The sequence below is a fragment of the Coturnix japonica genome, chromosome 2, assembly GCF_001577835.2.
Source record: "Coturnix japonica isolate 7356 chromosome 2, Coturnix japonica 2.1, whole genome shotgun sequence".
Taxonomy (NCBI): domain Eukaryota; kingdom Metazoa; phylum Chordata; class Aves; order Galliformes; family Phasianidae; genus Coturnix; species Coturnix japonica.
In genome coordinates, this window is record NC_029517.1 from 16001117 (window position 1) to 16072844 (window position 71728).

General features: G+C 46.1%; 2 protein-coding genes across 3 annotated transcripts in view; both read right to left on the minus strand.

Annotated features, from left to right (window-relative positions):
• Positions 1-20148: 20148 nt before the first annotated feature.
• Positions 20149-55004, minus strand: SPAG6 (sperm associated antigen 6). Of its 2 annotated transcripts, XM_015853303.2 has the most exons (11): positions 54897-55004; positions 54711-54806; positions 45738-45904; positions 42103-42286; positions 35345-35550; positions 34261-34434; positions 32170-32322; positions 29374-29565; positions 28080-28196; positions 25250-25395; positions 20149-23075 (listed from the first exon to the last, which is right to left on the minus strand). In XM_015853303.2, exons 1-11 carry the CDS (start codon positions 54919-54921, stop codon positions 23009-23011), a joined length of 1527 nt encoding a protein of 508 aa, XP_015708789.1. In that variant the 5' UTR covers positions 54922-55004; the 3' UTR covers positions 20149-23008. The 2 variants fall into 2 exon arrangements, with proteins under 2 accessions (XP_015708789.1, XP_015708790.1); XM_015853304.2 differs by lacking the exons at positions 54711-54806; positions 54897-55004 and adding an exon at positions 46699-49220.
• A 4512-nt stretch (positions 55005-59516) lies between these two features.
• Positions 59517-71728, minus strand: part of LOC107308883 — a 13703-nt gene continuing 1491 nt past the window's right edge. The window contains exons 5-19 of the mRNA XM_032443205.1: positions 71647-71707; positions 71513-71569; positions 71364-71423; positions 70431-70486; positions 69810-70152; positions 67877-68382; positions 64449-64582; positions 64099-64195; positions 63438-63493; positions 63280-63330; positions 62904-63012; positions 62769-62814; positions 62149-62247; positions 61776-61856; positions 59517-61703 (exon numbers count right to left, since the gene is read on the minus strand). Of these exons, the coding sequence (XP_032299096.1) occupies positions 61374-61703; positions 61776-61856; positions 62149-62247; positions 62769-62814; positions 62904-63012; positions 63280-63330; positions 63438-63493; positions 64099-64195; positions 64449-64582; positions 67877-68382; positions 69810-70152; positions 70431-70486; positions 71364-71423; positions 71513-71569; positions 71647-71707 (2086 nt within the window). The 3' untranslated portion in view covers positions 59517-61373. The remainder of the gene's footprint in view (positions 61704-61775; positions 61857-62148; positions 62248-62768; positions 62815-62903; positions 63013-63279; positions 63331-63437; positions 63494-64098; positions 64196-64448; positions 64583-67876; positions 68383-69809; positions 70153-70430; positions 70487-71363; positions 71424-71512; positions 71570-71646; positions 71708-71728) is intronic.

The window sequence follows — 71728 nt, forward strand, 5'->3', positions numbered from 1 at the left end:
TTCATGGATGACTTTTGCATAGGCAGAGCGTAGTTTGGCAGATGAGCAACAATAGCCCTGGTCAGCGAACACTAAGGGGCAATTTGTTAAGGAACTGTGTGACTGTAACTTCTTTAGCATAGCAGACCTGTCATCTAAATTGCTCTTATTTGCAATGGTGAGTTTTGAAGCAAAGCACTGGGAATATGGAGGGCTGCTACGTTGGAGCGATGAGACAGATTGTTTCTGCTGTTTAATTAAGTTGTTTTCACTGTTTCTTTCTTTTTGTAGCCACTGTTTTCAAATGTACTTCAGAGGGACAAAATATTGCCCCGCCTCCATGAGACTCTTACTGATATGGTCGTTTAAAACCAAAAATACGTGTATAAAAAAGAATCTGGATTTGACTGCCATGGATGGTGGAACCTCCAGGCTGTGTTTGAGGGATAGAAGTGTTCCTTGGGATCCTGCTCTGATGGCGAAATGCTCATCTGGAACTTCTTGTGAAGAAACTGTGAACTGAGATGCACTCGTTCTGTTCTATTCATATGATTTTAAATAACAGATGTGATCAAATCTCAGCATGTATTCACAGCTGACAGTCGAATCAGAAAAGAGACTGTTCACGCAATTGGTGGAATATAAGCCATTCTTGTGGAGCTGGAGGAGCGTTGGTTGTGCTGTATACCACATCTCTGTGGCAATGAAAACCCGGTCAAACAAATGCTGCTTTACCTTCTGTGACCTGAACCTGCAGTAATTTGTAGGCGGTTCCCTTAGGTGCAGGCTGCTGCCATCTGTAGAGCTACACACGTGCTTGGGCTGCTGTGGTTTTACTGTATTAATCACACCAATCTAAAGGTTTACAAATTGCTTTCTAATTTCTACGGCATCGTGATAATTAGATTTTTTACAAATGCTATTGTGTAGTCAAAAGCCTAGTTAAGCATCCATTTAAACCTGAAGTTATGTTATTGCCAATAAGTGGTCATTAAGGGCACGTGAGGGCAGCCAATGCTTGTGTACAGTCACGTTCTGAGGGGTTGGTCCCTAAAGATGTTCTATGCCATTTTTAAATGATTGCTGGAATACTGAGGCAACTGTAAGAATAGTGAGGGTTTTTTATCTCAGCAATGCATTGTGAATGCAGAGCTAAGCTTTTAAACATTGCATTCTATTATTGATGACGGGGGAAGAATCCTTGCTCCGTGGAAGGAGAAGCATTCCAAACGATATTGATGGCTTAGGATAATGTTCACTATATTTTAATCAGGAAAAGAGGAATCGATAGCTCTGCTGTGTGACAGTTTCCCTGCAGCACGAGGAAAGAATTTCCTCAAACGTAATAAAGAAGCAGAATACGATTTCTTCATAAATTCCCTTAGTTCTTATTTATCAGGAGATCGCTGCTGCTTTGCAGTACATGCCATGAAAAGACATCGTTGCTGTCTGTTCAGTGTGACTTTTTTTTCCTTTTAGCATGTCATATGTAGTCAAAACAGAAGTAACTCTTCCTGGTGAGCTTTTGGGTTTTGTGTGACCTACAAAGTCTAATATTTGCTCAAAAAGAAGCATGTCTGCTAAAAGACAGTCCCAGCAGAACTCTTCCAAATGGAAACAGTTAATTAAACAAACCTCAGAGTAGGTGAAAACTGTTAATTTCACTCACCTCCTTATTCCCATCTCACGTTGCCACCCTAATTAATTTAATCTTCGCTGAAAATGAAGTATAAACTCTTGTTTGGGAAGTAATAATCACAGCATGTAACAGTCTGAAACACTGTTCTTAGTCAACACCAGCTGTTTGGCTTGAGGTAGTTTGCGGTGCTGAAAAAGCATTTAAATTACACAGCAGCAGTGGACTTTTAATGGAATATCTGTTTCCACTCAGTAGAAACTTCTCTGTCCAATCTCAGTGTGACACAGAGGAAGACAGACTTATCTTTTGTTTTATTGGGATTATTTTGTTGTTTTTTTTTCTGTCAAATTTCAGCGTGGAACAGATGAAAGTACAGGGGTGCCGTTATAAAGCCCAGTATAAAGTAATAAAGCCCAGTATAAAGCCCAGTAATCTAAAGAAAGAATAGCATCCTTCCTGGACACACCATAAACTGCATCCTGAATACAATCCCTGTTTTAAGGTAAGTCACAGAATGAATAGAACTTAGTGGCAGGTTTATGCCCACTAGTGTGGCTGGGCAATTTAGCATGTCTCGCTGCATCACCACCATGTAGCACAGAATAGCTCATTCTGTTTCCTTTCTCCAAAACTGTTTTCATCTAAACTCAAGAACTGCGGGGTTAATGGAATGGAAAATTCAGATATCCTCGTGCTTGTGATTTACGAATGACAAGAGAAACAGTTCCTGTAGATTTCTATGATGAAATGTTTTCTTTTTCTTGCAATCAAGTCCTTTGTGTTTGTTTGCTTTTTGTGGGGGTGGATGTTACCCATCACACTTTAGACAGCACTCAGTGCTTGTGAGCTACTACAGGGTTCTGCTGGCATAGGTATGTAGGTCACGATGGCTAATCCCCTCAAACAGATGCTGTTTTACTCACCTAATTTTCGTTTCTTACCAGGAAAGCAGTTCCATGGCTGTGCGGCACACGTTCATAACCACAGCACTTGTCTCAGTACATTATACCACCCCCCTGTTTTGGTAGCATCTTCCTTGTGCAGGCACAACAAAAATACCCTGCACGGCGCTGCAGATGTAAGTGCAAACAGCTCAAGCAGGTGTAAGTCAGGCATCACGCGAAGCTATTTGTACATGCAAAACCTGACCCACAGTGCGTTATTTGCAGCCCTCCACCAGATATCTACATTTGACCCTTCAATGTCAACAGAACTGTCTGACTGGCAGAACCTGGTTGTCATCTCCTTTCATTATCACAGGATTTTCTTGGGCCCTTTTCTATTCTTCATATTCACAGTGCTAAGCTTCCGTATTAATTAAATGTCAACATTCACTAGTCTGAGACTATATTATCCAATAAATACCTGCCCGGAGCGAACTACACGAAGGGTGGAACTTGCATGATTTTTAATACAAATTATTTGTTCACAATGTTTGATCAAATTAATCAGTGACAGAATAAATGGGAGCTGTAACTATGGCTGAAAAGGATTTGGAAAATATTAACACTGCAGTTGTAAATCATCTCCGCACTTTTCCTCTGCCAGTCTTCATTTGGGGATCTTAACCTTCACCTGGGCCTGGACACCTAACAACATATTTAAGACAGCAGCAAGCTTTACATTCAAAAGGCCCCAGTGAGATCCCATGGGATCTTTGTATTTCAAAGATCAGCCCGCAGCACGCAGGCCCTGCTGCTGACACCGAACTGTCTCCAGCTGAAGAGTTTGCAGCATACGTCAAATGTTATTTTCCCCAACAGTGCTGCAGATGGAGCTCCAAGCAACTGTCGAAGAGCGGGGACTTCCACCTCCTCCGAACTGGAGGCAGGTTTAAGCCAGTGACCTACAAGCAGAGGGCTCTGTATGGTTGCACAGAACTCCCCTGCGATCCGTCCGCCCTGCCAGAACACTTTAATCTCAGCAACCATCTCGGCCGTCATGGGGATGGAGCGTGGCAGGCATCCTGCTGCACTGGCCATGCCTCTCATCGCCAGGCCCAGTGGGATTTCTCACCACCGCGTGCCTCTGTGTCCGTGGGGCTCCCTCCCGCTTTCCCTGGGGACTGCAGAGCTGCAGCCATCCCCAGCAACCATCCAGCACCAGGATCTCCTATTTGCTTGTAGCTCATGGCCTTCATGTGCTCCCCATCCCAGTGTTACAGCTGGCACTGATGGCCATGTGCATCAGGAGAGGATGAGGTACCCCAAGGCAGAGGATGTGCATGAGCTCATCACCCTGTGTGGCCCTGGCAGACACCCCCCAGGGCACCATCACCATTACACAATACAGAGGACTACTCGTGTCTTCTCACTCCAATAAGCACCATAGGGCTACTGCGGGAGGACCTCATCAGCTGTGGTCCTAAAGCCCTTGGAAAGGAGCTGGGATTTCAACACAGAATGATGATGCTGGTACTGCAGCATTTTAATTATAATTCCAGCATATTTGTGTCGCTGAACCTGGCAATTCTAATGACAAAGTATGGCGATTCCACAACGTATTTTTAGAACTAATAAAACCTCCGTGGAATATTTCCATGGAGCGTATTAAGATCCAGTTCCTGCATTCATTGGTAACATCAAATCACGTGGGGTGAGTGCTTATTTGAGAAAAACGTATTCAATGTAAATTGATTTTATAGTAACGGGACTGAAGTAGAGAGCGGCTTTCCAGCATCTTCAAGCCTCAACCATCCCACATCCTGCTGCAGTTTATGCCCTGATCTGGTGAGATTTACATAGCAGTTTAATTTTCAGTCTCATCCATGTTGCCAGCTGAGAGGCTCTTCTTATACTTAAATTCCAAATTCACACCACCACGACAGCAAAAAACAGAGTGCTGACAAAAGCGAGAAGCCAAACATGACTCAATTAAAAGAACACATATCACCATTAAGATCATAATCACCATCACCATCTACATGGCCAAGCCTGTGCATCTCTCCATGTCCTTGTCTGGCACTGCCTGTCACAAAGGCCAAACTGAACCTAGACTACTTAGATCTTTCCCTCCTTTTCTGTGTGCTTTGAGCCATAACTTGGAACAATACGCTGCCCAGTCCAGCCACCAGCAGCCTGACATCTACATGGGCGGCAAGAGCCCTGCTTCAAGACAAAGCCCCACATGCTGTCAGCTTGTTCACACGTGGGTTTGAAGGTCATAACATGAAGCTGCAGCTGAAGTGCCTACCCATGGCTACGTGAAGCTTTTGCAGAAGGAGCCTACTGCTTTCCGTATCTTGCTAACCATAGGCAGCTTCTCTTGGCCCTGAAGTCACTCAAATACAACCTAGGGTGTTTCTCTGGGAAGGAGCTTTGACGGGTTCCTGCCATCTGACAGAGAAAGACAAGCCTGCTTACAGGAAGTGATTTTTGTCTTCTGCTCCTCGCCCTTTTTCCAGATAAGTCCTCTATGTGTCAGCACTACCCAGAGCCTGTAGCACAGAGACGGCTGTCATCAGAAGCCACAGGCCCACATGGTTCAAAGGAAAGCAAGGAAAACCACGCAACCTTTACAGTAAGCGCTCACGATTGATCCATTCACGCTAACTGCTGGCACAGCGCTCCAGCCTGGTGCGTGTGTGCTCCTTCTCATTTGAATAAAAACACTTTTGGTAGCCATGGAGGAAAAGAAACAACACGCGAAAAGCACTTGTGAGTTTCACAGGAGCAATCAGTCATCTGAAACTGGTAGCTAAAACATTTGCCCTGTAGCAAAGCGCATGGAACTTCAGCTTGACTAATTTGTGACTAGTTATCTTTTTGTGAGCAGCACGTTGAATCAAACCTGGGGAAAAGTGGGTAATTAATGAATCAGTCAGTAAGATCAGCACGGAGGCAAAGCTCAGCATCTCTTGTAGGTCAGGACTGTCATTTGGTGCAAATGATCAAACGCCTGAAGAAAGAATGTTTTGTGGAAGAAACGCACCCAGCCAGGCAGACCAAGAAACGTTTCTAGCAGAGCTGGGCTTGGCCACTTCCCCTTGTCTGTACCACAGCTTTCTGTACTGAAACGGTAACCAGAGATGAAAAATCAGGCAGGTTGATAGTAAAAGAAATGATCTTTCATTCCTGCTGCTGGAAATGCTGGGAGAGGCATTTCCGATTTCTTTCCTCAGTAGCAGCTCCGGCCATCGTGTAGTTTATCTGACCTTTGGCTATGCCGCACCGTGAAATCAGACACCGGGAGGAGGGGGGCCAGAACAAAGCAAGGAGAGATTAATACAAGCATTATTTGTGATGTGGCACAGGGCCATGAGTCACCGTTCAGACAGGCTGCTCTGCCTCCTGGCAGCAGGAACAGCACAAGTTCTGCATCGGGATTTCTGATTTAAAACGAAGAGTTACGAACTTTGCTTCTGTTCTTCTTTTATATGCAGTCCTGGTCAAACCCACGAGTGGGAAAGGGAGGGGAAAAAAGCTCACTCAACTGGAGTTGGAGCAAAATATAAACACCAGGTTAATATGTGACTCTCATTCCAAAGAGTCTGTTCTGTGTGTGATTGTTTGGGGCTGTGGGAGATTAACCAATAAAGAACAAAATTCTGCCAGATCAGCCCGGTATTAACATTGGTGTGGTACTTTCATTAGGGCAAAGTTTTGCTCTCATCTCCCTCTGATACCTCCCACTTTGTTGGGGTGCAAGTGCAGCTGTCTGTGGACAGCATGGCTGTCCTTGAATGTCATCATGCACGAGGGTCTTGACTTGAAGAGTATTGGATTCTGTGCGGTTCAGGCTCAAAGAGCTGGAGGACAAATAAATGTATGTTATTGTCACATATGGTTCTACACAAAGGGCAGATAATAAGGAGGGGAATTAGATTTCTGAGATTCAACTGCATTTGACTATAAGGCTAGAGATTGGTAACACTTTGATCAGGAAAAGGAGAATGACGTGAATCAAGAGACTCAGAATGAGTCAAGATTAGTGAGTCACGGAGAATCAAACGTGAGCAATGAATTATGCTTGCTGTTAAGGAGTTCCCCAATGGCACAAAGCTCCAGCCAGAAAGCTGGGGGTAGGAGATCTCTGTAGAGCAGAGGAAAATCCCAGTGGAGACAAGGCAACCTCTCACAGAGCACCCACCCAGGAGATCCCCCTGCACAGGGCTTTCTAGAGACAGTTGTCAGAAGTCTCCTTCTGGAGGGTTCCAACCATCCAGGCATGTGCTGAAAGGACATCACTACACTAAGCATGCAATGCAGGAGCTTCTTACACTGAACTGGTGTTCATTTGCTGTGAATGCAGGGGAGTCCTATATATATATGTGTGTGTGTGTGTATGTATGTATGTAGGTAGGTAGGTATGTGTGTATACTGTGACTATATTCACCACTTGCCTGGGCTTCTTTGATGAGACCACAGGTGAATTCAGGATCTAGAAGGCGGCTGGGGAAGTAAGCAGCAGAATCATAAGCTCTGGACATCACAGCAAATGAAGCCCAGTTAACTCAGGGAGTTGCTAAATAGAATCCCTTGGGATGCAACCACAAATTGGAAGCGTGCCCAGAAGATCTGAATGATTTTTAAAGAGCACTTACTGAGAGCTCAGCAAAAAACCAACCCTGTTATGTAGGAAGGTGGAATTCTGGCAGAAGACCTGATCAGTACATGAGCATCTTCCTGCTGAAACAAAATGCAGAAGGGAAGCACAGCAGAGCTGGACATGAAGGAAGACACCCATTTCCTGAAAGAGCTGCTCAGGGTCGTTGTGTGACTGCTGAGTGCTGTCTGTGACAGCTTTGGTGAATGGGAAAGTCCCCAATAGCTGAAAAGATCTAACACTTCACCTATCATGGGAAATATGGGGAAGGAAACTGGGGAACTGTCTGCTGGTGGACATCATCTCAGTCACTAGAAGATCATGGAGTGTTTCCCTCTTGGGATCTCTTTCTAAGGCTATAAAGGACAAAGAGGTACTTGGGAACAGTCAGTATGGATTTACAGACAGCAAATTGGACCCAGCCAAACCTGCTAAGAGGAAATGACTGAATGTGTGAAGATGAAAGTTTTGCATGTAATCTATGCTCGACATTAGTAGGGTTTTGACAGTATCTTGCACAACACTGTCACTTGAAAGTTCAGTGTGTGGGCTGCCAGGACAGACTGGAAGATTGTCTGAAACATGGAAGAAAGGCTGGGTTCAAAGAGTAGTGATCAGTGGCCCAATATAAGGCAGGGCACCACTATCCAGGTCACTCAAGGGGTCAGTACTGAGATCCACATCATTTAATACCTTCTTCCACAACTTTGATGGTGACACAGTCATATATGTTGATGACACTAAACTATTTGGCCTGACAGGACAAAGGGCAAAGATTCAGTGAGGAGGGTCCTTTAAAAACTCAAGGTTCAACAAGGAAATGTGCAGCTCCCTTGAGGAGCTGCAGCTGCCATGAGGCCTCCCCTCAGCTCCTCTGCTCTGGGATGAGCAAAGCCAGGCAGCACAGCCATTCCTCACACATCATGCTCTCCAGACCCATCATCACCTTTGTAGTTTTCCTATGGATGCTCTCTAATAGCTTTATGTCTTTCTTATATCGTGGCACCCAAACTGCACCCAGTGCTGGAGGTGAGGCCACACAGAGCAGAGCAGACAACCCCTCCCCTCTCCCAGTGGCAGTGCTGGGCCTGGTGCACCCCAGGGCACCTTGCTGGCTCACATTCATCTTGCTGTCAGCCTAAACCCCCAGGTCCCTCTCTATGGATCTGCATTCTGTCGTCTCGTCCTCCAGTCTGTACGGGTACCCAGAGCTGCCCCAACCCAGGTGCAGAATCCAACACTTTCTCTTGCTAAACTTCACATGGTTGGTGACTGCTCAGCCTTCCAGTTTATCAGCATCTCTCTACAATGCTTCTCTAATCTCAGAAGAGTCAACAGCTCCTGTCAGTTCAACATCATCTGCAAACTGAGTTAGTGTACCTTCAGTTCCTGCATCCAAGTCGTTAACGAAAACACTGAAGAGAACTGTCCCTAACACAGTGTGTTAGGGAGTGTGCAGTGTATGCTGGTCCCAGGCACTGGCGGTTCTGCATCTCCAAGGCCCGAAGCACGAGTAACTCTGACCACGAGGCAGGAGGTCACTCCAAAGTTGGTGCTGGTGCTGCCGGCCCAGCGTTGTGCTGCTCTGTGCAAACTGTGTGTCAGAGGGTTTTTCTCTCCTCAGCCAGACTGGGAGCTTGAAGTGCACATGGTTACTGACAACTCCCAACTGTCAGTAAAGCTGTTCCGCAGAAAGTGTTACATGACTGATGTCTCTACAACTGCACTTTCCCAAACAGATGGGGGGAAAAAAGGCACCGGTCTCGAATCAAATTAGTCTTGACAGATTACGCAAAAGAAATTTAACACATGCTCCACATTTTGAGCAACTTCTAAATATAATGTCTCCATTGAAAACAAAGTGTACGGCAGCGCTAAAAACGTGTAAATATAGAGCTATAAAACTTTCCTCACATTATAGACTGAGGACCGCTGTGAGGGGCTGCAAAAGCAGCATCTGCGTGGGGCAGGAGGCCCCGAGAGTGGCCACACCTTGTCTAACCACGGAGATAAGCTGGGTTTTGAGAGCTCGCTGTTTGCCTTACAGAGGTTTGTCTATTCAGAACACGGGGCAAAGATAAAAATGTTCCCATTGCAGCTGATGTCATGATTGCGTTTAGAAATAATAAATCCTTGACATTATGGAAAAAAAATTAAAATAACCCACACGGGAAAAGGTGATATTTATACTCTGTTGCAGCTGGAAACACACTGTAATAAAGAATTAACCACTGTGTCTTGGTCTACTGCCTGGTTTTATTTCATTATAATTAGGCAGGGCTATAATTTCATTTTACCAAGGTAGCTGTACTGGTAAAACATTTACCGCATATGCAGTTCTACTCATATAAATGTTTGATGTGTTAGCATATGTGATGCCATCTCCATTTCAAGCAAGAGATACATGTAAGAGCAGCACACAGCACAGGTTGCAATTGCGCTGCCTTCGGTGCAGCTGGAGGAATGTGGTGTGTATGTGCAGATGGGTTCTCGGAAAGTTAGAGTGGTGTTCTGAAGATAAAACCCTTCCTCAGTTATTTGTAGGAGATAGTAGTAGTGGAAGAAGCCATCTTGGAGACTGAGATTTAGCAGAATAAAAGAGTAAAGCAGGTTTGCATAACCAAAAAGGTCGGGGGTTTTGGAATGTTTTCAAATGACTCAGGTAGAATGGGCTCTGAAGGGAGCAGCAGAGGAACCTCGGTAACAAAGGAACCCTTTTCTCAAGGAACATTTGAATTCACTCCTTGCTGTTCTAAGTGCTGAAAGGTGAATCACATCTACAGTGTCTCCACAAAAAAAAGAGTGACAACAGCTTCCTAATGGTCACTTTGAGCAAAACTCTTAAAATAAGAAGACGAATCCCCTTTGCAATTGTAAAAAGAAATCAAGCTTTGAGGAGCAGCAGCATGTCGGGCTGCAGCCTCCTGCCTGGCACTGCACCTTTCCCCCAGCACTACTGGGGAAGGCTCTTGCTTGGCACTGGCAGCTCATCCTGGCTGCACACTGCAGGGCCTTGAGTTATTTATGGCCGCCCTCCCCCAGCAGGATTCTTAAGGGAGGATGTTGGGGCAGCCGCTGCTATTCTGCACACATGTACACACACATCCACTCACGACAGCTGCGTCTTTATTTAATGAATGGAGAGCGCTCTTCTGACATAACTTCTGTGTTGTTTTTTTTTCCCAAGGAGGTCACAGGCACAGGGGGAAAAAAGAGCACAGCTCTGACCACAGTTAATCCACATCTCCTCTGAAAGCCTGGAGGCCTCTCCGCAAATTGTCATAACATCCTCATGAATTCATCAGGGCTGACAGCATGGGTAAGCCTCTGACCATGCAAACAAGCTCTAATGCTAATGTGGCTCCACACACTTAGACTGTACAAATACCTCCTTCCAGCCCCGAGCCACCGCACTGCTCAGAAACTCGTGGTACTCAGAGGAGCCCCAGACCTGGCCCCAGGGACACCGGATAGCATCACAGTGAGGTACAGAGCCTGACCACTGCTCAGTGTAACCAGGCACCCACCATGAGCCAAGAACGACCTTCGTGGGGATTGTCTTATACATTAGAACAAGGAGGAGATGAGCAGAAAAATGAAAGAACCTGAAAATGAATTGACAACAGGGCTAAGAACAGGTACAGGCATCAGGCACGGAAGAATGTGCATCTGCTGGTTTATTTTCTGTGCTTTGCAGTTTCAAATGAGAGAGCATGGGCTGCCTGTTTGGTGCAGGAAGACTTTGCAGCAGGAGACACTGCTTCCCCAACAGATTCTGTACGTCTTCCTTCCCTTTCATTTTCCTGCGCGGAGGGAAAATGTGCATTTTGCTCCCTGTGTACAGAAAATATAAAGAAACTGGCAAACAGGATGAGAGTGTTTACTAACCCGCTCTGCAAGCCAACAGAACGGGAACAAATGCAAAATCTCCATGAGAGAGAAAACAAAGCCTGCCTCTCCCATCTTGAATTCTCATGGTCCTGCCAGGCAGGCACGGTGCTGCACACATTTAAAGGCGCAAAGCGCATTATAGCAGCTATAGTGTAAGGAAAAGAGGTATGGCTGCACACATTTCATTGAAGGGAGTGCTTGAAGCAAGGAGAACACAAGCACAACCCTTTCCCCACCTTCTTCTTCCATATGTGATGTGTTTTATTAGCTACCATGACTGGAAGGTGGCACTGCAAAACAGCCGCCCTTCAGACCAGGTGCTCCAGCCCCCGTGGCTTTATCGCAAGCCCCTTCAGGTGTGGCCCGGCCTGTCAGAGGGTTGTGTATTTTAGAAATACTTCATGCCTTCCTAACAACAAAATCTCTCACCTGGCCAGTCTTTATCTGATTGTTCCATCATACACTCTTCCCACAAAGATCTTTGGCCACCATAACAGGTGAGGTCACACAGAGGCACCACCCACCACACGGCCCAGTGCTGCATGGCACAGTGCGTGTCCTGCAGGGTGGAGGCAGCTTGGCCAGTGGGGGACCTCTGCCATTGTTTTAAGGTGCTGCATGTCTCAAAACACCTTGATACCCAGCTCCAGTCTGGTTCTAATTCTACCAAACTGCTGCATACAGATCTCACCATGAGCGTTCCTCCCCAGGCACAGGCTCCAATAAGACAGAGGGACACCCAGCTACCCAACAGGGTATGGCTGCTTTGTATCCCAGCTACCACCTGGGAAATAAATAGCAGAGTACCTTTCTTGAATGGCGTACCAAGACTCAAGATATCTTTCCTTTGACAGCTCTGGAAAGGAACCATCCCCTCCATGATCTTCCCCAGACTGCAGTTTTGTGGAACCCGCTGTCTTCAAGCTCCTACAGCAGCAACTGAACTGGCTGCCTGGTTGTGGGTGCACCACTGCTGCAGCCACAAAACAAACCTGGGCTCAGCACTGAAGGGATGGGTGCAGAGAGGGAAACGTGGGAGGAGAGAAGGGTCTGCAAGATTCTTCCTGGGGAGAAACAGCCCCTGTCCCTCCACAACCTGGCAGAGCACAGGGTCCGTGTTGTGCAGTCAGGTGAGCTGAAAATCAGGACAGGAGAAAGGCAGCAGTGCACCATCAAGCACTGGAGAGCAGTCAACTTCCCCATGAGCAGCGAAGGCCGATGGCAGCGGGGAGCAGAGAGAGGACAGCAACAGCCTGGGGAAGGTAAGGAGCACTGAAAGAAAATGAGAAAGGAAAAGGGGCAGATTAGCTGAATAAATTTTGTGGTGAAAACAGCTGGATGAGCATCTCGGGAGACTGAGAAAAACCAGAAACAGAATGGAGAGATCATCATCATCTGTCCATGCTCATAACAATGACAGATATGACAGACGGCCCCAGCCAAGCATTCTCATCATGCTGTGGGACCTTCCCTTCCTGGAACAAAGCTGCCCCTGCAGCCACCTCACCTCCAGCCCAGTCTCTCACTGCTGTCTCCTGCATTTTTATTTACTGTTTGCTGTTAACTTTTTATTTTCTGTTTTCATTTTCTGACCATTTTGGTGATAAGTAAAGAACATTACCTGGAGAACCGTGCTGCTGGTGTGCAGGCATCAGGGGAGGCTCAGCTGCCTCCTGGCCCCTCTGGGCCCTCCTCACATATCCTCAGCAGCATCTGTCACCCATCGGATGTCACATATGAAACATTTTGTTTAATGGCCAAAACCTTTATGTTTAACCCAACAGGCCTGTAATTAGCTCTGTTCTTCATTTTTTTTTGTGTTCATTTTTTCTTCTAACTCCCAATCCATAGGATTCCAGTATAGAGTTTCTCTCTCTCCCACTTTACTCCATTATGCTGTCAATGCAGACATTCCCCCACACTGCAGGAAATATCCTCATCAAATACCAGTAGCATACAAATAGAGAAATACAACACATGAAAACTATGACAGCAATGACGTTATCACCACACCTCTAAGCATATTCTCTGCACTCTGCAGACTGCAGTGTGAGAAGCCGTGCAGAATGCCTTGGAGAATCCCGATGGAGGGAAGAGCAAGAGAACAACTGGTGCCTCAGTACCCCTTTTAGAGATTAAACAAATGCCTTTGGAAGAAAAATGACAAGTTGCCAGCATTTCTCATGATGGTGGCTTCCAGTCCCGAGTGCAGCCCCACTCTGTCCCCAGCTGCAGTTCATTCTCACCCCTCAGCCCCAGGGTTGCAGGATGAGCAATGCATCCCAGCATCGCTGCAAGGAGCTGAGCTGTGGGGGGCTGGCAAGCTGTCCTCACACCTCCATCCACAGAAAGGACAGTGGAAATGACTGTGGGAGCAGCAGACCAGGAATGTTGCCATCCACACTTGCTAAGGACAATAGAGTCTGTAGAAATAAAGTCACTAAAGACAGGGATAAACGTGGTCTGTTAGAGAAGACAGCACAGCTTCTGCAGAGAGAAATCCTGCCTTGCCAACCTGTTGGAGCTCTGGGTGTACAATGATAAGGGCACAGAGAGAGGATCCAGCAGGTGTGGCACAGTCCAGCTTTGAAAATGGTGCTGACAAGGTTCCACACCAAAAATTACCCAGGAACAGAACCTGCCACAGGGTGGGAGGAAGGACTTTTAGAAGACTGGGGGCAGGACAGAACAGAGTCAGTTCCAAAGCCCAAAGGTTGTCCTCCAAGGAGGGTGACTTCTTCCATGACGGGGATATCGCAGTCCATGCAGAAGGTCACTGTCTTAAACTTCATTAAGGAAATGAAGCCAAGCCCATGCAGCCAGCAGGGCAGACCCCCGGAAGCAAAGGCCATGGGGGAATTGGAATCAAGAGAGCAAAGAGGTTTAACAGCTTTTGCAGTCTGCTGCAGCTCCTCAGCCCTGCATGCTGTGTCGTTTCCACAGCGATGGGTAAAAAGTAAATTCTCTGCCTCTCCCAGCTGCTCCTCTTCCCTATCTGTTTGAGTGGCACCTCAAAGTCTTTCCAGCTCTATGCCCCCTCAGCCAAAGCCCGGGGCTCAAGAGCTCGGAGGCTCCCAGGCTCCTGTTACAGAGGAGGGCTGCCGAGGCCAGTCCAAGGAGAGACCTCTGCTACCACTTAGAGCTGCATCCCAGCCCCCCTCAGCACCACCCACGCAGCCATCCATCAGCATCACCCGCGGAGCATCTGGGGGCAATGTGTAATTAGGAGTGATGCTGTCTGCCATTTATAGACACGCTGCTACAGAGCAAAGCTGGTGAAAGTAATACCCACCGACAGACATACCTTACAGCACGCCTCAGAAGGTAATGGGGAAAAGGAATGGAAAGGTGGAAGAAAGATGCAGGGAAGAGAGAGAGAAAGATGAAGGCAGTAGCTGGCTCCACACAGCTTTAAAACGAAGCAGTCATTAAAACACACAGAGAGGGGTCCTGATGAAGTTGTCTGATGAAGCAGTTTATCTGAAGCAAAGAATGAATTCCTGCCTTGCTGGAGGAGCTACATTTGCCTCATGAACCCTGTCCTGGGAAACAAACCAGCAGAAGTCGTGCAGGGACCCACATGCAACATTTCCTACCCACAGGACAACGTGGGGCCTGTGACTTTTTCCTCTGCTCCTGAAATCTTTTATTGAAGAGATTTCCTTTGAGATTTTGCAGGGAGCTGATTAAATCAGACTGTGTGGCTCATCTCAAGGATTCCTGTTCCTCGCTTTGGGTGTGCTGCTTCACAGTTTTTCTCTTTTAAAATGTTTTTAACTCCATATTTGGGTTTAGCTTTTTTAAAAAGCATTTTTAAAAGTGGGTTGTCCTCTTCACCGCACCATTAGCATTTAACATGCAGTTGTGCGTATTCACTTCAAGGCACACATCAGCCAACTGTCACAGCAACAACTGGCTGCCAGGACTCAGCAACTGCCCTTGGAAAAGCAACGGCAATCCTAAGGAGCATGAACTCTGACAAGGAAGATGCGTAATTTAGGAGGGCTAAAGAAAATCTGAAGCGCAATTAGCCAAATGAATAAAAACACAAGGCAAATTATCAAAATGCACCATAACCTGCAAGGACATTTTCCAAAGCAAGGAACAGAGAGTGCTTGAGGTCTAGAAAAACACTGAGAAGGAGCTGAAGGAGAGCTTTACATCCTTTGTAAAGCATACATCAGTGAATGTGAGTTAAGTAAATGAACTAATCAAAATAAGAAGAATTTAAAGGGAAAAAAAAAGAGAGAGATAAGATGAAGGAAATCCAGAAGAAAGAGACTGAACCACTATTTCATTAGTGGGAGAAAGGGAATGAAGCAAATGGTCCAGCTCAGGGCACAGCGATATGGAGACAGGAGACAGCCAAGGCCTTAAATCCACGCGTCTGGGGGCTCTGAAAAACGCTCCTCTAATGAGGAGTTTTTCAATTATACCATGAAACAATGGTTTGCTAATCTGCAGCAGTAAAACCGATGGCAGTTAAACGGGATGGAATTTATATCAGGCTCCAAAATTTTACTTGCTGTCTACAGTTTCCCTGCAGAATGGCTTCAGATTACATCGCGCTCGTGTGAAGTCGCCGAGTTTTGTCATCTGACGATTCCACCAGCTCACAGCACATCACGGGAGCTGCCGCCCTCATCTGACTGCCATATGCCTGGGAACCTTCCCCGCAGCACACAGGCACCCTCACATCAACAAAAGCTCTTCCTGGCTGGGGGTTTGCAGGATCGGCTGCCATACAAACAGAACGACCCGTCTGCAGCACCAGTTCACTGATATCCTTCTCGTGTGGATTCTTCATGTGCCTCTCACCCCAGGATCCAACCGCACCAGCACCACATTTCATTCATCTGCAACAGATTGGACTGAAAATTCAACTGAAGTTTAATTAACATTTGTTTGGGTTTTTGTTTTTTGTTTTAATGTGATCCTACTATTGAATCTTCCTCAATTACTTCTTTTGCTTTGTGGATTTTAAAATTCGTTCAATAATTATTTGCTAGGGTTTTTCACACCGACCCCATCAGCTGGTTGCTGTGACTGCTATATAGAAAAGGATCTCCAGCTTCGGTCCTACTCAGGCTGGGGGGAAGGGAGAGGCATATCACTCCTTCCAAATTCAAATGATTTTCATGAAGACTACAGAAAATCACTTGTGGTCTCTGAAGAGCAGGAAAAATCCAGATTTCACATTGCTTCTGTAGTTCTGTGTCCTTCCTTTAGGTGTGTGCGCAATGATGTATCTCTATTTGCATGCTGAAGGAATCCAGCTGAGAGCACATTTTATTATAGCTCCAGATGATGTTCAAGAGGATGGAAATCTCCTTTCTCTCAGGTGGTCAGAGAATAAGTGCCAGCTAACTGGCTTTCTCTGCCATCTAAATCACGCAGAGGAACTCAAACCATTTATAAAGCAGTTTCAAAGACGTCTTCAAAAATAAACACATGAAATGCAAAGAGGTAGAGAGAGAGAGAGAAGACAGTCCTGGACTTCTTCACCTTTTCAATTAGTTTTTAATCTCTTAAGAACAGTCATTTAAGTCAGAGTAGCTCTACTGTTATAAAACAGCTGCTAAAGCATTCTTCAATTGTAAATTAAGCTGTGAGTTTACCAAACATTCCCATTGCACGACTACACCACATAAACACAGCATCAGGATTTAAAAAACACTTAGGGAGAAGGTAAGGCCTAAAGGATCCATGACCTCATGATAATTCAAGTCAGTGAAAAAGTTACAACAGATTTGGTTACTAGTAGCTCATGTGTGATAACAGAGGTGCATAAATATGGGGAGAAGGTCAAAATGGAGCTCACATTTCAGGGTGAAGGCTGGGTTTTATACCCTTGCTGTGAAGAATAGCTGTAACTTGTGCAAATGTCTCCAGTTTAAACAAGAGAACTACTACACAAAAATGAATTAAGGTCAGCTACACAATAATCACATTGCAAACAGTAATAACACAGCGTTCAAACCAGCTTTCAGGTTCAGAGCTCTTCTGAACCCTCACACAACGCTCTGGGACATGCCAAGGAGGAGAAGGAAGCCTTCTATGTGCTAGATCCAAACAGATGAGGGTAGTGCTCTCCTGGACACAGGATAGAGAAGCAGAGTGGAATCTGTGCCTCCATCATCCCTGTAGGTGCTGTATGGATGGACAGCCTGATGTATCTTACAGGCCCAGCAACCTGCTCCCCTCAGCCACTAATGATGCTTTACAGGGGCAAGTCTCTTGAGAACAAAGACAGAAATCCTAACAATTACAACTCAATTAATTATGACGGTCATTAATTATGCTTGTAAATGAGAATGCACGTGTATACAGGGAGTGGTTACATAAACATCAGAACAGACTTTAAATGGGAGATATTCTTTCCAAATTTTATACATTGCTTGAGTGATAAAAAAACCAACACCAGCTTCCCTCAACTCTGTAAACTCCCTTCCCTCTTTGTTCATATTCTCTAGTATATCCATCATTTTTGACCCTCTACCACTTTCCATTGCTGGGGCTCATTTTCTGTGACTTGAGAACCTGAAATTATACTATACATCTTTGTAGCTCATTGAACTTACCAGCATTTATTTTAATTTAGTAAGGAAACATTTGGCTGGGTGTGACCAAATAAATACTGTGTCTAAAGCAACACAAATATACTTTGTGCAAGGCTATAAACCTGTCTCAGAGCTCTAATGATATTGCAAGTCAATGAAGCTTCAGTGTTCTCATTAACATGATTCCATCAGACCTCTATGCTGCATATTATTAATTTTTAACAATAGACAGTAATATAATTATAGCAGTGTGGGGCAACAAAAGACGAATCCTGGTAATAGTCCAACGTTTTAGATTGATAATGGCTTTAACACTGACCTAATATTTAAAGGTGAACATGCACAGCGGACATCAGACCTAATTATAAACAAGACAAGAGGGATAAAACACATCACTAGCCTGTAGCTACGGAGATGAAACTTTCCTCAGGGAACAAAAGACACTGATCTTGCCATGGGGTCAGGAGGAGTTTTATCACCTATTTTGTCACAAAAATAATCATCAAGAACTTTGATTTAGAAAAAGATATTAGCACAATTTTCCACTACCTTTGGTTGGTTTTGAGATAAAAGGAGCAAAGTACTTCTCTTTTAATTCAATTTGAAGGCAGGAATTAGCAGGAATGAGCACATTTTTATGGCGAAAAAGCAAGCCATCAGAATCTCTTTAGAAATCCATTATGATGATGCCATTAGTACACTCACACTGTTCCTCTCCACAGCCTGCTGATGCATCACAGGGAACACAACCAGTTTCTACAACAGACAGCAGATGTGATGGTTTGGCTCACCTCGTGGATGGACCTTTGAGCAGGAAGGAACATGAACACCTAAGAAATGTTCAACTGCTGTAAGAGCAGCTTCTCATGTAATCCAACACAGTGCAATTTCTCGGTTTAAAAAGCATTCTACTCACCAAAATATGCTTTAGAATTGCTTGTGTTTTCTAATTCATTCTTTTGTGCAGTATCTAGAAATACAGTGCAGCAGTAATAACGTAATTAGTATTTTCACTTGCTAAATTATAGAGCTGACTGCAGAATGTAGCGCAGTAATATCAATATTAACAGTTCGGTATTATACCAAATGACATCAATACTCTTAGTGCAGTCATGAAAGACACTGTAATTTCCTCTTTTTCGGAGATTCCTTCAGTTTGTGTCAGGTGAGGAAATGCACAGAACCCGCTGATCTTTAGTTCAACTCAGACTCTAAAATAGCATCTCAAAAGTATCCCAGGTACATTTTTGAAGGTTCTTGAGCAAAATACTTAATATCGTGTTCAGAAAGGAATATGGCATTTAAGTCCTGCTGCACTTTTTCACTCTTATGTGAATGCACTATTTCCAGCACTTCTTATGCAAATTAACATGGTTATACTCCACTGCTGAAGACGATGCACAGGGAGATGTAATACGTATCCAGGACCATAAAAGCGGTCTTATGTCAGCGCAAGAAGTGGAAGTGTTAGCTTTGCAGTCTAGTGCTACTTTGTATTTCCTTTCTACCCTGGTCACATACTGAGATCTAAAATTCTAGCAACCAAAATACTGGACTCTGAGCAGCTAATAAGGAAGACACTAAGGCAAGCATACTTTCAGACTTCTCACTGTAAGGGACTGCAGTCAGCCACCTCTGCATGCCCAGAAATCAGAGAACTCCAGCTTACATCAGAAGCTGTGGAACACCCCATGGCATCCTCCATGCCTACAACTCCCTTCTGGCCAAGCTCATTCACAATCCACAACACCAAATCAAGAATACTGAGAATATTCACATGCTCTATCAGCTTCCTTAATTACAGTAACTTTATGCTTTACTCCGTAAAAGGAGATTCACTTGTTATTTCACCAGTTCAATTCAGCTCCTTCAGCATTTTGTTCATTTGTAAGATGCAGCTCTCCAGCAGATTGATCACATCAGATAAGACAAAGCAGTGGCTTGGTAAATCCCTCTGGAAATGCAGAACATATTACATGCATAACAGTTGAACTCCTTGAATTTCCCCTTTGCAGATCCTCTTGGTTTCCAGTCATTCAGATAAAGAATAGAGCTTTTGTAGGCCAGTTAATCCACCCACTGAATGAAATACAGTCAAGTTTTACACATCCACATGTTCTTTCGAGGCCCTAGTTTACATCTGTAGATGTAATAATAGATGTAGTAATGTAGACAAAAATCATAGCTTGGGCCCCCAGAGAAGACCTTTAAAGACTGAGGTTCAAAAGTCCCCATGCTGCAGTCAAAGCAACTGGCAAAATGATTTAAGGACTGTCTCTGCTTACATTTACTTCTGCCAAAGCACTGGCTTAATTTTCTTTGTGTGTCTTAATAAGCTACCTCTGCCAGAGAGACTCTTACTTACAATCTTTTTGTGTCTCTAAGCTCAGAAGGAGGAATTTAGGCACTGCTGGGTGGTATGCTGAGACAAACGCCCAGAGGTGGTGTCAGGCTCAGCTGCAAAATGAGTCTGTTCTTCATTTTCTTTAACATCACAGTCACAGACTGGCATGAAAACAGCATTTACACCACAAATTAAAATGCAAATCTACATTTTATTCTATGAAATTGAGATGAGTGGTACACACTTGAAACTTGCCAGAGTAGCAATTACACACATTAATATAGTTTTAGATGATGACTTAAGACAAGCAAGAGGATAGAACAGGAACGTTGTACATCAGAGCCTGTGAAACACTCCAAGAAAAAAAAAAAAAAAAAAAAAGTGACTCTTGCTTTAGTAAAGTAAGCCTAAACCACAAATTAGTGATAATTCTGTAGGAAAGGCCTAAATCTGCCTTATGCAGATGTGTACTGCCTGGGAAGCCTCCAGCGCCAAGGTGTAGTACCATGCAGGGAAGCAGCCTGCCAGTAAAGAAGAGCTGAGGGTTTCTCCACAGAGCAAGCTTCTTCAAGGAAGAAGCTTGGCTCAGCCACGGCCTAATGGGATGTGGCATCACCAAGGAGGGAGGCCTGCAACAAGAGGCCTTACAGCTCCTCTGGCCTAGGACAAAACTGGCATAAAGAGGGATTTATGCTTTGTCTGACTGAGACTGCACTGAAAATCTGATTGCTCTGAAGGTTTGACTTTTGCGATCATTTCCATTGTCAGGAATCAGAAAAAAATGTGAGAATACTGTGGACAAAGGATTTAGGCACTGAAATTTAACATAGTGGAATCATTGTGGTGTAACATATTTGTCAGGGGACTGAAGTCTCTGTGCTCTCTCCACACAGAACACACCCATTAACATCGTGTGCTGTGCACGTGCTCCCAAACATCTGATACAGCTATGGGTACACAGCTGAATGCCTACCCAGCCTCCCAGCTGCATACATTCAGCCTTCTACAGTATTTCTCCCCTGCCAGGGAAAACAAAGCCTTCAGATCATTCAGGACTCTCTGGAAGTCCTTGCATGATATTTCCTTTCAAAGAATGTTTAAGATTTGATTTTCAAATATCCCTAATGCATTTAGGAAAATTCGCTGAGTATTACAACAATCTTCTTCATACAGCTAATCATTTTTTTCCACCAGTGTTGTCACATTATTAATATCAAAATATAAATACCAAAAAGGAAAAGGCATTTGGTTAGTCAGTTCCAAACCTGTTCATTCTGGTGCAGGCTAAGGCAAGAACCCATCTGGTGTGGTTTATATTTCAGCAGTCATGACACCAACAGTTTCCATCTCAGTTATGCTCCATACAGCCAACTACTGAGCAGCCTCTGCTTCTCCTCAAACTAGTCAGAGAGCACCAAGAACCTCACACCAGGAGCACAGCCCTCTGTAGAAGTAAACCTTAGCATAACACAGCCCACCAATGTTTTTGTGAACCAATGAAAAATATGCTGACAAGAATACAGTAATTTGGAATTTGGCAAGAAAAACTCACTCTAAATCATTTCCAACTGCATTAAGACTTTGCTCCTGTTTTACAAGTAACAGAAGATGCTATCCCTGTTTTATAAACTCATTCAGCTAATACGTTTAAGAAAGTAGACAAGTTTCTCCTGCAGGGGTTTTCAAGTATTGTGTTCCCTTGCAGCTGCCAGAATTTCGACATCCCATCCTAGAAACACTGCATATTACTCTCTGGGAAAGAAAAGAAAAAGAAGAAGAAAAAGAAAAAGAAAACCCAAACCTGCTGCATATTTGGAAGAGAAAAATGTCTAGAAGAACAAAAAATGGTGAATGATAATTATCTATTACTTGGTGAATGCTGTAGCTTTGTATGCTGTTCCCTGTAGCTACAGTACCCCAGCAGAGTAAGTAGAACACAGAAAATCTTTTCACTCTGTATAAGAAGGTAAAAGTCTTTTCTTTTTGGGATGTTGTGCATGGAAGAGCTCATATCTCCAATAATCTCCATACCAACATGATTTGCAAGTTCATGACTAAGTTCCAAATGTGTTTCAGCTCAATTCTTCAGCAACTTCACCTCTTGAAGACAAAGTACTGAGCAGTCTTAGTCCCACTACCCAATTCAGTGGGACTCACCTCAGCTTTCCTCTGGATGTGCTCAAAATTGCACTAACAGCATTCCTGAAGCCTAACAATTTTCTTCTCTTCCTGGGATGCCCCAGTACTGCTGACCCAAACTGCAGAACCTCACGGAGTCCTTTCTTTCCCTGTGTACCTGTGGGAATTCTGAGTTCACTCTATCCTTTCCAATAGGAACAGTGACACAGACACCAAATAATGTATTGCTGCTTCCCTCTGTAGCAAATCTTGCCTTAATTAGGAGGAGTTCTGCAGATGTACTGTTTAGCATGCCAGGATCATGACACTATTGTAGCACGCAGAATACAGCCCTTTTATTATCATCAGATCTGATTACTTCTCTATTTAGCAGCTACTAATATGTTTGGGGATGCAAAAATCACATCACTTTCCAAAAGGTAGTGGTGGGAAAAAAGAAAACTCAGCACAGAATGAATTCTATAATTAGAAAAGGCAGAAGGGACGTCTTTTTCCTCCCCCTCATCAAGCTTGGGAAGCTCTAAACAATACGCAAAGACAAAAGGGGGAAAAATTGATAAAGTGCTGAGAAGGATAAAATTTGAATGAGATAATAACAAACCTTTCTTGTGGAAGGAAAAGGAAATGACTGATTCTAAAAAAGCTTCTGTGATAAATCAACACCCTTGCATGAAATTCCACTGATATATGCTTCAGTGCCTGGTCACAAAGTTAGAGAAAAACAAATAAGAACAAAAAACTTAGCAACATTTTTATAAAGAATAAAACACAGCTTGCTGGAAATACTGAGGTCTTGCTGTGGTTCAAACAGTAGAAGTAGATTTCAGAATCTAACAAGAGTTTCAGCAGCTGTATTTGTATTACAGTCATAAAAGCGTAAACGTGAAATACAGCTCTAATAAAAATTGAAGTTTATAAAACTGGTTGGTAATTTTCCACTCGTTCCAGAAGCATATCAGAATATCCAGGGGAATAATACCTGAAAGAGAAACATATTGTTTGTGCATTAGACTACAAAGCATGTTCTGTGCTAAGTAATGAAACTATTCATATTTCTATTGATCAGGAAAAAATCCTGGCATTAAATAGTGGCCAAAAAATGTTACAGTTATTCTCTGACAGTGCTGTAAGAGCTTTTCAACTTACAGTATCCTTTATACTTGGAAGTCAGGGTTTCAAAAAACACTTGGCTTCTTTTAGGGCATATAGATAAGTGGCTAGTGTTTAGATAGGTTCAGCAGCCATAAGCATTGCCTTTTCTTGGAAGTGTGGACATTAACTTCTGTTGAAATGATGGCCTTTAATAAAACGGCGTGAGTTTTCACAGAACCATAGGCTAACAGAGAACAATAGTCTACTGATGTTTGCAAAACATAACCACACACACCAAAGCTAATGTGAAGTCTACATCACTTCAAAAGGCATTATGAAATAACAACAACAGCAACAACAAAAACCCACAATGACTTTCTGCCTCAAGGAGAGATTATCCAGTAAGCTCCCATTAAAGTAGAACTCTGTGGTGCCATTACTGTTCTGCTGTCACTCCGTTTTCCACAATGGGCCAACTACTTGCCTCCAATATGCAAGCATCATCAAAGCTGCATTTAGTTCTTGGTTTCCAGGTTAAGAGTATGTGAAAATTATTACCGTGTTACTCTACAAACATAAATCACAGCACATTTCTTGTTTTGCAGGCATGTTAAGTTGCCACCTCTGCACCCTGGAAGCTTTAACTATAAGGACAAAGGAACGTTTCCATGCACTATATGCCTAAAGTGTGCTCAAATAAAAAACTCCAACACATTCACATTAAACAAAGATCCATTTAACTTGCTGACTTCATGGATGAAACTTTTTGAAATTTTAAAACAACTCACATTAGTTCTCCAGTTGTAAAGGTAACTTTTCAATGTGCTGTTATCACATGTGGGCTGCAAACAGCCTGAAGTAATAGGTCTCCAAAACAGCCCCAGAGCTGATGTCTATTGTAGCAGCTGTGGCTTGGGCAGCAGAAACACCACCAGCCATTAGCAATAAGAGTCAAGCAAGAGATATTGGAAAGGCCCTTTCATTTGTTTTGTCCCAGTCTACACAAGTAATTTTGTTTCATTTACACAAAAATAAAATAGTTGGACAAGGAAACATTGATTATATCCAAAGATGTATAAACATCCTCTTTCCCCCGAAGTACTAGTAGCTGCAGAATAAAGTTCCTTTATGATTTTGCTTTTACCCACTTGACAGCCACTGGCCTTTCCTCATGGAGACCTACAGGGCTCTGTTTTGCATGACTGTAGCTACCCATAGCTAAAGATCTCCTTTGCTATAATTAAAACTGATGATGCAGACTTTCAGAGCCTGTAGAGGGAGTGCATGAGTACAACATCCTTTTGATGTGTTGATGGAGTGAAGGTCTGGTGAATGGATATCTAGAATCTAGGAGGGTACTTACCTCCTTATTACAATTTAGGATAGTGACATTTTGACTGTAAGCTATTTAATAGTGTTTCTGTATTCATTCAGGGCAAAGTTCAACTTGGTGCAGACAGCTGGTGTATGGTCCTTTTATATTTCACTTAAGCCTCATGATGAGGCTGGGGGAGAAAGGGCAGCTGTGGGCAGAGCAACTGTAGGAGAGCCTCTGGACCCCCTGTACATCAGACAAAGTTTCAAAGGAGCCTCTGAATATAGTAGCATTCAGCCAGGCTCTTAGGGAAGTCAAGGGTGTAACCAAAGATTCACCAACATCTGAGAAACCAAAAATAAGTTACTAAGATAAACTCAACTTGCCATTGGTATTTGTAACTCTGAGTGGTTGTGCTGAAGCCTCAGAGTTTGGCTGGGTAGAGCGGAACTAACTTTTCTTCCCTATTTCCTGCAACAGCTTATTTGGGCTTTGTTTATAGACAAAGAAACCTAATTCCAAAACCAATCAGAAAATAGAAAGTGTTTAGAAGTATATCTCTAACATTTGTGCATACCACTGGGGCATTTAACCAAATGTTACACTGTTCTATTGAAATCTAAAGTCCTGTGGGAGTTCAATTAACATTTTAAATCCTCATTTTCTGCATTTCTAATAAGAACATTTCATGTTATAGATGTGCTTTTTTATTTGATTTGATTTTATTTATTTTAAATTTTCCTTACCTTACTACTTCCTCTGGATAGCAACTGTTAATAGTGTTGATGTACTCCTGAAGAACCGACCCAGGTTCTGCTTCTATTTCTTGAAGCTTTTTAAGCCCACCAGTTTTTACAAAGAGACAACGTGCTTTAGTGTCGTGTGGTAACACCTACACAGAAAAGAAGATTCAAAATATGTACTCTTTTAAAGCAGCCTCTGTGCTACTAGCCTCAAATATTGCTAACCTGTTTTAATTCAGAGGACAGATAAAATGGAACACATTAGAGATACAACATCTGTAACGACTTCTGTATTTTAACACGGTTATACAGCAAGTATCATAAACCAGCCCTTTATTGTTAAAGCATAATTTAACATGTACTTTAATACATAACATAGATAAAAATAGCAAATTGAACGTTTATTGTTACATAAATAATATTTCTCGAATTATCCCTACAGAGACAAGATGATTGTGGAGATTAAACAGATAATAAAAACAGAATACTAACATGGAATAACAACAGCATCTGTTCCACTTAAACCAAGTTATTCAGGTCTTTTATGTCAATTCCCACAGTTTAATTGTAGAGCAGAATTTTATATCATTATAATGATCTAGTATAGATTATTGCGTGAAAACAATACTGAGAATTGTTGCAAGTGAACAATACAGTCTTGAAGCATTATATGCTACTATTAAATGCCTGGATATTAAAATCCTACAACACACTGTGTAGCCATGGAAGCCTTTTTACACACACGCATACACACACAAAGCAAAAATGTGAAGTTTCTGCAGCCAAAAGAGATGAGAAGCAGAAACGATCAGACAATACATTCTGCACTCCCTGAGTAATGCCAATATGCAGCTCTGTCCAGAGGACGAAAGAGAGGGAGGTGGGGGCTGGGCCAGGCAATGGAGGGCAACAGCGTGTAGTCTACAGGCCCACAGGGCTGCAGTAATAAAAATCATTTTTATTTTAAAAATAAAAAAAAAAAAAAAAGGATAATCCAAGATGTAAATGTCAGCAAATACAGATAGGTTTAAAGCCAACTCTGAGAACTACATGGTATGAGGGTAAAATCTTTTTGTAAGCCTTCACACTGATGGGACAAATCAAGCCACAGATTTGATCGTGTCAGTGTAAGACATGAGCTTTGAAGGAGGAAGGGATTGCCTAAAACACTGAAGGAAAATAAGGATGAGATTTCTGGCAGGAATACAAGCAAACACCCTTCACTCCTCTGGTCCCTTTAAGCTGCAAAAATCACTGGTAAGACTGGTAAGGAAAACACAAGACTGCATAGATGCTTCTCCTTATTGTGTTCCATACAAGTGCTGGGAACAACTGGCAACTACCAAGTGGCTGCTTCATGCCTCCTACAAGAACTGCCAAGGGAGAACTAGCGAGGAGATAGGATCTGGCCCTTCCTCTGCCTTCTGCCTCCACACTGTGGCTCCCAGGCTGAATAAGACAGCAGAAAAGTCTCTTGGAAGAGGCTCTAGAGATAGACAACACCTCAGAGACCTAGTATCTCCCCCTTCCCAGTCCAAACTGAGACAGCACAGAATTGCAAAGACCATAGAAAGGGCAATACTAAAGTGACACAGTCCTGCACCAAAAACACATAGCATCCCACCCTGAAGCACAGCTTGGAAATAAAGCTTTTACTGTGCTATAAATAAGCCAACAGACCCAACACATCTCAGGTTTAAAAAATAGGAAATTCCTAAGTTATTGTATAAGAGAGAAAAAAGCTTTTAGTGCAAAGGACTTAATTTTAAATGTATACTTTAGATGAACAAATGCTAGAAAAGCACAGTTTGTTTAATACAATATAAAAAAAATAAACAAAACATCAGCTGATATGAAGGGTATAAAGCTGCTTCAACAGCAAACAACATTCAAATGTAGACACTATTACCGTATTACTACGCACTCAACTCTCCAACAGTTCCAGTCAGCACACAGAAGCAAAGGATTCTAACTGAATCTCCAGTACACACTACAAACAGTAGCACTTCCAGGTCTTTGAGAAGAGGAACCGATCACTAATCAGAAGTGTTTGCTTGGCCACTTCCAAAAAGAAACCGCACCAAGAGAATCTGGTACCCCCTGCTAATAGATTACGTTGCACAGCACTGCACAAAAGAAAGGCCTACATTTAAGCAAGGCTTCCAATTGCAGGTGACCATGATAGAAACTGGAATTTTAATTGTACTTCATTCCATTGCAAATGTAATATTTTGATATTGCAAGGAAATATTTTGATCACATTTTGATTAAACTGTGTTTCTCTTTACACGTGGTGCTTAAATCAGTAACGCAATTAACAACAAATGATAAACTGCAAATTTTAATGGAAGTAAGAAAAGATATGGGATTTTTTTAAGCTTTCTTAAGCGAGACTTTAAATTAAAGACAATAGGAATGGTGAGGCCTTCGTATTGTAATGTAAAAGACCCAACTGACGCCACTCCTGGACAAACAGCTTGCAGTTTGTCTTAAACAGATGTAACTGGGATTTACGTGATACTTCGGCTCAATGAAAATATTTGCATGTGAGTTAGTATTTGGCTTCATCTCAAGAGGCAAAGAAATAAGAAAACACCTTGCTGATAATCAACTGTTACCCATTGTATTAGGGTGATTTATAGAACGTTCCAGATAAAACAGTATTCATCTTTAACAGGTGACAAAGCACAATGCTCCAAACTGCTTCTATACGGGAAGCCTGAGGATCCTGAGACAACAACTAAGTCTTTTGCAGATGCTCCATATTTAGTTAGAACGATAACATTCTTGATAAATGGAAAATGATTACTCATCAAGCAGAACCTTTTCTTACCTTGCTAAACTGCCCAACTATGTATTTCATAATATTGGGAGGGGCTTCGTACAGCAATGATTCAAGTACTGGAAGATAAGTGCATTTCTGAAGGATGTTCTTTAAGGCTGTTTTACTCTATTGAAATGCAAAATAAAATTTCTACAATGAGACATCATTGAAAACAACAAGAATTCATGAAACATATCTCTGAAGTCTAACAAAAAAAAAAAAAAAAAGCAAATTGATCATAATTCTCAAAGTGCATCTTTAAAATAAAAAATATGATATCCATCAAGTCACTTAATGAAGAATCAATTTTTTACTTAGATTTATTAAGCTTCAAAACCTATGGTGCATCATATTCTTATTAAGTTATCTACGGTCAAAGTAATGGCAATTCTACTTTGGCTACAATGGAAGCAAGAGTAGACCCTTTAAGTAAATTGAAGTACTTTAACATAATAAGAAAGCTAAATCAAAATACAGTTTAAAAGATTGTATTTTACAGGTGGCTTATTGGGAGAGCCTGCTGGTGTGGGGTAACAAAGTGCATTACCATCCAGGCAGAAAGGAAAAGAGACAGTGAGACAGACTCAGTGCTGGCTACAAGAAGCAGGAATGATCTCACTGGGTAGGATTCTAGGCACACCTAACTTGGTCTTGATGTTCTTGTGAGCACTGAAAACAGCAATACAGAAGTTGTCATCTTATCTTACAGATCTGAGATTTGTTGTACTTTGGTGGACTGTAAAGAGGCACAGTACAACCTGGAAGAGCATATCCTGTCATATTATATTATTCAGTCAGTTCATTTACTGTCACCCGAAATTACCCTTTATCAAAGTCCAGCTTTACTAGCTCCAATGGAATTAAGGTCCTAAACAGGAACAGTCACGTGTTTTCAAGAGCAGAGCTTTGCGTACTTGTTTTAGTTTTATTACAATAATAAAAATGTAAACAAGTCTACTATGAGCTCTATAACACTTCAAACAGGAGCCCGTACTTGAGAAAAAAAGGTAGACAATTAGTCACTTGTAGGAAATAACAGTGCTTATGAGTATACACAACTGATCTAAAGTAGGAAGAAAATGAGAGATTACATTGCTGTGGCTGTATCGTATGATTGGGCATGAACCATACACGCATCCATTAGGACCAATCAGTCCTAATAAACAATACACAGCCTTCAGACACAGGAAATCCACAACTTATTGAATATCAATAAAAACACATACCACATATAGTTTTTAAGCACTTATATGTGTTGGTTACTTTGAATATCTCATATTGCATATACTTTGAATATACTTGCTTTCAGCCGAAGATCTTCTGAACTGCGTATGTCCATATACAGAGTAAGCAGTGTGGCTAGCACATCTGTTTCTGCTACAGCACGTGCGTGCTCAGGAGTATGTCTTCCAATCTGTCCCAAGGCCCACGCAGCTGCTGCCTTAATATGATCTTCATCTTCTTCTAACAAGCAGGTACACAGTGGTGGTATTCCCTGTAGCAGTAACCAAAAGAACAGCCTTTAAACTGATATAGACTGCTAGAAAATGTTTCTCTATTAACACTCTTCCTATAATATAAGCTCTAAGAGAACAATTGCTATTTGTTGTCATATCTTTGCATCATCGCAACTAGCAAGAATTTTGAATATATCTTTACAAATCTAGTTAAACAATGAGAGAAACAAAATCAATATTGTGTCTGTTTAAGCTAACAGGCTTTAAGGGGTAAAAGGAATCCATTGCACAATTCAGGCTGTACTAAGACTAAGGTCTGCTTGATTGAGCAGTTCATGTTTGATGCATCCGGTATCTTCCAAAAAAGGTTTTGGTGCTTGATGTGAAGTCATCAAGAGATGAAGAATACCTCACTTACTTCCAGCAGTTACTGAAGTTCTTGTGGGCAGGGGGTCACAATCTGTATCCTTTCTCCACAGGATTATGGAGCCATTCACTAGCCAGTATTTTATGCCCAGGATGCTTCAACAGATATCACCACTTCACATTACATTAGGTGAGGCAAGGCTACTAAATCACTAACTAGAAGCCCTTTTTCCTCCATCCTCTGAATTGTCTATGGCCCCTTCTGCACCCACTTTGCCTTTTTCAAGATTCTTCTCAGATACAGACAACAGAAAAATATGCACTTGCAATACAGATAGAATCACGACTTCTGGTCCAGCAGTGCTCCATCTTCTATTTCTTAGTACTGCAAAGGACTCAAGTGTCTTTTTCCTAACAGCACTGCAGCAGGAGACCACACTGGAGTTTTTGGTCAGTATGACTCACAAAGTCACTCTATTATATTCATCTTTTCTAGCACACAATACAGCCATACAGAGCTATAATGTCTTAGGAGCATAACTTTCAAATGGTCCCAGTTTACCAGGCCTTACCCTTAGCATTATGCATCTATCAGAAAAGCTCAGTTTCCCCTGAAGGTGTATTTTTAAATGGGTTTCAGGTTTATTCAGGCTTCTTCTGTGGATCATTTGTTAAGATATTTCATTTCATTATTTCAGATTGCACAGATCCCTACAAAATCTCTTACTGCACTCTCATTCAGTTACAGTAACAATCATTGCTTTTCAAAAAAATGGAGCACATAGGTGCTTCCTCTTGAACATAAGCCTGCATTCATCCTGCTTAAGCACTTCAAAGCGTAGCTGCTCTAGGCATCCCTTACAGGGGTGAGAGATGGGCACACCCACAGAAGGTGGACCTCCACAAAGAACAAGCCAAAAGACTGTTTCTTCAGTCTTCAAATGCAGAAAAGAATTTTGTGATCACACCCACCCTCTCTGTGCACATACTGAAGTTATGTTGTACAATTTTCATCTTTTAACTTGCATTTCTACCAGAAAAAGCTTCAATTCCTCAGTTTTTGTTGCTTCATTGTCTCTATTCATATGGTAATTTTTAAATTATAGAATGATTTGGATTGGAAGGGACACTGAAGTTCACCTAGCTCCAGTCTCCTGTCATGGGCAGGTACATTTGCTCAAAGCCCCATCCAACAAAGCCTTGAACATCCCCAGGGATGGGATATCCACAGCTGTGCCAGCACCTCACCACTCTCCGAGAAAATAATTTCTTCTAAATATCAAATCTAAATCTACTCTTTTAATTTAAAACCATTTCCCCTTATTTCCCTCTCCAGCTTTCCTGTGGAACCCCTTTAGATAAGGGAAGGCTACAATGAGATCTACCCAGAGCCTTCTCCAGGCTGAGCAGTTCCAGCTCCCTCAGCCTGTCTTCACAGGAGAGGTGCTCCAGCATCCTCATGGCCTCCTCTGGACCCACTCTAACAGGTCTGTGTCCCTCTTTTGCTGATGGCCCCACAGCTGAACACATAACTGACAGTAGGGTCTCATGAGAGTAGGAGAATAACCTCCCTCAACTTGATAGCATGAAAACAGACCGACAGTGCTCAGTGAAATTACCTCTTCCTGTCGTTAATATCATTCATGTTAGAATATTACCTCAGGCGCTAATTTCACCAATTGCAGATATTGCAAATATCCCTACTAAATTGTCCTTCTATCCCAGTGCCCAGCAGAATTTATTTAAACCAGAAAACAAATAGCTTCTCTCATCTGAAATATGACTTGAACAACTGAATCAAACTACGCTACATTTCAGAAACTGAAGTCTTGGCAAGTCTGAAGATTTCAGCTGCAAGACTATTGCAGCAGTTATGTTAGTGCAATAAAGAATCTACCATTAAACATTCTTGTTCATAAGGAGTTTTGATGTAGCCACAAATATTCTTTTTAAGAGGAAACAGACCATAGAAATTCACTGACTTACTTTTGTATTCATTCAATTGCAACACAGAAAAATAATGTAGTGGAATACAAATAGATGTTCAGAAATGAATCCAGGTCATTTTATAAAAGGTTCAGCTTCATAAGGACCAACTCTGATCAGGCCACTATATAATCTCAGACATTGCAAGCAGCAATATTACAAGAAAGTGCATTAATCAACAGCAAGTATATAATTCTGTCACAAAACACATGCTCTGCCTATGTTAATTTGTGTCTCTTTCTCGGAGTACCACTGAAGAATTATAGGAAGAAGGCGAAGTGATAGCTAACCTTGGAGACAATAACTGCCATTGACAGGTTCTCTGAATGAGCTGCTACATAACCAAGCATCATGATGCCAGGCAGTCTGACAGTCCCTTTGCAGCTGCCAATACAATCAATCACAGCGGCAACTCCACCTGCATTTACTATAAACTGTGAAAGCTGTAAAGATAAACAGAACAGATTAGATACTGTGAAGTATCAACAAGCATAAAGCATCACATTATAAAAGTCCTTACATGTACTGCTCCTGACTTAGAAAATAAAGCTGGGATAAGACTTATGCATCATACTGACTGCTAAGCACCGAGTGAAGCATGAAGTCCTCAGGAACTAAACTATTTTGCTACCCTGATTTTGCTTCACTTTACTGCAAGGAAATCAGGATTCTGAACTCCTGATGTTGAAAATGTCATTCCATGCTATACAACTGCATTATTATACAGGACAGCTTATATAGTTATACCAAAGTATCACACAAATGACAGTCAAATACACAAATGACTTTGAAGTCACAACTACTGAGCCAGACACTTTCATACTGCTGCTTATTTGTTCTCCAAGCCAGCAGCATGTGTTCTTGTGCAAGCAAAGAAGGAAAAGCCCACACCTCCTCTCACCTGTGCTCTATTATCTAATGCTCACCTCAGCAGCATTAAAGCCTTTGTGGTCCTCCTCCCCCACACCAAGACATGAAGCCACAGACAGCTGTCATGGTTGCCCAAAACCAACTTGGGCTACATCACTCTGTCAGCACTGTGGTACTCCAAAGGACATGGCCAAGGAGCACACTTGATGGACAGCAGACTTTTCTCCAGAATGCTGAGTTATATAGCCTTGCTTATAAATGATATTCATGTCTGTAGTCTGTGATGCTTGCTGTGTACATTAAGCTATGCAGCACGTTTCATTCCAAATGGTATTGCTTCTCACATCTCTTAAGGGACAGCAGTAGAGAATATATAGTAACAACAATGCATATAAATTAACATAATTCCATATTATCATTATTTCCTTCTATGTTGTTGGGTGTATACCACATCTTTACAAAGATTCCAAAGTAAAAGCAGCACCTGCTCAAGAGCTGTAGTTACATAAACAAAAGACGTAGATTTCCAGTCTAGCTGATTTCTAATAGCATGACATCCACTCTTACCTTCGAGCCTTGTATAAGGAGACTGCTTTATTCATTACACAGCTACGTGAAATTTAAAGTTATACCTCAGGAAAAAGCATTCACACGGCGACTAACTGCAGCCAGTGATGGCCAGGCTCTACATCTGGGCTCACGCATGTGCAGAGATGTACAGTACTACTGCACAGACACAAGCAGGCTGAAAATCTCATGTTTAAACAATTCTCAGCTGTTAAGCTAGTGTTACGATGGCTGTGCTAGTGCATTCCACAAATACATTGCTTGCATTTCATCCCATACTCGTATTTAGAGTCTTTTAAATGACTCTGTGATTTGGCAGATTAATGTAGTTCTAATTATTTGTTTTTCCTATGCATTTTACATTTGCTTTGCTGATCCTCACAACCTTTTTGTATCTATTATTGGCAAAAAAAGACTGCAAATGCTGAGAATCAGATCGAAAATTCAAGCTATTAGGAAAAACTGTCACCACTTTAATAATATATAAGGGAATTGTTGAGTTTCATTGTTATAGGAAAATTAAATGAAATGTGATACCAGCACCCCCAGAAAGATTTTTTTCAGAAAGACTCACACCGTCTGTTATTACCACAACACGTTCATATCATTTATAAGCTGCTATCACGACTTCCGTGAGGCTTTACTTGTGGTATTTCTAATATCTGACACTGACAGCACTGTCAGCCTAAAATTCCCTCTTTGCACTGATATCTTATGGAATGAAATAGCCAGGTGCATTTTATGCGATTCCCAATTTTCCTAAGCCAATTCATATTCAATACACATCTCATAATATCAGCAAGCATTTCCATATTTTTCCAATGAATATGCCAAACAGCCATTTGCCCTCCCTTTCAAAAAGCAAATGACAGAATAATCCTGTATTTTATTTAAAGTGTAAAATCTAATGATATGACCTTGTATTTGCATTTTCAAGGTTTTACCTCAGGCGAATGCTTTGCTATCTCTCTAATTAAAGTTGCACCATTTTTCTTGACATATTCATCCGAGTCCTTCAGGCATGTGAGCACAACTGGGAAAATTTCTGCTTCAACCACCAACTCTGCAAGATCCACTGAATGCTTTGCTATTTGACTTAGCGCTGACAGCACCTGACACTAGTAAATAAAAATTGTTATAAAATCAATAGTAGACAAACAGCCTGCAACGTGCACTCCTCCTGCACACAAAAATCTATTGCATCAAGGAAAACAAAGAGGATAGAGAAAACAATTACAGCTACTTTACAATTCACTGAATCAATTCATGCACGAATATAATAGCTCAGAACATTTGCTGGTTCCTGAATAAAAGTTTCTCCTTTGTTTCATGCCATTCAAACATACTATGTCATAAAGAAGAAACATAAATATATATATATATAACATTTAAAACCATAACTTAAAATTTAGTGACATCTACAGAAAGTATCTTTATTTGTCTACATTTGGTGTGTCAGATCAATTATTTCAATCTTGTATCTATTAGTTTGAAGTGGCGTTTTTATATTGTCTTTTGTTGCTGCTAAATGAGAACATTACATTCAGAAAAAAAATTTGAATGTTGGTCCATTAAACTTGTGAGGAATTCTTCAACAAGGACAATCCGTAGCAGATAGCACACTCTAAAATACAATAATACATTCAGTATTAACTTGTAGTATAATCTTAAGTGTACAAAACCTCTTTTGTAACTGAATTGGTCAGAGTTTCTCTATTAAAAATATTTGTTAGAGAAAATCAAAGGATGGGGTTTCATACATCAGCTTGCATTCCTCATATGATACTTTATAATTAAAATAAATAAAATGCTAAGCATTGAAAGATTAATTTAGCTGCTCCTCACTGGACAGCAGTTTTTATCCAGCAGTTAAATCTGTGAACATGTTCAGAACTCTGTCACTGCCTAGTTACGTTTTGCTAACATTCAAAACAAGAGCTTTTTAAGTAAATACACACATCTGTGTCAATGACTCAACATCAAGTAACGACTGCTAAAATGGAGATTAAAAATAATGTTTAAATGTACCTTCAGTTTAGCATCACGGTTCAGGATCATCTGAGCTAAGAAAGCGATAGCTCCTGCATCCACTACTGTCTGCGCTAACTCTGGAGAATGCTTTGAAATATCGCTAAGAGTTGAAGCAGCAATCCTTTTCAAAGCAATTTCTGGCTCCTGGATACAGAGCACTAAAAGAGGAACGGCTCCTGCATCCACCACAGCTTGTGACAGTTCTGTAGGTCCAAGGAAAGTAATTAAGTGAGTATGGGTGACTGACCCTTGTGCAAGCCATTTTTCACCCTGACAGATACAGCAAAGGAAAAAGGGGAGGGTGTAGTTCACTGTCTCGACATCTGCATTTCAAATCAGCCCTCCTGGTTTCATAAACCATGTGGACCAATCCAAAACTGAAAAGAATGCAGGTCAATAGATGGACCCCCATTTACATGCACACATTTGAGGTAGATTAGGCTGAAATGGTTTGTTATTCTGTTTTCTTTTTCTTTTTTTTTAAAGTAAGCAGATGTCAGCTGTTTAAACCCTGGCTATTCTACACTGATCAATAGGAAAGCATTTTATGCATGGCTAACAACAACACAGAAAGCCAAAGTACCAAAATTTTACCAACCACCTAATTAGAGAGCATTTTACCCTCTTTAAATGATAAGCAGATATTAGCATAGATCAAATGCCAAAAACAGAAATACAAAAAACACACATAAAAGATTTATCTTACATAAAAGACTGAAAAAACAGAACCCATCAAAATGAGGTTTTGCAACCAGACATGGGAACATACAGAATTTATCCCTCAGTGGCTTCAAAATGTTATTGCACACAATTAGATAAATGAGAAATATCATCACTGTGATATTGTGTGTCTGAGATCAGTACAATAGCCTTAACTAAGTGCACCTTAAATAAAAAAGAAAAAAAGAATCTGAGCACATGGTTATCTTACAGGGACAAAAAATACACCATTGGAAATTCATTAGCTCTTTCTATATATATGCAGCATTAAGCACAGTCCTAAAATAAGAATTACTGGATAACACAAGCAAAATGCATTCTATACCAAAGCTGCGCTGTTTTCAGATAGTGTGGAAAAGCAGTAAAAATCACAATGAATTCAATAATCTATCAGGTCTTAGTTCACGTTTGTTATATCTTATTATGCATATCCATTATTATCTTTAACATTTATCTTGACTTGCAGTACCATGGCAACATATAGCTGTTGTATTTCAAGGCACTAACTTAGCTTTTGATTTATAGTCCATCCGTAAAGACATTTTCATACTAAGAAAAATATAGCATACTTCATTAAATATACATAGGCTAATACAGTTTTTCATGAAATCTGTAAGTCATGTCATCATTAGGTTGTTAGCATCCAAATAATATTCCTGACCAGATTTGTTTTCAATTAGTGAATTATAGTCACACAGTCCCACACATGTGATAATTCAAATATTTATACTATACGTTATTTCACATGATATAATATTTTGAGCAAAGTATAAACATCGCCTCAAAAACTGTAAGTAATGCAGTGATTTTTTAAATAAATTAGTACAATCTTAAACCTTCAAGTAACTTTTTGGCTGAAAGCACACAGTGTGCACCCTGCAAATAAACACATCATACAATTGGAACAAAACCCTGCCTGATGGTCCAGCTGCAATTTTACAGATTTGAGACAAAATGTACCTGCAGCATGTATGAAAACAGACTGGAGAACGAGCTAAACAGTACAAGCTGTATAAGCTACACTCAGCTTGCATGGAAAAAATACACCTGTTTTTGGTTTTTTTTTTCTCAATTTTTTTTCAGGAACTACTGACCAAAAATCCAGATTAATGCATCAGACTGTGCCCAGTTACAGGCGGTGTCTCAGAAGCAACTTCAGATCAGCCATCTCAACTGCTTGCAGTCTGCTGATGAGATGCTAATATCACAAAAACTATGTCAAGAGGTACAGGACAGTTCTAGAAGAAGGCGTTTCTTTGATACCTTATGAGCTGAAATCAAGTAAGGAGGGAAAGAGCAATACCTTAAGGTCACAGTAATGCCCAGGTATGTAAAAGTAACCATAAAAGAGCAAACTCAATCTGATTCAATTAAGATCAGCTCTTGCTGTTACAAGCTTGATATCATTTAAATACTGATGGTTACTGTTGGTCATGGTTAATTAAGTGGTTGTTCTTCCAGTGGTGGCTATAAAGTTCAAGGCTAATAACTTACCACATGTAGGGCTACACCAGGTGTCAAAAGACAGCTGAGTAGTAAATAGACAGTCAGAAAACTGGGGAAGCTGAGGCTGGACAAAAGAAAATATGCATTCTCCCATCACTTCCCCCAGGTCAACTCAGCCCAAAACTATGATACTAAGTACTAAATGATTCTATGATAACTGCAGTTCTTTTTCTCAAAAAGATGATTAACTCCCAACTTAGTGGAAAATCTTTAATTCAAATGGTGCAATAAGGATTTTAAAACTTTGCTATTTAATTAGAGAATACAGATAGATATGCAGAAAAAAAATAAAGAATGCTAAGGAAGAGCTAAAGGAGAAGATACAGTTTTCAGGAAGAAATTTTCAAAAACAAATATTCAGACAAAGAAATTAAAAGAGATTAAACAGAATCACAGGATAAAATAAAGAAAGACTTAACACTCTTCCAAGAATGCATGATGTGGATAAAGACCAAACCAACAGGAGAAAGACAGCAGAAAAAGAGAACTAATTTCTGAATATTATTTAAATCAACAGAAGTTTAGGAAAAAGGCAAGGTCGAAATTGTGGTAGACCAAGAACTCATCCAGCTGCATGGTGATAAAGAAGGACTTCTCCTTGCATGAGAGTAAGCAATAAGAGTGATTCTACATATAACAAAAGACAATGGAGCTTGGACTCAACACTCACCGCAAATGAGATGCTTTTGTCCAGAAACATGGAGAGGATTTTAGCAAAAGGAGATACCACAGACAAGAAGACAGACTGACACAAAGCTACAAGGAAGACTGATATAGAAAGCCAACAGAGTTTAAGATGTCACCATTTCAGCTAGAGGCTGTACTAGAGTTGTACTGATTTGTCTCGGTACAACAGCAGTCACCAGGGACTGAGAAATTAATTCAAAGTAAGTTGAGGCCTACTCATGAGTTTACATGATCAGGAAGAGTTGGAAGTGAACAAAGAGGAGTCAATAATCTCCTGACTACACATCCTCTGAAATCAATGGAAAGTCTTATAGGATTGATCTGAAACAAAAAATCCATACAAACATTAACAAATTAGCAATAAGAGGATGGGTCAAAAAGAAAAAAAAATGAGGCAGAAAAATGAATAGGAGGAAGTGAATGTGATGGTAGTCCCCAGGGAAGGAAAACCACTATAGGAATATGGCATTTGCTCCCAGCAAGAAAGCAGCAGCAAAACCTTCTTTGCTTGGAAACAAATGAATGTTTCAATCCAGAGCATGGTTCTCAAACAGACCCTGCTGTGTTGGCAGGTGTATCCACAGGAAACAACAGGTTTTGACTAAAACAACCACCAATACTGTGTTTTTCTGAATAACGTGATTACGTAATGACCACATAGGAAGACTCTAATCCCCACAAGTAGTCCAAAAGGCTGCACTTCAAGATTACTAATTTATGCAGACCACTTCAACCACAGTGGTCAATATTTCACTGGAAACAGTTGAAAAAGCTCAAATCAGTGGGATGGTGGTTGTTAATTACAGGGCAAACTTAGATTGTGGAATAAGACGAAGTTCCTACTAGGCTCAAATCACTGAAGATGTGAGCACTGTTGTACCTGACCCTACTCAGAGCAGGAATCTGGACTAGAGCCTTCCTGAGGGCCCTTCCAACCTGAACTACCCTATGATCCTAAGGGCACCACGGTGTGACTGAAAATCAGTTTAACTCCTCTCTCAGCAATATGTTTGGGTATAAAGAGCAATTATTTTCATTTTACTATCAGTTCACCATATGCTGAAGCAGGTACAAGCATTAATAAATTACATCTTTCATGCTCTTGTGCAGGCAAAGTGGGAAGCTAAGTTATATGCAGTTCTTTCTAACAAGAACTTTGTATTCAAATTAATGGTAAAAGTAAAAAATTATAAAATATTTTTTCATGGACTTGATAGCATTTTGATGGTATTTGAAATGCTGCATTTCTTCTCAAACACAAATAAACAGTAGCAATATTGACTGGCAAAGTTCAAGCATACACTGATCTACACACTTTGGAGTTAAATAAGCATCTGAACTCAGCTCAAGGGGATCTTCCAGAGTGTGCAGAACTGCATGAGCTCAGCTAGGCTTTGGAATCTGACCTAGCAGAATTTCCAGTGTCTTGGAATCTCTGTCTTGACCTAAAATCTTGCAGGCGTTCTGGAGACATCTGTTCACAGAGGAACTGTATTTTGAGTGACTGCTGTATGAAGATAGAAAGGAGCTTGTTAATCTGTTTGGTTGTTAGCTGTTTTTTTGTTGTTTTTGTTTGTTTGTTCTGTTTTGTTTTGTTTTTCAGAGAAGAAAAAAGGTCCAGTTTCTCAAAGTTAGAAGTCTTTTCAAGGGAACACGCATTGCAGTTCCTAGAGAGCAGATTTATTGTGTCTTGAATGGAATTTCTGATAAAAACTGAGAAACTCTCCCACTGCACAGCAGCTACCACCTAATGCTAGGAGCCTCTGCTTGTACTCAGAGACTGAGGTTCTCATCTCATCTAAGACAGATCAGGGTGTTAATCTGTCTCCCACATCCCAGGCATATGCCCCAATTGTGAAACTATTATTGCAGAGGACAAGTAAATATCCCCCACACCATCTTCTCAGGGGGCTTAAAAAAAAAAGATCTTGCCTTAATGCTGTCCCTATTTAGAACAGAAACAATTTTTGAAACTGAAAAACATCTTGTGGGCGGGGAAAACCATTTATCACCCTGCTCTACATTTAGAGTTTAAACTGCAATATGTGCCTACAGTCAGCGAGAGAAAATCATAACTGCCAAATTTAGTCAATGCAAAAGTATGAATCCAATCCAGAGTTTCTTTAACAGAAAGTACCAGGTGTTGATAAGAAGAGATCCAACTTTGGATCCCACCTCCAACAATACCATTGCAAATGTTTGTAGCAGTAGAAGAAACATACTATGCACAGAGAGATCTTCCTTCAGTAAAACTGCTCTGCTTTCGGTGGTAACTATTTTAGAGGCTTCCTGTGACTGTGTCAGAGAGGAAGGTAAATACCCAGCTGGCTGTAGTTGGGCAGCTTCACAGCAGGGGAATAACTGAATTTTTGATTGTTGGGTTTGTTTGTTTTGCTTTCTTTTGTTGTTGTTTGTTTGTTTGTTTGTTCTCAATGTGTGATATTGAGTGATCTGATCTTGTCCTCAGAATTTCAACCCAGTTCTTGAAGATGCTGTGCTTATTGCATGCATAAACTGGTGAAACATCTGTCCACAGTCCATCAATAAATAATTTATAACCATGGAATAAAAATTTGTATAAGGACTCTGCTGTATTCAGTCCCTCCACATCTCTATCTTTGCAGACAGTGCCATCACAGAGTGAACTGGATCACCCTAAAGATCAGCCAGCATCCATACAATGAATAGCATGAAGGACAATTGAGGTGAGTCAATATTGATTTACCGATATAACAAAACTACAGACATGTTTATGTTAAGAGTAACACAGACACACACTTAGACTACATACATTTGTACAAAAGAACACTTTCAAATGACACATATGCAAATATATCTCAGATGAAAGCAACACTTGGTTTCAGAGATTCTGATCCAATAGCCAAAAAACAAAAGATTCTTAGCACAGAGAGGTGCACCAAGAATAAATTTGTTCCCAGATAAAAAGCAGCCCACATGGAAGATGCTGACAACTCTGGATTAGGTCTTAGTAAGTGTGGAAAATGCCCCATACCTTTTGCAGCCAGACACTTAACAGCAATTAAAAAAGAATAGCTTCCAAACTGTTGGAATCCTGGAATAATTTTAACTTTAACCAATATGAACACAGGCTATATATTCCTTCTCTTCAGCAGTTTTGTCTCTCAGTTTTTAGCTTCCTAGATCCAAACGTTTACTTGAACTATATAAATAACCGGTAAAAACTATTGACCATGTGGATTGGCTTTTAAATAGGAACATGACACTGCCAGTGAGTTATATAACACTGTAAGACAGCAGTGTGCAGCTTGACATCAGATTCCTCAAACCTGTTCCTGACTCCCAGGGAAAGAGTGCGGTCTGCTGCCTAATGATAATGTAGTCACTGCAATGAATTTAGCACATTTGTACTGCAGTCTGTGCTGTCAGCTAAATGGAACTTGGTTCTGCCTAGGCTTCTCCTTTTACTACACACATTAAAAAAAAGAACGTACAGTAAGCAAGAGAAATTTTGTTCCACGGCAGCAGTTACATAAGAGTGCAGCTTCTGAAATTTCCTCACAAAGGAGAATAAAGCAGAATGTCATTTCCTGGCCACTCATCCAATGCATCTCTTCTTAGAGCAGCTCTCATACAGCCAGTCAATGTGGATATCACAGTTATACACAGATATACAACAGCTTCTCACACAAGGGACAGCATTGCCAGATTCGTAAAATTATAGCAGGTTTTTACTCTGACTTTAAAATTTTATTACAGAAAAGGAAAAGTCTTTTGTTCTGATTTACGGACATTGCAGTAATATTATTTCTTATAACTCTCACACAGCATTAGGTCAAAAGATAACAAACTGAACCTGTTACCTGAATTGTGTCGGGCAATGTAACCGAGTGCCCAAGCTGCACCTTCTTTGACTCCAGGATCAAAATCTTCCAAGCAAAATACAAGTGCTTCCAGCGCTCCACACTCAACTATTTCCTGAGCTAGCTCTGGAGAATGTTTACCAACTGCTCTTAGCACAAATGCAGCTGCTTTCTTGTAGAAACGCTATACAAATGAGAAAAAAAAAAATGCTTTTTACTAACATTTAGTACTTTATGGCATAACAGAGCACAGACATGCATAAATTAGATTTTTATTAGCAACAGTATCTCATTCAGATCCAAATCAGGACCACCATGCATCACACAAACAACGAACATACAGTCCTTCCTTGAGATAGCCCATGATCTAAGATCTGCAGCAAGTGCACAAACAAATGGGGAAAAAAAAATAGAAGGCTAAGAGGATATGGGGAAAAGATAATAGTCTAGATAAGTCTGTTTGTTTAAGTGAGTCGTGAGTGATAAGAGCTACAAAAACAATAGTACTTCACATATTTAACCAGATTACATAGGTTATGCAGAGCAAGCTCCTAAAACTAATTCTACCCATCTGCAACATCCACAAGACTTCACAGTTTCTGACGTGCATACCCTCATAACATCACTATGTGAAAACAAGGCTTACAAACAAGAAATAGCGACACAGAGAATACAATGCAACAAAAGTCTTTAAAAACTGAAACCCCAAATGCCTAAATACCCGAGCTAAGATCCTGAAATACCAGACTAGCAGATACCCAGTGTGATAGTCCTCAACTCTGACCAGGCAACCTGAAAATCTATTCCTGCACATGTCCGGAAACAGCTCACTTCCAAAAAGACTAAGCTTGGCACCTCTGCCACAAGTTCAAGCAAAATCCAAGCACCTGCCTCTGGTTTTCTACTTTTGTGCCTCAGCGCTGGTGCATCCTTGCAATGTATGATGCTGCACGCACCATGAGGTTCCACATAAATAGCAGTGGTGGCTGTGGCTTCTTTTAAAAGCACATTTTATAAGTCCCATTTCAGTCTTGTAATTTTAAAGCAAATGTGTAAAGTCTGTGGAAGCTGAAGGTTACATTTCTTCCTTGCTATACAGTTTCAAAATTCAGGATCCAATTCAAGCACTCCTGCCACAGCTGTGCTGGCAGAAAGATCACTCCATCCTCTTAGGAAGTCCCTGTGTGGCAACAAGGGCAAGATGCAACAGGACACAACCAACCTACTGCCACTACCCTGTGCTCCTGGCAGCTGGCCCATCAGCACTGTGGACTAGCTTGGGAGCGCTTCTTGTCTGCACACCAGCTGGTTTCAGTCTTATTCCAAGATGTTTCATTCTCCCCTGCTCTGTATAGGAAGCCTAGGCAGTTAACTGTGCTGGATTCCTACTGTCAAGATACACAGAATCTATACAAAAAAAAGCCCCGTATCCCTCTGTGGTCAAGTCCATACAGACAAGAAGCCAGGTTAACAGTGATGCGACTCTTGCCAGGCACTCAAACACCTTAGAAAAACTTTCCCAGAGCTCTAAGTTGTGGCAGTTGAGGACTATGCAACAGCTCCATAGGTAAGTGAAGTGAACTCTGACCAAGCAGTGGTGCACACCTTCTGCAAGCACCTAAATCTGCCTCAAAGCACAATGGCCTCATCCTGCCAATGGAGATCTGTCTCTGCCATCCTCTAAACCACACCCAGGCACTGCCAAGCACTTTGATGGCTAGCGCTGGCCCAAACACCATCATTTCAGCATTTAAAGGACAGTCATTCTCTAGTGCTCAAGTGCATGCCCTGCCTCTGCTTAGTTTAGATATAATTCCCTACTGCCAAAACCCCAGACTTCTAAGTTAAGGCCTACAAGCAGATACAGTGAACATAATTTACAAGAAAGACATTAAACATCTCTTAATGTAAGAGATGTTAAATGAAACAGTACAGACACAAGCAAACAAATTCCTAGCTAGTTTGAGTTCCAGTTTTACTGAAATAAGTGAAGTTAGAATAATTTACACCAGTCTATGTCTGTGCAAATACGGGTATGTTATTTCTGTTAAGTAATTACACTTCTGGCAAAGAAAAACACTTCTTTATTGTTATTCAAAACACATTTGTTTACAAACAAACTGTATTTGCAGGCACAGTTAGTACATACTGAGTACACACAGAGTTTTACAACTCTTGTTTTGCTCAGTTTAATTGACAAAACACTGAGCTGGGATGTGACCCTGTAACTGTTCTCCATAAGCCAGCTGAATTAGTATTTGTTGTGTACTCCAAGAATCAGCTCCTTAAATATAGATGTTGATACACTAGGAGTGGATGGAATGGAAATGGTCTGGGGTTGGTTTTTTTGTTGTTTTGGTTTGGTTTTTTGCCTACTGGAAGTAACAAACTGCACGCATTGCTAAACTCTGCATGAACTGGATAATGAGTTTCCTTCGCTTGCCCTCAGTCACCAAGACATAGTAGGATTTCCATGACCTCACACTAATCTTGCTGCTGCCCCAACTGATTCTGAATTACAGCCGTCTCACAGATGTAGCAAAAGCACTGGCAGTAACATGGAACAGATAAATCAGGGTACTCAAGCTAATTTAGTGAGTGCTTTGAATTGCAGCGGGGGAGTAGCTTCCAAATTATTAAAAATTAAAAAAGTTTTGTTTCCCTCCTTCTCTTTAAAACAGAAATTCACCAGAATGGTCATAAATTTGCCTAAGACCTTCATTTTATTGAAATCAAGGCTTTTCAGACTTTTTGCTGTTGCTTTGATTGACTGTGTAGGGAGCGGCCAGACATGTAAGAAAAAACGAAAGCAAAGAATGCTTGCATTTTCTTCCCCAAAAGACTGAAAATGAAAATACACTTTTCCAAACTATATTTCCATTGAAATCGTAATATCCCTGAAATCTAATAAGCCAAAATTGCAGCTCAAGTATGGCTATGGTATCAATGGATTTGACTGTCAGCTGTCTCCTCCATTTGCCAGTCACTAGAAACTGTACTGAAAGTTTTCTTTTTTTAAATCAATTTATGTTAGGAATAAAGAACTAGAATATAAGGAAAAGCTGAAGGAAAGATGGCAAGAGGAAAGAAAGAGACACCATGAGATTTATTTGCAACACAATTGCGTAGTAAGGGATTTTTTTAATACAAATATCAAAATCTTTACTGTGTTTTCCTGTATCAGTGGTTTGATACTTCTTATGCTACAGATTTCCAAGTGGTTATGTGTGGAGACACAAACTGAACATCCATAATGAAAAACTGACTATGTATTTTACAAGTGTTCAGTATTAATGACAAATCTCAGTCAGTTTTCACTACAGATTTCCAATTGTCTCAGTTTTTAAGAGGGACTTTTTATAATGTATTACTCAACATTTTAAACCCATAACAATGCCACAAGTGTATTTCTTATAATGCACCGGGAGGTAAGATGAGATTTTAAAGTCAAACTTGCTTAAGCTCAAAGTTATACACACTGATCTCTCAGGAGTTCAAGCACGCACACTCTCTGACTTTCACACACCTCTTGCTATGCTAGGAATAATAGCAGATAGCCAGTACAGAACGATTTCCCTTTAGCTGTGCAGCAGTTTAAACAAAAATAATTACTTAAGTGAACAATGATGCCTTACATTCTTCTCAGACAATGAGCACACGAGCGATGGAAGAATGTCTCCAGTCACGACTGCCTCTGCCAGGTCATCGTTAAAGTAGGCAAGTCTCCCGAGAGCCAAAGCAGCCGTCTGTTGGATAGTTGGCACCACATCCAGCAAAAGAGGTCTCAGCAAAGTTATTACACCTGAATTACACCAGGAAGAGAAAAGCTCACGTGGTAAGTGGAAATTTTTCAAATCATTTATTCTGAACTTTACATCAACTTTACTCATAAAAATCTATCAAATTATTCTTCCAGGTAATGAGAGCTTGTAGGAAATGCAGGTGTTCCACTGAAATGAAGTTGGCACGTGGACAGCACTGCTGAAGCATGGCAGGTTTTTTTGCACATTTTTTCATAGGTAAAAAACAACCGTGAAATATTAAAAAAAAATAATCACACATATAAATATGGTATATTCAAACATATATAAAATACATGTTAACGAAACACATACAGGAAATCCCATCAGGAGGTTTTGGTGATCTCCCACTGCTATGTCACTCCTCCAGCCTGTGACAAGAACCTCTGCCTTGAATTATGCCAAATGACATTCCATCTATTACAAACTACCATTGATTCAAGGGCCAATAGCCATGAGGTCTTACACTCCAGATACAAGAACTGAAGTTTGGTGGTGGTGGTGCCACCTTTTTTTTTTAATCACATCAGTTAAACATGAAAGAATCCTGAGGATAAAATCCTCATGTATCCTGAGGATACCACAATATGCACACATTGTTGAAATTATAGGTGAGGTAAGCAATTATGACATGAACCGTTAGCTGTTAGAGCCCAGAAGAGTGTTTTCAAAGATAAACGTTTGGCTAAAAATGGGAAACAGCAGGTGTAAACTTTCCATTCAAGCCACAGGAGGGAGGAGGTCACAGTGCAGCTCTTCATGAGTTGTGCATGGAAATGTGCACTGCAGCTCTTACCTGTGCTCTGGAAGGGGCACAAGCCACGAGGTGACACCATGTGCTGGTGACCAAAGGTTATTCCACGGAGTATCAATGGAGAAAACTAAGAAACTAGGGACTGAATGATTGTAAAATAAAACAGCAAGTGAAATCAAACATATTCAGGAAAGCCGATCCCAACGTCCCACAGCGATGAACTCTGAGCACATCGCTATTGCTCAGGAGAAAGGTCCCACTGCTAGACAGGCAGCTCCATGGAGACACCAGCTCTCTGCTCAGCCATGGGAAAATAATTATGCACACAGAAGTATACAGGGATATGGAAATGAAAAGATGCCAAATCAGAGACCATCACTATGTTGCTGTATAAATCTGTTCTGCAATTCATACCCTTCCCTAGAGCAGAACTGGAGAAGGCTCAGCAAAAGGCAACAAGGGTGACCAAGGATGACCACTCTGTACATAGAGGCTATTTCTACAGTTAAACTAAGACTTTTCAGTACAGATATAAGAAAGATATATGATGTTACATAAAGCATATGATTTGTAAGATCTGAAGAGAGAAAATTATTTGTATTGCAGTTCTTTGAAAGCAGTGCCTCTCTAAGAGCCAGACGTACAAATTAATACTGCTGAGCTTTATAACTCAGCCAGAAAGCAATGCTCCATGGAGCTGCAAAAGTGCTATACCAGAACCCCAAATGACTCAGAGCTGCAGTTAAACCTCCGTATCAGCTGCCTCAGTTCTTTGCTCTTTCCACTACATTTGTTTGCATCAGATAAAGATTTAGCTGGCTGACCAGGGAAGAAAGCAGTACTTCCCTCCTCAAGGGCTCATAAGCTTCCAACTACCAAAGGCCTTTTGGTGCAACAGTCCCATAGCAAAGGGTTCACTGCCTAATGGCAGATAGCACCTGGATGTTGAGGAGACGCAATGAAACAAGGACGAGCTGACGGCATTAGAGTAAGGATTAGGCCAAAGAGATGGAAATTACAGTAAATTATACCTATAGCATACTTCTGTATAGAAAGGCATCCTGAAAAGAAGAAAAGGATGAAGTACTCAAGTAGCAGGGTGATTCTCACTGAGGGCATTTATGTTAAAACCATATCACTCCCAGTGAGAAGAAAATAACTTAATAGTCAACAGGAGGCTCTAAAAAAGAAGGATGAAAAGTGAGAGTGAAAAACTAACCAAGGAGGCTGTGCTGACACCACTGAGTTTGCTTTAGCAAGGTCAGAGCTGCAAGCAAGCTGTGCGTGGTGGTTGCAGCCTCCCAGGATGTTCACAAGTCAAAGCACCACAGGTTTGGTAGCAACATACAATAAAAGGGAAAGTGAAATGAAATTGTTCTTTCTGAATAGCACTAGAGAAGTACCAAAAATAGCCATGGCCATAGCATGCATGAGTTGAATGTGCACATAAAGACTATGGAAATAGGACTGCAGTATGTCTGGGGCCCATTTACACTCCTGTCAAAGCCACGGGACCGAAAAAGGCCTCCTGTGCAGCAGCAGATAGAAGCTGGTCCTCCAGTTCTGTGGTGCCAGTGTGAACTCATTGAGCACTTTGCAGGAATCCCTATCTAAGAATGTGGCCATTTTACTGGTATCCTCACCCAGAACCTTCCAAACAGCAGGTATGGTCTCAATAGTAAGTTACACTTCATTTCAGGATGGACTAAGGACTTTAAAAGACAAAACAGAAGTGAAAAATAAAACCAGAAAGACACACAAGTTGGTGTCAATGCCATATATTATCTATGGGGAGCTGATCTTCTAGTAAGTCACCCGCATCTACTTTCTACAGGAAAGTATCACCTTGTCCTTCTCCCTAATGCAGGCACACTCAGCCTACAGGCCACACGCAGCCTAGCACAGCTGGCAGCATGGCCCAGACCCATCTGCCCTCACATTTCGATACACTGGCTAAGCACAGACCTATTGAACAAAGAAAAATATGCAGCCATGCTTCCTGTTCTGATAGAGGGGTTTGAGAATAGGTTTCAAGACTGCCAAATAAATAAATAAATACTTGAAACTGAGAATTTTCAAACGGAATGTATGGAGTTACAATCAGACATTCAGCTCAAAAATCTGACCATGTCTCTTTACTTTTATAAGACCTCTCTTAACAGAGAAAAACATTCCTCACTTCACAATCATGCCTTACTGATCAAAAAATCTCTGACCAAAAGCTTGAGACCTCACTAAGGATTACGGCCATTGCCATCAAACTAGGGAGAATGCGTTAGTTTCACAAAGGGAAGGTCACATATACCACTAGTTCTTGGGTTTTTGCTTGTTGTTGTTTTAATAAAAAATATTAAAGATTAAAATAAGTTTTGTTACTTACATACATGAACTATATTGTACATTTTCTGAAGGCTGCCCTGAAAGTAATGCCTCCTATTTTATGATGTTGGCCCACAACAGCAGAGGTGGATGGGGGTGGTATGGCAGCAGTGGTGGAACCTTCCCACCAATATTCCACTGCACATTGCTGCTGTGTGATAGATGGCAGCAGAGGGGCAGTCTGACAGAACAGTGTCTGACATGGAAGCACATAAGAAGAAAAAGAGTGGAAATGAATTCCTCCACGTGGAAAAAAATGGCACCCTTTGACATTCATCAGTGCATAGCTAATGGTTGTGACTATATTGAATGATAGTGATTTATAGCTGAGAATTTGTTCTATTAAACTGTGTTGTTGTGCTGTTGCTATCAATTGTGGTTTCCATGGAAATAAATAGGAGGCATTACTTTTGGAGCAACCTTTGTGTATGCAGCCCAAGACAATTTTTGTTCACTCAATGCAGAACAGACAAGCCAACAGTTTGGACACTCAGGTGCTAATGAGTTTTATGATCAGACACCTTCAGAAATTCTTACAGGACCCTCACACTGTTCCAGCTCTTCACACTACTCCTGCTTTACTGAAATACTGCCAGGCAGAACAGTTGTAAAGACATTACATTTGAACCTTTAAGGTAAAATATGAAAAGTAGACTCGTTTTTTTTTTAAGTAGGTTTAACTGACAAAAAATAGATTGTTAGAGCGGTTGGGAATAAAGGTAACATCACAGGGTTCTGTCCCTAGAAAAGCCAAGGTGGCACATTCAAGGCAGTCTCAAACTTCAGTGACATTTAAACAGGGCAGAGTCAGCCTATAGCAAAGGAGCCCATGAGCTAAAGCCAGACATTATAACATGTTTTTAGCCTGCACAACATACCTCATCACTGCAAAAGGTAATACCACATGCTAGACAGCTTAAATGGATGTACATCTTGAGTTTTCCTAAGTCTGAGACTTACATGATTTGCATTTTCAAGACTGGCTGACACAGATTTCACTTTTCAAGATAAAGGCTCTTTAGCACGTTCTAAAATGCTGCCAAGCAGTGTGTCTCACCATGACCACCACCAGTCATTTCTTTGTAGAATAAAGCACATCAAGTTTGCTGATGACATCTGAGTGTCAGCGCGAACATCTTACTGCAAATTATTTTAGGTGTCGCAGCTGAAAGTGAGGATAGAGACAAGAAGTGGGATGGGAGTTACTGTTTGAAGAAAGCACTAAAGAGGAGTTGATAGAAGAGTGAATGGATTGTAAAGATCTAGGAAGGAATAGAAATTGTACATCTTCAGTAAGCCACATATTTCTCTCCATAGCACTTATAAGAACAGGTAACTTTGCAAATCTGAGAACTGCTGCTTAGCAATGATCTCCACTAAAACACCTGCAGGGAAGCAGAGATGAGCACCTTTCCTTGTATGCTTCTGAAGACAGCGCTGGAAAGGACCACTGTGCCCACCAGACAGAGCTGCCTGCCCCATGGCCTGCACAGCTGCTTTTACATGAGGTACTGCTGCTTCTGCTGAGCTCCTCTACTTTATCTCCTCTCTGAGCTCCTGTCCTGAGCAAAGCCTACCCGTTCTGTTGAAACAAGTCCATGCCAGGATTTCTATCAGCTTTATGACTTAAACACCTTTAAGACTGTCATACAGAAAAAAAAAATTGGTAAGAACCTTCTAGCAATGTCTTCCTTCTTCTACCACTGACCCACACAAATAGGGCCACAGAGCAGGCATAGCAGCATTAGTGCCTGATACTTTAGGAGAACTCTTTGGTCACCTTCTGAAGGAGCCTTTTGTGACAGAAGCAGGGAATTCATTAAGTCTAATTCAAAGGCAGCAGCAACACAGAGTTAACTAGAAAATAAGGCTTTTGGACTGTTAGACTCGATTTGTTTTGGAAGAGTTCCCACCAGCAACTCAGAAACAAGGTAGCAGAAACTACTGCCAAATATTCTCTCTTGCACCACATAACCTTGCCTGACCTCGGGCAAGGACTGAGTCCCCCTTCCATCCTCGGTTTCCCACTCAGAATTGTTTCAAAGAATGTCACACTTGGGAGCTGAATCACCCTTAACACGCTCCTCAAGTGGAGCTGTTGTGCCCAGGCCTGATGCACTTCCTTTCAGCAAGCAAGAGCTGGCTGCTGCCTATCTGGAAAGGAGGTCGGAAAAAAAGAAAAAGGCACACTCGGGGCAGCAGCAGATTCCAAGTTTTTTTCATTCCAAGTTTCCAGACAAACAGTTACTACTCTGGAGATAGCAGACTTCATTAGGGCTGCTTTGTTGGGTTTGTTGCTGTTGTTTTGTTTTGGTTTGTTTTGGTGGGGTTTTTTTTTGGGGGGGCGGGGGGTTTCTTGGATGGTTTTTGTGGCTTTTTTTTTTTTCCTTGGGGGGAGGGGAAGGTGATATATACATTTTGGGAATGCAGCTTTTAAAACCCACAGCCAGTAGAATAGCTCTGGGGCTGGGAGAACAATCTCAGCTGCAAAGGAAAAAGGCCATGAAAGAGGAGGAACCCTGCCACATCCCAAGGATTTCCTACAGTACCCTCCTTTACACTGACATTTCAGAAGTTGGCTCCTACAGCCCTGAAGGCTGGTCAGCAAGTAGGCATAGCTGAGGAACAGTAAAGTGGAATGAATCTGCCCAAGGTATTAGAAATACAACACTGGCAGAAATGAGAAGGAAAGCCAGGTGTGCGGGATGCCAGCACCCAAAGTGCCAGGTTCCTTGGCCACATGGGTACAGGTTTCTTTTTCCACACCTCAGACTTAGCCTTACCTACAACACACACAGCCCCTAGAAAGGCAAAGAGCTGACCTCATAAGTATCTTTAAGGTCAAAGACTAAATTGCTGAACTAAAACTGTTTCTTAATTATAATAATATTCTTAAATAGCTTAGACAATAAGAGCAAAGATCCCATTATCAGAAACTCCAATGCAAAAATAAATAAATACTTAATTCAGACTATGGAAGAATACAAAAAGTGAACCCACATAAATAATACAAGTCTTAATCTGATGCATTTATTAATGCTGAAATGTAAATGTTTCTATCAAAATAATATTAATGGAACAATTTACAATGTTGCACCTCTCAATGCAGATGAAGAAAACAGAATCAGGCCCTCAGGAACCACCAGCCTTCAAAACGTGCTGGAACCAGTTCAGATATTCTCCTGACATTTAGAAATGACCAGAAGCTGCCTGAATCTCAGTGCAAGAAAGAGGGCTCAAATTCATCAGCCACTATAACTGAGAATGGTCAGCTTCTTGCAGAGGAGACAGCACTCAACATGGCATTCCAGTACCAAACTTGATGAGCTGCAGCTGCCAGAGGAATAGATTTATTCCTAAAATATATTTTAAAATCTGTTCTTTCCAGAGTAGCTTCTCCCAACAGGATCCCTCCAGAAACAAGATCTGGTCAAAGAATTGCTTGTTACTGTTCCAAACTTACATTTACCAAACAGAAAATTTTTAGGAGGTTTAGAAAAGAATTTTCTCCCAACAATCGATCAATTAAACAGTCAAAGGACAAACCTTGCAGCTAATATTCATAGCAGTGTTTAACCATACGAAACAAATGTAACAAAATCAAAACAGCAAAAATGAGAGTTGTTGGAAAAAAAACTGGAGAACGTCCTCCCAAAGGAACTGCTCTGATGGTTCCTCGCACAGTGAGGACAAGAACAGCGCTAACATGTTTCTCTCTTGTGCAGTGTTAGAGATACCCAGAGATACCTCCACAAAGAAGGAAATGGTCTCAAACTTTTCTTTTTCACAAGATCCTAAGTATTTGTCAAAGGGACTGTAAGAAATGGAACCAAATGTTTAATCCTTGAGCACAGATCTTTCACAGTTGCCAGCATGAGTTTTAGCTGTTCCAGAAATAGAAGCCAACAACAGAAACGTAGAATACAGAACAATTTAAGGCTCGGTTTTGTTTGAATTCACTGTGAGCTGCCTTCTGCTTCTGCTGGGAAAAACCTAAGCCCTGATAACCCCTGAGATCCAGCAGGAGATCCAACCCTTCCAAGTGCCCCAGGCTTCCACAGACAATGAAAAATGACAGCGGGCAAAAACTTCCTGCATCCTCTTAAAACAGTGAGCTTCCCAAAGAATAATTAGCTTCCTTTACCAGAATAACACATAAGCCCCCCAACTCGTTTATATATGGATTTCAACAGAGATACTTGTGTAGACAGGCACCTCTCTTTCTCAGGTTGCTGCCATGGAGTGCTCTGCTGGTCACAGCAGCACCTCACTGCTTGTGTTGGCTCTTTCTGACAGCACACAACCACCTGTCATTTAGAGCAAGGTGAATAAGCTCGTCTATTGCATATTCAGAAAAGATCAGGAGAACAGTTATCAATTTAACTGTAATTTCAGTTTTAAGTTTTAAAAGCACAGGCTGGGGGGAGAGAGTAAAATGTTTGTGGGCCTCAGTCACTCAAATAAATAGGAATAGGAAAGACTGTATTTGTAGACATTTCTCTCTCTTCTAGCAACTAAAAATCGATTCCAACCCTGTGGAAAGCAGCTCAGTACCAGGGTACTGCTTTCCATCCTCCTTGGCTCACAAAAGCACATTTACACATGGTGACCCCAGCACAGAACCTCATGCAGCCAGCTCTCAGACCAAGGCAGTCTCAGGCCTCTCCGTGATTATTTCCTCCTCACAACAAGGCACTGCTAAGGAAAGCTGCCCACTGGACTACAAATGACTATTTTAAGTGCACACAATACAATGGAAGTAAAATTAGCTCGGCACTTTGACTGCTTTCTTAAAATAGAAATTTTCTGCATTTTTTAAATGCTGTGAGAGCTGCTTCCAAACGGGAGCTCTGTCTGCAAGCAGACAGAAACCAGAACTGTAAACGGGCACAGAGAGGCTTCTTCTTATAAGTCCTAAACTACATTGTCTCTATAGGTGAGATGTCCCTTCGGTAAATTGTGTACATTCAAGCAGTGGCACAAAAATACCAAAAAGATTAAAAAGATTAAAAACAAGAAGAAGGAAAGAAAAACAGATGAAACAAATGAAAAAGCAAAGAAACGGAGCAGCACAGTGGGGCGGTACAGCAGGCCCATGTAAATGGCTGCTTAACCGAGAGATCCTCAGCAAAACCATTTTCACCGAGAGCTGGATTCCCGGCAGCCGACAGCAGGGAGGATGAGCGGCATCGCTTCTCCTCGTGCGTTTGTTCCCCCCGCGCCTCGGAGGATGCTGACAGCTGGACGGGATGCGGGACACGAGCACTACGAGCCAAGCCGAGAGAAACCGAAGCGCTGCGGATTGGCACAGCACTGTAAGCCCAGCGCAGCCCTTCCCGAGCCGTGGGTCAGCTCGCTCATCACTGACCGCTTCTTCTGCCCCGCTCTCTCAATAAGCCGTGGGCAGCTCTTCGCACAGCCGCCCTTTGGGTCGGGCACGCACTGCAGCGCGGCACCCAACGGAGCCGCCCGCACCGGGACGGCAGCCGCCGTGCCGGGATCCCGCGGTGCGGACCGAGGTACGGAGAAGCAGAAGAAGCGGATCGAGCTTTTCCCTGCAGCAAAAAGGACCGGCGAGACGGCGGATCCCGAAATAAAGGCGTCATCCAACCGCGGCCCCGGGACAAGCACCGAGAGCCGCACCGGGCGACCCGCCCCCAACGGCCCGTCCGTACCTGCGTCCCGCAGCGTCCCGATGTTCTGCGGCCTCGAGGACAGCTCGGCCACCGCCTGCACGAACTGCGTCCGGGCGCGCTGGTACTGCTCGAACACTGCGGGCGGCAGCGCGGGGGTAGAGAGTGAGAGACTGAGAGACTGAACGCCCGCCCGGCCCCGTCTCGCAGCCCCGTCCCGCACGTTACCTTGCAGGACCTGCCGCTGGCTCATGGCGGAGGCTCCGCGCTGTGTACTCGTCCCCCCGGCAACCGGGCGGGCGGAAGCGGGGCGGGGGGCGGGGCGGGGAGCGTCACACCTGTGACGTCGCCGCCCCTCCCGCCGCTCCCCGACCCGCCCCCCGCCCCGGCGGGCAGAGCGCGGGGTCCCGCGGGGCTCGGATGTGGGTTGAGCTGGAGGGGCCGCCCCGTGCGGTGGGTAACGGGGCCAAGTTGTGCCGCACGGCTCGGAACTGGGAGGGAAAATCCATCGGAAAAGTTGGGACAAGTGTCGGAAAGTCGGCCAAGTTTGAAGCCCCGGCTGCTCTCAGCGCTGCTCACGGTGTCGCGGCCTTTAACGTCGCTCCCCGGGAGCAAACAAACGGAGCGGGTTTGGGGCGACGAGGCGGCCGGGATGGGACCGTTTGTCACAAAAATAGTTGGGGAAATTATCGCCATGTGGAGCCGGGAAGGGAACAGCTGCTGAACACATTGCCGTGCGCTCAGTTGTGTTCTGAAGCGAGCCGAATTACTAAGAAATAAATAAACAAACGGTGATGAATGGCTCGCGGGGTTATTTTCCAAAAGCAGCCGCGCCGATCGCCGATCGATTCATTTCTCTGTTTAATTGAAGCCGACGTTCGGAGCGGCGCAGCCCCGCACCCAGCGGGGCCGTTGCGTGGCCGCAGCAGCGCACGGGGCGGACGGCACCGAGGGGGCAAAACGCGGCTGCGGAAACGTCACCGGAGTTGTCGCAAAAGTACCGAGAACGGAAAATCGCTGCTGGCGGTGACGTCGCCGTGAGCGGGCGCGTCGCCTTCAGAAATAAACAGGGACAGGGGGACGGCCGCCCAATGTCCCGATCGGTACCGCGTGCTCGCTTGCTGGCTGCTGTGCCTTACCGTCACCTTTGATTCCTTGGGAAAAGTGGCCGCAGGGCGCCGGGACGCAGCTTTTTTCCCCTGCCCCGTGGACGGTAAAGGTGTTCGCTGGGCTCTGGAGGGCCGAGACGCGGGGTGGTGGCACGGCCGGGGGTGTTCCGCCGCTGTCACCTCTCAGTTGGTGCCCCCCGACAGCCCGTGCCCGGCGGTACCGCTATGCTGCCACTTCTATTTCGACACCGGCAGAAAGAAGGCGACGTGTCCCGCCGCACCGCACGGCGGCTACGGGCTGTCCCTACGGGATGCCCCCACGGGGTGTCCCCGTGGAGTGTCCCCGTCCGGCAGATCGTTCCGTCTCTGAGCGCAGATAGACTTGCAAAAAAGAGATTTTAAAGCGTGCCGCTGGGAGGACGACGCGCTCTGTCCGGGGTTTCCCCCCACGGTTCGGGGTTCGGGTGATAGGGTTGCTGAATGGGGGGTCACGAGTGGTCAGACTGTAGAGGAATGAGACGCTCCATCGCTGAGCGGAGTGTGTGCAGCCCGGGATAGGTCTTACACTACAAGAGAAATATTTGAACCGTTGCAAGAAATGATTTAATTTTCCAGCCCAGGTCGGCTTTGTCATGACCATCCCGGCTCCGGGCGGGACTCCATCAGGGCTGTCCCGCAGCAGCCTCTGCTACCGCGGTTCCGCATGGCTCTCAGAGGCTCTCGGTGTCCCGAGGTGCCAACCCGCGCTCCCGGCAGCGGATTCCATTTGTGGGACCCTCCAATGGAACGAAGTGGTTCTGTGGGGCGAAGGCATCGACGTCGGGGCACTGGGAAGAGGACTCCTCTTTTTTCCTCACCGAAGAGGACATTAGCATTTGTCTCCGCGGTTCTACCATCTCACGGCTCCTGCCGGTGGGGAGCGGTGCGTCGCCGCCGCGGTGGGCAAAGGCAGAACAAAAACGATGAGAGAGAAATTGATGGGAAATGGGCAGAGTGTTTCGGGTTGCCTGTGGGATGGGGCCAGGAAATGCCAGCCGCCGGGGCTCAGCCCTTTTACCGCCTGCGGATGGTTGCACCCCTGGTTTCCTGCGGAACCTCCTGTTTCTATGCATTACCATCAAAATAATAATAATTATAATACAAGATAAATATTTTTAGACTGTCCAAAACCGAAACCCGGAGCCGCGTTTGTTCGGGCAGAGGAAAGGAACGAGCTCTCCCTTCGTGTCCACCGCTGAGGTTATGGTTGCAGCCCGCGCGCTGCCCGCACATCCTTACGGGGTCCCACGGTCGCTTCACCCGCCCCAGCCCCGCGCTGCAGCCGCGAGCAGCTCGCAAACGAACGGGGGAAACGCCAAATCTGAGCGACGCCCGGCGCCCGCCCCGTCCGCCAGCTCCACCGTTGTCCCCGCCGCTGGAAGACGGGGACCCTCCGGCGACGCGCCGGTGTGCGGGAGAAGGTGGAACGAGAGGCACCGGCAGCAGAACGAGCTGCAAATCGCTGTCGTGTGGTTGCCACTAGCAACAAAGCAGCTGCACAGCCTGCGAGCCCCGAGCACCTCGCGCGGAGGTGGCGAGGGAAAGGCCGGCGCGGGGGCGCCTGGCTCTGCGGGCGCGTCGCGAGGGGCGGCGGGATGATGCCCGGCTGCCCAGTGCGCGGTGCTGCGCGGATCTTGCGCGGGTCCCTTTCGAATCTGGCGCAGCGCGGGGGAAGTTCCGCAGGCGCGAGGCGGGGAGCTGCGCAGGCGCAAAATGGCCTCTGCCCGGGCGGAGGCCGCGCTCCGCTCCGCTCCGCGTCGGCGGAGATGCGGCCGCTCCTGTACGGCCGGTAGCGGCCCCGCCGGCTCCACGTGGAGCGATGCGCGGCCGCCTCCCGCCCCGTCTGCGCGGCCCCGAGGGCGGCCTCCTTCTCTTCGCTGTCCCGAGGCTGCGCCCGGTCCGTGCCGCCCCGCCGCTCCTGTTCGCCCTTCATTCTCCTTCTTGTTATTGTTGTTTGTTATCACCGCGGTTGTAAAACAAACGCGGCACCGGAGAGATGGTGAAAAAGAAAGTTTGTAGTTAAATGAAGGAAATCCGTTTCAAGTACCCAGAGTAGAAGCGAGGACGTTAAAAATTAACAGCGGAAACAGGAAACACTTGGCTGGGTAAACATTGTCTCCGAATTTCACCCTCTGAGCATCGAGGGGGCGCGAGGTGCCTCCGCCGCACCGGCCTGAGAGCGGTGCGGTTCATGGATGGGAGGTGCGGGAGTTCCGCGGGCCCCGCCGACGGCCGGAGGGGGGCGGGCAGAGCCCCGGGCTCGCGGGACAGAGCGAGGCGGGGGCGAAGGATGAGCGGGGTGCGGGGTGCGGTCCCGAGCCGGGCCGGTCGCTTCTCGACTTGGAGAATCCGCAGAGAAACGAGTGGGGCATGACCGGACTGTCCAGGGAGAGCGGCAAGTCCTCGACGGCTGCGGGGAAAAAGAAAGAACAACGGGATTCCGCCAGGCAGGACGCCTGACGTCCCCACCTGAGCGTTTCAGAGCCCTCTCCATCCCCAGAAAGCCGGGAAGAGCGTCTCTGAAGGGAGCGGGGTCCCCCGCATCTTCCCGCGTCCGCCACAGATACGGCTCCCAGCCGGACGGGACACAGCTCTCGTACCGCTATGAGCTCCCCAGGGGGTACCCGACTCCTCACAGTCTTCCTCTGTCTTTCCGGCAGCTCCTGCCCGCTGCCCCGAAGCTCCTCCTGCCACTGCCCCGCTCCGATCCCTGCAGCACCGCCATCCCCAGAGCACGGTTGGGAGCCTCTGGCAGCCGGGATGGGCGGAAAGTTCGGACTGGGGAAAACAGAAAGACCATCCCGCACCGCTCACGTCCCTGCTTTTATCCGGCCGGGTTGCTGAACGCGTTCCTACAGTCCCGCCAACTTCGGCTTTTCTTCCCCGATCCCTACAAACTCAACGCTGGGGATGAGCATCCTCCTCTCACGCACGGTTGGCTGGCAGCTCTTTTCCAGCAGCGGGGCCCCGCACGCTGCCGCAGCCCCTGCCCGCTCCCTTCCCGCAGAGGAACGCCGCGCAGCGCCCTGCTCAGCTCCGCGCTCCGCTCCCGGACCGAGCCCTGTGCGGGAGCGTGAGCCGAGGCGATTGCGGGAGCGAGGCGGGAGGGGCTGCGGGGGCCGTTCCGCTTCTGGCGGAGGAGCGGGGAGAAGACAGAGCTGAACGGCCCTCGGACGGAGGCATCTATCCCGTGTCACCCCCTCGCGCTGCACGGACACTTCACGACGAGAAGTTTGATTTAAACTCCGACAGCTGTAATTTTCAGCTCCTCCCGGTTCGAACGAGCACCGTTCGGTGACCACGTAACGCGCAGCGCTTTGCTTTAGGTCCGGGGCTGGGCTTGATGCGTATCGCTTCCGACAGGACGGAGCGGGTAACCGACAGCCGAGGGAACCGCGCCGAGACACGGCGGTGCGGAGCACCGTGACACCAAAGCCCGGCTCCGCAGCTCCGCAGCTCCGCGCCGCTCTCCCCCATCCCGGCCCTGCCCCGCTCCCGTCCCGCTCAGCGGTGCCGCACGACTCGTGGCTCCCGGCGGGCGCCGCAACCGGCGCGGCGATACCGGAGCGTTGCGGGGCCGCCACGGCGCTGAGCATCGCGGGGCTCGTCGAGCGGCTTCCGTCCGCCCCGCCAGCCCGCAACGAGAGCAGGACATCGCCACCGCCGCGTTACCGACAAAGTTCATTTGCTCTTTTTTCAATGAATTATCCCTTTTATTTGTTTATTTCTTTGATCAACTATAAATGAAAGTTATTCGTGTATATAAAACTGAAGTTTTTTACCGTTGAAATCGAACTGTACATGTTTACTACAGGAAAAAATATCAACTCTTGTTTAACAAGACATTATACATCAATAAGCAAGAACCTTGTGGAGGGTTTGCAATCACCTGGTCTATAAAAACAAGCGGGACGAATAACAGCAATTTATATGCAAAAGTAATGATTTAATGACTATAAGCAAGACAAAGCAATAGAATTGTGCTTCTTTTGCAGACTGGAGACAATGAAATGTTTTAACTACAATTTTCCCGTACAAACATGAAACAATATCCATATAGAATAAACACCCTCACAAATGTATAACTGGTGGGTGATGAACACACACGAAGTTCGACCAAAGCAAAGCACAAACTGAAAAGTGTTCCGGGCCGTTCTGTTTGGTGGCGGAAAAGTCCCTTCTGCTGAACAAATCACACCCTCAGGAGCCCCCAGGAAACGCCCCGCTGGAGGCCCTCACCGAGGAGGCGTTCTCTGCAATTTATCGGAAGGATTCAAGTACCTGTTAAGCTCTACTGAAGTTAGTACTGTACCATATACATATATATTAAAAAGCAATTTAGATAAAACGCCTTCACGCAGCCAACCGCTGGCTCCTTAAAATTTATACCAAATAGTTTATGGCTTCTCGAGTGATTCCGTGTGCTTTTAAAAACACAGTCCCCACCGCACCGAGTAATAAAAAGGCAATCAAGCACATCAATTACTTTCATCTCCCTTCACTTTTTTTTTTTTGTTGGGTTTTTGGTGTTTTTTTTTGCTTTTTTTTTTTTTTGCTTTTTTTTTGTGTGTTTTTTTTTTCCTTCATCACTTCAACAACATTCGGTAAAGTAAAAAATAAACCACACCTGGGAGAGAGGGGGAAAGAAAGGGGAAAAATAAAGACAAAGGCAGTCAAATGCTTTGGGGATTGGCAATCGCCTCCAGGTTAGCGGAGCGGTTGTGCTTCCTCAGCGCTGCGGCTCTATGGCAGTGCGAGCAGAGCTCAACCAGGCGGCATCTGCAAGGGTCGAACCGGTTCTGAAATTTAACAACCATATAATGAGTGCATGAAACACAATATTTTCTTTATAGTATTTATAAATATATCATACAATACTGTTTCCTGTTATGTCATATACCAATATGGCATTGTACAATAAGCATAATGCCATCTGATTCTTACAAAAGCGAATCATTTAAACAAGTCAGTAAATAAAACGGTAATACCCGCTTTTAGGCATACAGATTGTAAAACTGAAGTTTACTTTTTGTTTGATCGGTTCTGCGCGGCAACAGAGAATTAAGGATGCAACATAAGAATCAAAATGGCTAATACGCAAAAATTGTTATTCACAGTGACATGGCTACATATATGCATTATTCTATGCATATCCTTTCTGTTTCGTCGAATTTCAAGATGAAAAAGCACTTGCTTTCTACAGGTTCACAAAACGGCATAATAACAATAACAATCGAAGAGAACGCGGTGGAGGACTTAGTCTGGGTTAACCAGCTACGTCCCAGGGCTTCTACCAGCTCGGTCGGGCTGAGGGCCCCGCAGCACTCAGCACACCCAGGTGTCACTTCTGTTTGCTTCCCGGTCCTTTGGAAACCATTTACATTTCAATCTCGCGTCGCAATTAACGTCCACAGCGAATGTCACCTAGTTCGCCTTTCATAGCCAAGTTCAGTGTCACTACAAAAGAAAGCAGTTTGGACGAGAGTCACGTGTATTAGCATCTATAAAGCTGTAATGGCATGAGAGATCTATAGAGAGGAGGGTCGAAGCCAGGCCGTCAGCCGGACGAAGTGGCCGAGGAGCCATTTATGGAGGATTTCCGCGCTCTGTTGGTGAAGGAGGACTGATGGTTGCTGCCGGGGCTGCTGCTGGTGCCGTTCATGGTGCTGGAGATGTGTGGGAACTGTGGGTGGGGAGACTGGACCGGCGTGCTGGGGCTGGGCAGGCAGGAGGAGGTGGAGGGCAGCCCCCCGGCTGGGCTGCTGGCTTTGTCGCTGCCAGAGTCGCTCTCCAGCTCGCCGCTGTTGCTGAGGCCTTCCCGCTGGTGACCGATCTTCATCCTCTTGCAGGTGGGCCGCACGCGGTATTTGAGGGGCAGTGGGCCATTCTGCAAGGTAAGAGAACAGTCAGAACCCCAGGTACCGCCCCACCACGCCGCTGCATGCCTCCGAGTCATTACCCGTCTCCAGGTATAGATGTAGGCAATGTCCATCAGCGTGTAGTAGTCCTTCAGGGGCTCCTCCTCATACATCACATCGATCTGCCGTGAGATACAGCCCAGAGTCAGTGTGCGGCTCTGTGCCGAAGGCAGCCTCAGAGTGCTCCAAAGCACCAGGCCCAGCATGCAGGGAACTGGGAATTTTCACATATACTAAACAGATTAATTAATCTCTTTACACCTCTATAACTACAGCAAGGCCAAACCCCCCATGAGGCATTTTAAATAATGCCCTGGCTCCCACCAGTATGCTGCCAACTCCACACATACATGGCCAGAAACCCAAAGTATATAGGATGCCAGCAGCGTTAACAGGGATGGAGCAGTGAGGTACCTGGAACGTGTTGGGGATATCCATCTTACTCCGCAGGAACTTTCGTAGATGCATCACTGTCATCGCTGCCGGGCAGCGCAAGTATCTTTTGTCATTCACCTATCGGCACAACAAGGGACACGGGTCACCAAAGCTGCACTCTTAGCACCGTAGGTGATATTTTACAAATGCACATTGTTAAATTAAGAAGTGCAATAGGGCAATTTCTGATCTTCTAGGGGACAACAGAACGAGGTGGTAAATCACAGCTCCAGGAAAAAATCATTTCAAAGCAACTGATTTTACAAAAAAATAGACTGACATCTCACACTACACCCCCTCTCAATGATGCACACGTATTAGAGGCCGACTAAATAATAATAATAATAATTAATAATAATGTATTACAAAATTAGAAGAATAAAAAGATGAGGTTCAGCTTTAAAAGTGATGCTGCCAGCATTGGTTACTTGCTGTTTCTAGGGGCTGGCAGCACACAGGGCTGCAGGAAGCCCTCAGTGCTGGGAGATGTGCTCCTTTTTGTCCTGGACACAAACCAGCTATTTTTCCCAGCTACAAACCCACAAGGAACCGCTCATGGCTGTGCCACACTGCCTCTGGAGTAAAGGAAACTTATTTACCTCCTCCTTTGATTTCTCTTTCTCTTTATTTCCTTTCCGTTCCAGTCTGCGAGGAGAAATGAAACAATTACAACAAATAACAAAGAGCTGCCATCGGTCAGGTGAGCATTAAAAAACTGCCATTCTGGAACTTGCCTGTTCTGGTCAAAGAACTCAATGGATAAGCTTATTATCTCGTCGTCTGTTATAATTCTTTTGTCTTCGTCAGCCACTTCTCCCCTGTCTTCATTAGAGCCATTGGCAGCTGCGCAGAAATTTCCACAATAATTTACATTTTGAAATTCAAATCAGGAAGAAGGGCAATTCTCGGTGAGGAGGGGGGAAAAAAAAATCCCCACGGTGAGATTACAAAATAAATCTACCCAAGCGCCAAAGCAGCAAACTTTTATCATGCTGAATTTACTTCTTAACATTCCACCCCGACAACACAGCGCTTGTGAGTTAAAAAGGAAAGAGCAGAGCACCGGGGGCAACGCGACATCGATTAGGGTCGGGAGAGAGAAGCTTTTACCATCAGCCGACGGATGAGCAGCATAGAAATCCCTTCTTCTTTTCATTTCATCTGGGGAAAAGCACACGTGGGGCATCAGTACCTCCCTGCAGCTCCCGGCAGGGATGCGGGAGAGCAGTTCTGGGCTCGGGGTATTTCTTTTGCTTTTCGGTACTTACTTTTGAAAAGGCCCGGTACCAGCTTGTACACAATATCCTGCAGAGTTTTATCTGACCTGGAAAGAAGCACCGAGCACAACACTGAGAGCACGAAGAGGCGTTTCGATGTGAGCGGTGTAACCTCTGCCAACAACAGGCGGGACTCCCGGCCTCGCGGGAGGCCGCCCATAAAACGCAGCTTACGGGAGCTTAAAATCAAACTAACGCCGCTCTGAGCACCGCTGTAAAAGCAAAGCCGGGTGTATCGCGGCACCGACACCGAAAAATCCTGCCGAAACCTGCAATTCCTCCTCAGCAAACGAGGAGCGGCAGAAAGGAACGGAGCGGAGAAAACGCTTCTGACAGGAGAAGCGAGCTGGAAGGGTTCGGCTCTCGGCTGCCGGAGCTCCGGTAAGTTTGGGGGAGGAATGGCCGTGGGAAACGGTAAGAGGCCACCGGAGCTGCGGGGCCGGCACCGTGCCCACAGCAGCCTCCCTCCGCAAAACCCGACACCGCTCAGCTCAACCCGGAGGAACCTTCAACTTCCATCAATGACAAAACTCCAAAGAGAGCGCCCGGCCGCGAGGCAGCCCGTAAATTCACGGCTCCTTTCACATTGAAATCGCGACTCAGAGATAAGATCGCCCAACGGCGCGGCCCCGCGCGACGCGCCCGCCCCTACCTGATGTTGAGCAGCGGCCGGGTTTTGTGCACTTGGACATCGCAGATCGGACAGTACTTGCTCGTCTCCAAGTACCGCACGATGCACGTCTTGCAGACTGCAAGGCAAACACGGGAGCCTTTAGCGATGCTCGGAGGTGACACGGAGCATGCATAGACACACAGAGGTGCGATCTCCTCAACTATGCGGCCGGGAATCGGCCATTGTCAGCAGCGCGCCGCTTAAGCTAAACAAATACTCAAATCGGCCGCGATTAACATGAAAAGGCGACGCTTAGAGCACATATATTGCGCCTTTAACAAAGACCGTAGCGCGGTCGGCAGGACGAGCCGCGGTGCCGCGGTACTCACAGGAGTGCAGGCACTCGATGATGGTGGTGGCGTCGATGAAGTACCCGCCGCACAGCACGCACATGAGGTGCGGGTTCAGCTCCGTGATTTTGATCCTGGTCGTCCGGTGCATTTTGGCGCGGGGCGAGGCGGCTCTGTAACACACACGGCCGGGACGGGCCGCTCAGCGGGGCCGCGTCCCAGGTGCGGGGCCCGGCGGAGGGCGGCGGCGGCGGCGCGGATCCGGGCCGGGCCGTGCGGGGCGCAGCGCAGCGCGGGGGACGCGGGGCCGGGCCGGGCGCAGCGCGTGGAGGCGCGGCCGCTCCCCGCCGGGCGCGGGGCTCGGGGCTGCCGGCGCAACGCGGCGCAACGCGGCGCAACGCGGAGCAACGCGGAGCTCGGCGGGGCCGGCCGGGCACCGGGCTGCCGGCGAGCAGCACAAAGGGGAACCAGCGCCTCCCGGTGCGGCTGCCCTGGCATTTCCGGAGAGCGGGGAGGGGAGGCGGGGGGAGGGCGGGGGGGACAGCGCACCGCGCGGCGGAGGCCGGGCACCGGGGCGGCGGGCCGGGCCGCGAGGGGGTCCGGGGCGGCCGCGGCTGACGCTTCGGTGCCGGCATTCCGGATCCGGCTCCGCTCTCCGAGGGGGTTCGCGTATAGCAACTTACACTTACAGCTTGCATCCTGCCACCGCTGGGAACACGCGAGAGCCGGGCGGGGGGGCGGCGGGGGGCGGGCCGGCCGAAGCCGAGCGGGCCGGGGGGTGGGACGCGGGGCCCGGGGCTGGGCGGAGGGGTGGAGGGCCTAGCGAGAGCGGGCCCGCGGGGGTCTGAGCCACGGCGCGAGGGAGGGGACGGGAGGAGGTGGGGAAGGAAGGGCGGGCAGGGGGAGGGCGGCGAGAGGGGGGGAGCGCGGGAAGGGTGCGGGGGGGGGGGGATGGGGTGGTCGAGGAGACCTGAAGTCAGGGGCTGAGTGGACCTTGGAGGCGCCGCGGTGAAGTGATGGTGATTAATGTAAGGAGGCGGGGACCGAAAGAAGAGGGATGTGGAGGGTGGGGGTTTCGCCTCGAGGGGCTCGGGGCGCGGTGCGGGGCCGAGCCGGGCCGAGGCGAGCGCGGGAGGCTCCTCCCGAGCCTCGGCCATTTCGGATCCTCGCGGGGGCCTCTCTCTCTCCACGTCGACTCGGGGCGAGGAGCCACCGCTCGCCCCCGCCGCTCCCCGCCCGTTCCCGCGCCGGGCACCGCGCCCGCGGCCCCTCCGCTCCCTGCCTGCCTCCGCCGCTCCGCTCCTCTCCCTGCCGCAGAGCTCCGTCTTTCTCTCCCCCCTCTTTTGTGGCTCATCTGAACGCCTCCCGCGGCCGAAGCGGAGCGGGGCTAAGTTCCGCAGGAGGCGGTCAGAGGCTCGAAGCGCCGGGCGAGGGGATGGGGCAGAACACTCGTCCCGGTCCTTAAAACCCTCCTCCTTTTGAGTCATGAAGCTGCGCACCGAGGGGGTAAAAATACAAAGCCCAAACCGACCTTAAACGGTACCTCCGTGACAACACGCGAGGGACCATGTGACCAGACCATTCCTAAAGCTAAATCAACACCTTGTCGACACGACGCGGCGACGGGAGCGAAAAACAAATGTCATCTCCACAGCCTGAAACCCATAAAGCCCATCGGGTGCAGCGGCACCGACGTTCCATGCGCACACACTATTGAAAACGAGAGGGAACATGAACCGGAGGGGAAAGCTCTCCGCGGGAAAACGCCCCACCGGCCCCGGCAGCGGCACGGCGGATCGCGTTCTGCCCGCCGGACCCCAGCGATGCCGCCGGGCACCGGGTCCCTCCCGCCCCCAGCGCTGCCCCCCGCCCGCGGTTCGAGTCTGACGCCGCTCCCCGGGCTCCACGCGGAGCCGCCGCCCCTCGGGGCGCTGCTCCCGGCACCGCGCAGCGCTCCCGTGGGCTCCGCGGTTCGGCCGCGTTACCCCGGACCGGGCACGGAGCTGCCCGACAACAGCGCACAGCGCCAACGAGCGACCTCGGCACGGAAACTTCTGCTGCTGCTGCTGCTCCAGGAGCAGCTCCAAACGAGCTCCCCAGTACCAAACCGGAGCGAGCAGGCACAGAGAAAAGCGAAGCCTCCAAAGCACCGGGTGAGCCCGGTTCCTCACAGCCGCCCCCTACAACGGGCAGCAAAGCGGGAGCCCTCCCCGCTGTGTTCCATGTGAATGGCATTTCCAGGGTCCCCGACCCTCCGCTCCGCACTCCCAAAGCGGCACCCAGAGCTGCTGTGCGGGGACACGCAGCGCCCTGCCGCGCTGCCCGCCCGGTTCTGGCTCTGCTCGCTCAGTGCTCGCCGTTCCCAACCTCCCGAGGTAACCTCAGCATGAAGCCGAGCGGGGATTCCTCCCCATCCCTGGCGCTCTGGGACCAACTTTTAAATACATCGACGCGTTTATTTCACTCCTTCATAAATGGAGAAGGACTGAATTAACCCTAAAATGTGTTTCGTCGACCCTCCCCCTTCCCCATCGAGAGGGATTCATCGCCTGCAGACCGCCCTTGTCAGAGCTGTGTCACACTGCTATCCCCGCCCGACGGGATCACCGCCGGCATCGGTCCCTGCCCCGCGCACAAGCCCCACGCACACTCGCACACGCAGCATCATCCTCAGCCCTGGTTTCGGGCAGCAGAGAAACACCTTTGGATTCTTCCAGTCCGCGGTGGCAGCGGTTGACGAGGTCACCCGACAGCTCCGGGCCGGGACAACAACGTGTGTATTTACTCCCGACACATAGAGTGGCCCGACCCAAACACGGGGAGATAACACCCGCCGGGAGCACACACTGCCCGCAACCGATTATTGAGAGGCCTTATACGGATGATGTCAAAATGAAGAAAACCAGAGGGTCCTCTCCTGCTCAGGATCAGCGGCATTATCACAAATCTATAAACGCGACCGACTCCCGAACTCTGCCTGACGGTCCCCGACGGAACCCACGGGCAGCCCCTGGCCGGGACGCCCCGTTCTGCCCCCGCGCTGCTTCGGGGAAGGACGGGACGGGGCTTCTCGCGGGGGCTCCGAGTCCTCGCCCTGCAGCCAGGGAATAGCCGGGACAGAGAGGAAAAGGACCCGTCCTTTAAGCAGCCGCCGTGGACCCGCGTTAACTCGGCAAAGCGTCCCCCAGAACCGCCCCGAGGTGCTCTCACTGCGCCGGGGACGGCCGGGGCAGAGCTGTGCACGGCGCGGGGCCGCAGCCCCCATCCCGGGGCCGGCCCCCCGAGGCTGCCCGGAGCTCTCGGGGCTCGCAGCGCTGCTCCCTGCATTTCCCGGCCGGGAACGGGAGCGCGGCCGGCCGGGTCTCCGAGCTTCGTGGGGAGCGGAGCGGCGAGCAAAGTTTCTAAAAGCTGAAAAGCGCCCGTCCGACTCGCACAGAAACGCGCTCTCCTCCCCCCTTTATTTTTACCTGATTTTTCGCAAATACTGACAGCTCCCCACGGCTCTGCCCGCGTGGATTTTCCGCCAGGCCACGCACCCGCACACACCTCCACAGCCGTCCGCCCGCGGCCGTCGGGGGCCCCACGCGCGGCGCCGCACCCGGCGGGGGCTGCGAGAGCGATGATCCCCTCCGGGGCCGGACAGAAGGAAAACCTCGATCGAGCGCGGCCCCGTCCGCGGCTCCGTCCCTCCGCTCCGGGGCTCCGCACCCCGCACGCCGCCCCGAAGCCCACGCTGAAAACCGCGAGTTCGACCCAAAAGTACGGGGGGGAAAAAAAAAAAAAAAAGCGAAGAAAAAAAGGAAAAAAAAAAAGAAAAAAGTTGAGTCCCGGCGCTGCCCCCCCCGGCGCCCCTCGCCGCGGGGTTACCCCAAACTTCGCCGTTTTCCGCACGGCCGGGAGAGAGGCGCCGGGAGCAGCCGGGGACCGCCATCTTACCGCCGCCCGCTCTGCCCCGCCGCTCGCCCAACTTAAGTTAATAACACTCGGTGCGGGGCGGCCCGCAGCCTAACAGCCCCCGCGCGGGGACCGCCGCCCCCCAACGGCCCCGTCCCTATAAAACGGCCCCGCTCGGGGGCCCCTTCGCCCCCCCCGGCCGCGTCGATCGCCGAGAGCCCCGCGCTCGCTCGACCCGGGCGGCTCCGCGCTTCGCGATCGTCCCCGTTCCGTCAAAATCTGCCTTTAAACAAAGGGCGCCGGGGCCCGGCCGGCAGCGGGGGCCGCAAATACGAATATTCCCCTCGGGGGCCGTGCGCGCCCGGAGCCGCTCGGGGGCTCGGGGGGGAAGAAAGGAACTAAAATCGGGCGCCGTGGGCGCGTAACGAAAGCGGCCGCCCGGGCCGCCGCCGCCGCCGCCGTGTGTGTGTGTGTGTGTGTGTGTGTGTGCGCGCGTGCGGCGGGCGCGGGGCTGTCAGCGCCGCTCCGAACCGCGCCGAGCGGGGACGCCCCGCGCCCGCCGCCCCCCGGCGCCCCCCGCCCGCCCGGGGTTCCCCCGCCGCATACGTACCCGGAAAAGGGAGCCGGCGGGCGACGATCGGGGCGGCCGAAAAAGACAATGAAAGTTAAAAGTCGTTCAGCAGAAAATGAATGTGAGCCAAGCGGCCATCTTGAAATGAACTGCAGACGCTGTCAATCGCGAGGAGCGCACCAACGCCGCCGCTCCGCTCATGCCGCCCGCGGCACCGCCGTGTCCGCGCCGCTCCGCCGACCCTCGGCCGCTCCCTGGGCGCCGCGCGGGGCCGCGCCGTGCTCAGCCGGCCGGGGGCCGCCCGCTCCGGCCCATTGTCTCGCCCGCTCCCCCCCCGCTCCGCCGCCCGCTCGCCGTCGTTTTTTTTTTTGTTGTTGTTGTTGCTTTTTTTTTTTTTTTTTATTATGATTATTTCATAGTTGGTGGCGGGGGGACGGGGGAGGGAGGGCGGAGGAGGGAAAATCGCGAGGCTGAAGGCGCACACTGGAAACTGACACCGTCCCCAAAATGGCTCGGAGTTCGCCCGCCCCGCCAGCGTCACGTGGGGCTCCTCATTCCTTAAGGGTGGCCTGGGAATTAGCGGCGGTGCGGTCGGGGCCGGCCGCCTCCCCGTGACCCAATCCCGCACCCGGCCGCCTCCCACCCGCGCCCTCGCCCCCCCCCTCCTCCCCCGCTTCCCGCCGCCCCTCCCCTCCCCCCGGCTCTACACGCGCCCTCCCGTCTCGCCGCCGATTCCTCCTTTTCGCCGCCGCCTCCCCGCCCCGCTCGGCCTGGCCTCGCCGCCGCCCCTCCCCCCGCCCGCGGCTCCCTCCGCCTCTCCCCCGCCCCCTCCTCCCGGCCCACACCCCCCAACCGCGGCCACGCGCGTCCTCCCCCACCCCACCCCCGACCCTCCGGGCCCCCCACGCAGCACTTGTTGCGTGGCCCTCCCGCACCCACGCGTGGGGCAGCGCCAGGCGGGGCCCCTCCGGGGGAGGGGGAGGCGGCAGAGCCCCGTAGCGCGGAGCGGGGCTGCACCGGGGCCGTCCCGCTGCCCTCCGTCGGGGCCCCTCCGCGCCACCCCGTGGGGGCGGCCCGACCCGTCCCGTCCCGCGGCGCCCGCGCTCCCCCCGGCGGCAGGTGCGAGTGGGGGGCATCGCCGAGACGAACGGACGGAGGGAGCCGCCGTCGAGCTCCGGGTCAGCCCAAGGGGAACGCGGAGCTCCGTGCGGCCCGAGCCGATACCGCGCCCTCGGGTGTGGGGAACTGAACCCAGGCGGTACGGGAGGGGAAAATCGGCTTTAATGGAACCCGAAAGAAAATACACGGCATATAAAAGGGGGGATGCTCTGCAGACACAATGGTTGAGGCAGTATTTAACAAAAAAAGGCAGTATTTTCAAGAAAATATAACAGGAGCGAGGGATCCCGACTGCATATTCCATCCGAACAGGTCTAGATTCACGTCCAGAAATTGTTACAAAATGGTCTGGACCAAGAGATGTGCACAGAGATGTGCACAGAAGGGCATTTGCCATTGGGAATGTTGTGACGTGGTGCCCGGCTGCCCTCGGTCACAGCTGTGTTGCTCTCTCCAGGCTCTTGGCAGCGTCCTTCAGCTTCCCGACCAAATCCTGGGACAGGGAACACCTCAGAATGAGTTTTGGAAAGGTCAGTGCGTGGTGCCACAGTGCCCTCTGTGCAGGGCAGCACGAGACAGCCCTCAGCTCCCCCTCATCCATTGGGCAACACAAGCAAGTCATTTCATTTCTTCCACTTTTTCTGCTGTAAAATAGGGTGGTACTCTGGAGCTGAAGGACAATGCCTTGTAACGTATACGACCTACTAACATACATTGCTGTCCTTAGCACAGCAGTACAGCTGCAATGGCTGCTGCACGCCGCTGCTCTGAGCACCACAAGCACTGAAAATCCCGAGTGCCATTCTGCACAGGGACTATCCCATGTGCCAGCCCTGCCTGGGGCAGCCATCAACCCAAGCACTGGCATTGGCAAAGATGCCTCCCAGTGCCTCCAGTTCACTCCCTTTCGAATAGGTGCATAACTACACCACAGAGCAGAGCTCACTGCTTCACCACACTGCTGGTGTGTCACCTACACACTGACACTGGTTCATTCCCTACTTGGAAGCACGGCATGCTTAGGTCACTGAGCTGCTTCCTTCAGCCATTTCCCTGAACCACTGGGATGAGGGTTTGAGGGAAGTGATGCATTCCCTCCCATACATATGTGTGACAGCATGCTCGCTATCTATGTGTGTACAGAGAGCAGCACGTGCCACTGAAATCAGTCACTTTACAACTTCAGTGAGGGCCATGACCAGAAGTGTTGCACAGCAAATTCCCCCCTACCCTCCTGCCTGTTAATTTGGTTGGTTGTTTTTTATTTTAGAGTTATTTGTACTGTTTAATTGTGATTGAAAAAAAAGGCGTTAAGAGCTATTGCCATCCAGAGCGGGGGCCAGGCAGAGAAATGGGGAGAGGGAAGGTACCTGCAGCTGCTCCATGGTGCAGCTGAAGCTGAGGTCTGTCTGTGATCCCGCATCGCTGTTCTGTAGGAAACAAAACCGAAGCGGGCTGCTTTATTGCAAAATGATATAAATGGCAATTCTTCCTTGGGAGGAGTGTGAGGAGCGCATACCTCGGTGCTGAGGGTCAGCAGGTAGGTGGGCTGGTAGGCTCGGTGCAGCTCGTGGGTCTGCGGCAGAACAGTGCTCAGCACAGCAGGGTCAGGGCAGCGGGGGGGGTCCCACAACCCTGTGCCTCCACCCTTACCTGGATGCGGTACCCCAGGCGCCAGGACACGTCTGTCACGTGTGGAGGGGCCCGGCCTATGCTGGGAGACAGACAACAGCAG

Coding starts and splice junctions, on each gene's coding strand:
- SPAG6 (XM_015853303.2), bottom strand. CDS start 54,921: ATGAGCCAGCGGCAGGTCCTGCAAG. Junction 42,287..45,737: donor GCTCATTGTCTGAGAAGAAT/GTAAGGCATCAT, acceptor TCATTTGTATAG/CGTTTCTACAAGAAAGCAGC. Junction 29,566..32,169: donor TGGCAGTTATTGTCTCCAAG/GTTAGCTATCAC, acceptor TTACTGCTACAG/GGAATACCACCACTGTGTAC.